At 33.6% G+C, this 72,089-nt stretch overlaps 4 protein-coding genes and 1 long non-coding RNA gene across 5 annotated transcripts; 4 read left to right on the top strand and 1 right to left on the bottom strand.

Annotated features, from left to right (window-relative positions):
• Positions 1-43,651: 43,651 nt before the first annotated feature.
• LOC145139794 (uncharacterized) lies at positions 43,652-46,168 on the top strand. Its single transcript, XM_079073495.1, has 7 exons — positions 43,652-43,690; positions 43,810-43,882; positions 43,954-44,127; positions 44,344-44,415; positions 44,740-45,410; positions 45,531-45,771; positions 45,855-46,168. Exons 1-7 carry the CDS (start codon positions 43,652-43,654, stop codon positions 46,166-46,168), a joined length of 1,584 nt encoding a protein of 527 aa, XP_078929621.1.
• Positions 46,169-46,555: 387 nt separating this feature from the next.
• Positions 46,556-48,007, top strand: LOC145139792 (uncharacterized). Its single transcript, XM_079073494.1, has 2 exons — positions 46,556-47,276; positions 47,382-48,007. Exons 1-2 carry the CDS (start codon positions 46,556-46,558, stop codon positions 48,005-48,007), a joined length of 1,347 nt encoding a protein of 448 aa, XP_078929620.1.
• A 134-nt stretch (positions 48,008-48,141) lies between these two features.
• LOC145139791 (ATP-dependent DNA helicase PIF1-like) lies at positions 48,142-49,160 on the top strand. The gene is made up of 3 exons (XM_079073493.1): positions 48,142-48,500; positions 48,554-48,940; positions 49,052-49,160. The coding sequence occupies exons 1-3, from the start codon at positions 48,142-48,144 to the stop codon at positions 49,158-49,160; spliced, it is 855 nt and encodes a 284-aa protein (XP_078929619.1).
• Positions 49,161-49,708: 548 nt separating this feature from the next.
• LOC145138157 (uncharacterized) lies at positions 49,709-51,040 on the bottom strand. Its single transcript, XR_013721347.1, has 3 exons — positions 50,487-51,040; positions 50,188-50,222; positions 49,709-50,079 (listed from the first exon to the last, which is right to left on the bottom strand). It is a non-coding gene; the product is annotated as an uncharacterized LOC145138157 (long non-coding RNA).
• A 3,537-nt stretch (positions 51,041-54,577) lies between these two features.
• On the top strand, positions 54,578-55,813 carry LOC145141137 (large ribosomal subunit protein eL33w). Its single transcript, XM_079074477.1, has 5 exons — positions 54,578-54,700; positions 54,793-54,828; positions 54,911-55,139; positions 55,242-55,284; positions 55,643-55,813. Exons 1-4 carry the CDS (start codon positions 54,669-54,671, stop codon positions 55,281-55,283), a joined length of 339 nt encoding a protein of 112 aa, XP_078930603.1. The 5' UTR covers positions 54,578-54,668; the 3' UTR covers position 55,284; positions 55,643-55,813.
• The last annotated feature ends 16,276 nt before the right edge of the window (positions 55,814-72,089 follow it).

Genomic DNA, 72,089 nt, shown 5'->3' with positions numbered 1-72,089 from the left:
AAATCATTCAGTCAAGAAAATCCCAACTTACCGAATCATACGCCTTTTTCAAAGTCAATCTTCAGAACCATCATCTTTTTTCGTTTCTTCTTATACTATGGTGTAACTTCATTTACCATAAGATGCCCATCCATGATTTTTCTTCCTTTCACAAAGGTCGATTGTTCACAACCAACAACCGAGTCAATGACAGAAGCTAGGCGTAAAGCTAAGTCTTAACAATTATTTTATACTTAATTATAATGAGACTTATAGGACGAAAGTCGTCAACAACAATAAGACTATTATTTTTAGGAATCAGTGGAAGAAACGACGAGTTACACCCCGAAGGAATTCTAGCTTTAGTGAAGAATTTATTCACAAAAGCTCCCAAAACCGATTTAAGCAACAAGGACCGACCACCTATCAAAAGAGTTCTAACTTTCCAAAGTGTATCCATTACCGTTTTCCACCCCACCTCTCTAGTCATATTCTGACCAACTGGAAGACCTAAATATGTAAACGGTAATTTATCAGCCTTGCAACCAATAATCAAAGAAAAACGTTCCACCTCCTCAAAAGTGACTCCCACACCATAAGGATTTGACTTGTTCAAATTAATTTCGAACCAAAAACTAAGTACAGACATTGAAGGAGGCGAATAATATTGAAAAGATTACCTCTATCCAAGTCATCAAGGAAGATCACATCATCAACGTAGAAAATGTGTGATAAATGAAAGTTACCCTTTCATATTTGAATAACCAAAAAGAAGATTAGCAACCTTCACATCTTCAATGGCCATATGCAGACCTTCCTTTAGAAGCAAGAAAAGAAATGGAGACAAAGGGTCTCCCAGCCAATGATCCCGATGTAATTGGAACTGTTCTGTAGGACTTCCATTAGTACGCAAAGAAGCCATATCCAGAATTAAACATGCTTTAATCTAAGCACGTCATTTACCATCAAAAACATAAAACTCATCATTCAGTCAAGAAAATCCCAACTTACCGAATCATAAGCCTTTTTCAAAGTCAGTCTTCAGAACCATCATCTTTTTTCGTTTCTTCTTATACTATGGTGTAACTTCATTTACCATAAGATGCACATCCATGATTTTTCTTCCTTTCACAAAGGTCGATTGTTCACAACCAACAACCGAGTCAATGACAGAAGCTAGGTGTAAAGCTAAGTCTTAACAATTATTTTATACTTAATCCTAATGAGACTTATAGGACGAAAGTCGTCAACAACAATAAGACTATTATTTTTAGGAATCAGTGGAAGAAACGACGAGTTACACCCCGAAGGAATTCTAGCTTTAGTGAAGAATTTATTCACAAAAGCTCCCAAAACCGATTTAAGCAACAAGGACCGACCACCTATCAAAAGAGTTCTAACTTTCCAAAGTCTATCCATTACCGTTTTCCACCCCACCTCTCTAGTCATATTCTGACCAACTGGAAGACCCAAATATGTAAAGGGTAATTTATCAGCCTTGCAACCAATAATCAAAGAAAAATGTTCCACCACCTTAAAAGTGACTCCCACACCATAAATATTTGACTTGTTCAAATTAATTTCGAACCAAAAACTAAGTACAGACATTGAAGGAGGCGAATAATATTGAAAAGATTACCTCTATCCAAGTCATCAAGGAAGATCACATCATCAACGTAGAAAATGTGTGATAAATGAAATTTACCCTTTCATATTTGAATACCCAAAAAAAAGATTAGCAACATTCACATATTCAATGGCCATATGCAGACCTTCCTTTACAAGCAAGAATAGAAATGGAGACAAAGGGTCTCCCAGCCAATGAGCCCGATGTAATTGGAACTGTTCTGTAGGACTTCCATTATTAAGCAAAGAAGCCATATCCAGAATTAAACATGCTTTAATCTAAGCACGTCATTTACCATCAAAAACATAAAATCATTCAGTCAAGAAAATCCCAACTTACCGAATCATACGCCTTTTTCAAAGTCAATCTTCAGAACCATCATCTTTTTTCGTTTCTTCTTATACTATGGTGTAACTTCATTTACCATAAGATGCCCATCCATGATTTTTCTTCCTTTCACAAAGGTCGATTGTTCACAACCAACAACCGAGTCAATGACAGAAGCTAGGCGTAAAGCTAAGTCTTAACAATTATTTTATACTTAATTATAATGAGACTTATAGGACGAAAGTCATCAACAACAATAAGACTATTATTTTTAGGAATCAGTGGAAGAAACGACAAGTTACACCCCGAAGGAATTCTAGCTTTAGTGAAGAATTTATTCACAAAAGCTCCCAAAACCGATTTAAGCAACAAGGACCGACCACCTATCAAAAGAGTTCTAACTTTCCAAAGTCTATCCATTACCGTTTTCCACCCCACCTCTCTAGTCATATTCTGACCAACTGGAAGACCCAAATATGTAAAGGGTAATTTATCAGCCTAGCAACCAATAATCAAAGAAAAACGTTCCACCTCCTCAAAAGTGACTCCCACACCATAAAGATTTGACTTGTTCAAATTAATTTCGAACCAAAAACTAAGTACAGACAATGAAGGAGGCGAATAATATTGAAAAGATTACCTCTATCCAAGTCATCAAGGAAGATCACATCATCAACGTAGAAAATGTGTGATAAATGAAATTTACCCTTTCATATTTGAATACCCAAAAAAAAGATTAGCAACCTTCACATCTTCAATGGCCATATGCAGACCTTCCTTTACAAGCAAGAGAAGAAATGGAGACAAAGTGTCTCCCAGCCAATGAGCCCGATGTAATTGGAACTGTTCTGTAGGACTTCCATTAGTAAGCAAAGAAGCCATATCCAGAATTAAACATGCTTTAATCTAAGCACATCATTTACCATCAAAAACATAAAACTCATCATTCAGACACGAAAATCCCAACTTACCGAATCATAAGCCTTTTTCAAAGTCAACCTTCAGAACCATCATCTTTTTTCGTTTCTTCTTATACTGTGGTGTAACTTCATTGACCATAAGATGCCCATCCATGATTTTTCTTCCTTTCACAAAGGTCGATTGTTCACAACCAACAACCGAGTCAATGACAGAAGCTAGGCGTAAAGCTAAGTCTTAACAATTATTTTATACTTAATCCTAATGAGACTTATAGGACGAAAGTCGTCAACAACAATAAGACTATTATTTTTAGGAATCAGTGGAAGAAACGACAAGTTACACCCCGAAGGAATTCTAGCTTTAGTGAAGAATTTATTCACAAAAGCTCCCAAAACTGATTTAAGCAACAAGGACCGACCACCTATCAAAAGAGTTCTAACTTTCCAAAGTCTATCCATTATCGTTTTCCACCCCACCTCTCTAGTCATATTCGGACCAACTGGAAGACTCAAATATGTAAAGGGTAATTTATCAGCCTTGCAACCAATAATCAAAGAAAAACGTTCCACCTCCTCAAAAGTGACTCCCACACCATAAAGATTTGACTTGTTCAAATTAATTTCGAACCAAAAACTAAGTACAGACATTGAAGGAGGCGAATAATATTGAAAAGATTACCTCTATCCAAGTCATCAAGGAAGATCACATCATCAACGTAGAAAATGTGTGATAAATGAAAGTTACCCTTTCATATTTGAATACCCAAAAAAAAAGATTAGCAACCTTCACATCTTCAATGGCCATATGCAGACCTTCCTTTACAAGCAAGAGAAGAAATGGAGACAAAGGGTCTCCCAGCCAATGAGCCCGATGTAATTGGAACTGTTCTGTAGGACTTCCATTAGTACGCAAAGAAGCCATATCTAGAATTAAACATGCTTTAATCTAAGCACATCATTTACCATCAAAAACATAAAACTCATCATTCAGTCAAGAAAATCCCAACTTACCGAATCATAATCCTTTTTCAAAGTCAGTCTTCAGAACCATCATCTTTTTTCGTTTCTTCTTATACTATGGTGTAACTTCATTTACCATAAGATGCCCATCCATGATTTTTCTTCCTTTCACAAAGGTCGATTGTTCACAACCAACAACCGAGTCAATGACAGAAGCTAGGTGTAAAGCTAAGTCTTAACAATTATTTTATACTTAATCCTAATGAGACTTATAGGACGAAAGTCGTCAACAACAATAAGACTATTATTTTTAGGAATCAGTGGAAGAAACGACGAGTTACACCCCGAAGGAATTCTAGCTTTAGTGAAGAATTTATTCACAAAAGCTCCCAAAACCGATTTAAGCAACAAGGACCGACCACCTATCAAAAGAGTTCTAACTTTCCAAAGTCTATCCATTATCGTTTTCCACCCCACCTCTCTAGTCATATTCTGACCAACTGGAAGACCCAAATATGTAATGGGTAATTTATCAGCCTTGCAACCAATAATCAAAGAAAAACGTTCCACCTCCTCAAAAGTGACTCCCACACCATAAAGATTTGACTTGTTCAAATTAATTTCGAACCAAAAAGTAAGTACAGACATTGAAGGAGGCGAATAATATTGAAAAGATTACCTCTATCCAAGTCATCAAGGAAGATCACATCATCAACGTAGAAAATGTGTGATAAATGAAAGTTATCCTTTCATATTTGAATAACCAAAAAAAAGATTAGCAACCTTCACATCTTCAATGGCCATATGCAGACCTTCCTTTACAAGCAAGAAAAGAAATGGAGACAAAGGGTCTCCCAGCCAATGAGCCCGTTGTAATTGAAACTGTTCTGTAGGACTTCCATTAGTAAGCAAAGAAGCCATATCCAGAATTAAACATGCTTTAATCTAAGCATGTCATTTACCATCAAAAACATAAAACTCATCATTCAGTCAAGAAAATCCCAACTTACCGAATCATAATCCTTTTTCAAAGTCAGTCTTCAGAACCATCATCTTTTTTCGTTTCTTCTTATACTATGGTGTAACTTCATTTACCATAAGATGCCCATCCATGATTTTTCTTCCTTTCACAAAGGTCGATTGTTCACAACCAACAACCGAGTCAATGACAGAAGCTAGGGGTAAAGCTAAGTCTTAACAATTATTTTATACTTAATCCTAATGAGACTTATAGGACGAAAGTCGTCAACAACAATAAGACTATTATTTTTAGGAATCAGTTGAAGAAACGACGAGTTACACCCCGAAGGAATTCTAGCTTTAGTGAAGAATTTATTCACAAAAGCTCCCAAAACCGATTTAAGCAACAAGGACCGACCACCTATCAAAAGAGTTCTAACTTTCCAAAGTCTATCCATTACCGTTTTCCACCCCACCTCTCTAGTCATATTCTGACCAACTGGAAGACCCAAATATGTAAAGGGTAATTTATCAGCCTTGCAACCAATAATCAAAGAAAAACGTTCCACCTCCTCAAAAGTGACTCCCACACCATAAAGATTTGACTTGTTCAAATTAATTTCGAACCAAAAACTAAGTACAGACATTGAAGGAGGCGAATAATATTGAAAAGATTACCTCTATCCAAGTCAACAAGGAAGATCACATCATCAACGTAGAAAATGTGTGATAAATGAAATTTACCCTTTCATATTTGAATACCCAAAAAAAAGATTAGCAACCTTCACATCTTCAATGGCCATATGCAGACCTTCCTTTACAAGCAAGAATAGAAATGGAGACAAAGGGTCTCCCAGCCAATGAGCCCGATGTAATTGGAACTGTTCTGTAGGACTTCCATTATTAAGCAAAGAAGCCATATCCAGAATTAAACATGCTTTAATCTAAGCACGTCATTTACCATCAAAAACATAAAATCATTCAGTCAAGAAAATCCCAACTTACCGAATCATAAGCCTTTTTCAAAGTCAATCTTCAGAACCATCATCTTTTTTCGTTTCTTCTTATACTATGGTGTAACTTCATTTACCATAAGATGCCCATCCTTGATTTTACTTCCTTTCACAAAGGTCGATTGTTCACAACCAACAACCGAGTCAATGACAGAAGCTAGGCGTAAAGCTAAGTCTTAACAATTATTTTATACTTAATCCTAATGAGACTTATAGGACGAAAGTCGTCAACAACAATAAGACTATTATTTTTAGGAATCAGTGGAAGAAACGACGAGTTACACCCCGAAGGAATTCTAGCTTTAGTGAAGAATTTATTCACAAAAGCTCCCAAAACCGATTTAAGCAACAAGTACCGACCACCCATCAAAAGAGTTCTAACTTTCCAAACTCTATCCATTACCGTTTTCCACCCCACCTCTCTAGTCATATTCTGACCAACTGGAAGACCCAAATATGTAAAGGGTAATTTATCAGCCTTGCAACCAATAATCAAAGAAAAACGTTCCACCTCCTCAAAAGTGACTCCCACACCATAAAGATTTGACTTGTTCAAATTAATTTCGAACCAAAAACTAAGTACAGACATTGAAGGAGGCGAATAATATTGAAAAGATTACCTCTATCCAAGTCATCAAGGAAGATCACATCATCAACGTAGAAAATGTGTGATAAATGAAAGTTACCCTTTCATATTTGAATACCCAAAAAAAAGATTAGCAACCTTCACATCTTCAATGGCCATATGCAGACCTTCCTTTACAAGCAAGAGAAGAAATGGAGACAAAGGGTCTCCCAGCCAATGAGCCCGATGTAATTGGAACTGTTCTGTAGGACTTCCATTAGTACGCAAAGAAACCATATCCAGAATTAAACATGCTTTAATCTAAGCACATCATTTACCATCAAAAACATAAAACACATCATTCAGTCATGAAAATCCCAACTTACCGAATCATAAGCCTTTTTCAAAGTCAATCTTCAGAACCATCATCTTTTTTCGTTTCTTCTTATACTGTGGTGTAACTTCATTGACCATAAGATGCCCATCCATGATTTTTCTTCCTTTCACAAAGGTCGATTGTTCACAACCAACAACCGAGTCAATGACAGAAGCTAGGCGTAAAGCTAAGTCTTAACAATTGTTTTATACTTAATCCTAATGAGACTTATAGGACGAAAGTCGTCAACAACAATAAGACTATTATTTTTAGGAATCAGTGGAAGAAACGACGAGTTACACCCCGAAGGAATTCTAGCTTTAGTGAAGAATTTATTCACAAAAGCTCCCAAAACCGATTTAAGCAACAAGGACCGACCACCTATCAAAAGAGTTCTAACTTTCCAAAGTCTATCCATTATCGTTTTCCACCCCACCTCTCTAGTCATATTCTGACCAACTAGAAGACCCAAATATGTAAAGGGTAATTTATCAGCCTTGCAACCAATAATCAAAGAAAAACGTTCCACCTCCTCAAAAGTGACTCCCACACCATAAAGATTTGACTTGTTCAAATTAATTTCGAACCAAAAACTAAGTACAGACATTGAAGGAGGCGAATAATATTGAAAAGATTACCTCTATCCAAGTCATCAAGGAAGATCACATCATCAACGTAGAAAATGTGTGATAAATGAAAGTTACCCTTTCATATTTGAATACCTAAAAAAAAGATTAGCAACCTTCACATCTTCAATGGCCATATGCAGACCTTCCTTTACAAGCAAGAAAAGAAATGGAGACAAAGGGTCTCCCAGCCAATGAGCCCGATGTAATTGGAACTGTTCTGTAGGACTTCCATTAGTAAGCAAAGAAGCCATATCCAGAATTAAACATGCTTTAATCTAAGCACGTCATTTACCATCAAAAACATAAAACTCATCATTCAGTCAAGAAAATCCCAACTTACCGAATCATAATCCTTTTTCAAAGTCAGTCTTCAGAACCATCATCTTTTTTCGTTTCTTCTTATACTATGGTGTAACTTCATTTACCATAAGATGCCCATCCATGATTTTTCTTCCTTTCACAAAGGTCGATTGTTCACAACCAACAACCGAGTCAATGACAGAAGCTAGGGATAAAGCTAAGTCTTAACAATTATTTTATACTTAATCCTAATGAGACTTATAGGACGAAAGTCGTCAACAACAATAAGACTATTATTTTTAGGAATCAGTGGAAGAAACGACGAGTTACACCCCGAAGGAATTCTAGCTTTAGTGAAGAATTTATTCACAAAAGCTCCCAAAACCGATTTAAGCAACAAGGACCGACCACCTATCAAAAGAGTTCTAACTTTCCAAAGTCTATCCATTACCGTTTTCCACCCCACCTCTCTAGTCATATTCTGACCAACTGGAAGACCCAAATATGTAAAGGGTAATTTATCAGCCTTGCAACCAATAATCAAAGAAAAACGTTCCACCTCCTCAAAAGTGACTCCCACACCATAAAGATTTGACTTGTTCAAATTAATTTCGAACCAAAAACTAAGTACAGACATTGAAGGAGGCGAATAATATTGAAAAGATTACCTCTATCCAAGTCATCAAGGAAGATCACATCATCAACGTAGAAAATGTGTGATAAATGAAATTTACCCTTTCATATTTGAATACCCAAAAAAAAGATTAGCAACCTTCACATCTTCAATGGCCATATGCAGACCTTCCTTTACAAGCAAGAATAGAAATGGAGACAAAGGGTCTCCCAGCCAATGAGCCCGATGTAATTGGAACTGTTCTGTAGGACTTCCATTATTAAGCAAAGAAGCCATATCCAGAATTAAACATGATTTAATCTAAGCACGTCATTTACCATCAAAAACATAAAATCATTCAGTCAAGAAAATCCCAACTTACCGAATCATAAGTCTTTTTCAAAGTCAATCTTCAGAACCATCATCTTTTTTCGTTTCTTCTTATACTATGGTGTAACTTCATTTACCATAAGATGCCCATCCATGATTTTTCTTCCTTTCACAAAGGTCGATTGTTCACAACCAACAACCGAGTCAATGACAGAAGCTAGGCGTAAAGCTAAGTCTTAACAATTATTTTATACTTAATCCTAATGAGACTTATAGGACGAAAGTCGTCAACAACAATAAGACTATTATTTTTAGGAATCAGTGGAAGAAACGACGAGTTACACCCCGAAGGAATTCTAGCTTTAGTGAAGAATTTATTCACAAAAGCTAAACTATAGACTTTTAACAACTCCTAGTAAGCTTTTATAAACGAAAAAGTAAACCCATCCAGGCCAGACGCCTTCTCACTACTACAAGACCAAATTTCCATTTTAATCTCTTCCATTGTGACCATTTCTCCAAGCCGATAACCTAGTTCTCGGAGAGAGAACGAAATCTATGACTTCTCGAGAGGAAATCAGTAGTAGGAATCGTTTTGAAATTGTCTCTAAAATGCTCAAAAAAATTGTTTTCACCTTCTTAGGATTATCCGCCCAATGCCCTCCATTTTTACGCCTCTAATAGGAAGTTATCTTCTTTTTCGGTTAATGGTAACATGATAATACTTGCAATTTTCTCCTCATTCAATGCTCCACTTGATTTTATCTTTTTGGGCCAAATCATTCATATCTTTTTTATGCAGGTCATATAGTTAAACCCATTATCCTAAGCCTCTCTTCTCTATCAATATCCGAAAACATGCCATCATCAATCCTTCTACAAATAAGTTGAATTCGATTAATCAAAATCTCTCTAGACCCCATTCTTTTTTCTTTAACCTTACATCACCATCTTTGCAATTCCTCCTTTAAACCCTTTAATTTATTTTTAAACACAATAATCGCACAATCCCCCTCTTTATCCAACGATTTAGCACAAAAAGCAGAATCACTCTATCAAACTCGGTTTCCTGCATCCAATAATTAAACGAGAATCCATTAGGACTAGCATAAACGAGAATCCACCAAGAGGAATCTCCAAAAGATCATTATCACATATGAAAGAATTAAAATCGTCTACCTTCCTTTGAGAAAAGTTGCATGTCATTCTTTCCACCGTTGATCTTACAACATTAACATCACCAAATATTAGATAATGTCCCTTATTTCTAGACATAAACGATTGCAAGAAAAGCTACAGTTGTCATTTAGAATTCTCTTCATGTAGAGTATAAACATTCATCATAAAATAAAGGAATTTAGAATAAAAATCATTCTTCCTGACCAATCAATGCAATCTCAGTATAACTGTATAAGTAATTCTTTTTTAATAAAAAATGAAGAATCCCATAATGAAAGGATACCCTTGACCAACTGTAACACCCGTCAAAATTAGGTCAATAACAATCACATGTGATTATGCCAATCATGTAATGTGATTTTGTTAAACTAGTAATGTGATAAACTTACTATGTAATTCATGTAAAAGTATGAACATTCATACATAATTTATCATATAACTCAAAGTATACGTCCATACGATTCCAAAAATGTAGAGAACGTCTAAATCTGACTTCGTATGAAGAAGTTATGATAAACCAAACACTATAAAATCTCTATAACTAGGGGAATTTAAAATAGGCTTAGTATTAGCTATTGGAATCTATTAGATAGTTGTAGTACTCCGAATTACCTACGTGTGGATATAAAGAACGTCAAAAACGAAGTTCGTATGCAAAAGTTATGGCCTTCCGAAGATGCAGCTGTCTAAGGGCATCACACGTGGAAAAAAAACCCTAGCCGCCTTAAGCCACAACGTGGAAATTAAGGACACGACGTGAAACGTGTCTGGGACACTAATCGGGGCTAGAAAACACGTGTTAAAGCTACCGGATAACTCATGGATGTCCACGACGTGACCCTAGGTATGCCACGACGTGAAATGGCCCATAACAGCCTATAAATAGCCATTTCGACCCCAACATTCCTTACACCAAATCTCTTCTTTCTCTCTCGTTTCCGAAGGCCGTTTTCCTTCCCGAACCTGACTACGACGAGCTTCTGTCCGTTTAGATTCTATAGATCACGATATTAAGGTGAGTTTCACGGCCCCACTTTCTAATATTTCGGGGGAAAACGCATGCTAAATATTATATATACGTTATTATTATGTCTATATGATAGTATATTAGTATCAACGTAGATAGTTATAATAACCGGGATAAATTTATTTTGTATTTGAAAGTATACAACTATCTTAAAGTTGTTAGCATGTTATTGTTATAGTAGTATACTAATGTAGATCTTGAGTTATACTTAGGATTCTATATATATGTTGTGTGCGATATAGTTCCAGAGTTATACTCGGAAGTTCTACATGTTGATTGATAAGTATGTTGTTATTGTTGGTTTTATGTCAAGATAAAACCGGGTATGTTATATGTTGTTATTATTAGTTTTATGTCAAGATAAAACTTGATATGCTATATGTTGTTATTGTTGGTTTTATTTCAAGATAAAACCAGGTATGTTATATGTTGTTGTTATTGGTTTTATGTCAAGATAAAACCTGGTTTTAATTCTAATTATAGCTGTTGTACTGCCTAAGTATTATAAATATTAGGAGTAATGTTAAAAGCATAGTCTAATAACTTAGGGTTTTAGACACAAATATGAACTAACGGAACTCGACAAGTCTACATGAGCTATTGTATTCACCAACTAAGATTGGAAATCTTAGGGAAAATCATCTGACCTGTAACCGTTAATCCCGTGTGAGCGAGGAAGTCGTGTATGAATAAGATACGGGTTGACAACCCCACTCGTGGTTGCTAGCTACAACACAACGGTGTGCGAGTGACGAACTGTCCTTTTGTTTGTTTATTATTCCGATGTTGATGAAGCGTGTGGAACTTATCTTAACATGTGAAACTTGTAGCATCAAGCAGAGGTTTGAAACTAGTCATATAGCCGCGGTTACGGACTCATGGTAGCAAATTGTTAGAAGCATTATACTTTGTCGTTATACAAGTATTAATGTTAAGTATAAGTTTCCCAAACACTTATACTCTAGGTACAAGAAACTGGTAGGTATACTACTTGTATATTAAGTAGATAATTATACCTAACACACATACTCGTATAGAATTGAAATAGATTTATACGTAGCGGTTTTACTCGTATAGAATTGAAATAGATTTATACGTAGCGGTTTTACTCGTATAGAATTGAAATAAGATTTATACGTAGCAACTTTCGTTTGTATGGAATTACAAACACTTATATTCATAGTATATGAGACTTATAGGTAAATTACTTATTTGGTAGGTAAACTTTTATACCTAGGATATATATACTAAACGTTGGAGAGTTAAAAATGATACTTTCAAAACTATACTTTTGAACTTGGAAAATGTATTATTTTTATATGGAGTCAAAACATGTGGACTCACCAACTTTATGTTGACGTATTTTAAATTGCATGTGTTTTCAGGAAGTTGATAACTATGATACGGGAAATGACGTTACACTGCCCGGTGTTTCCGCCGACGGCCGGGGTGTGACAGATTGGTATCAGAGCTATTAACTATATTGAATTAGTACTTTCTTAGGAAAGCACGACTATAGTTTAGGGCTTACTTTGTTAGGTTTAGGTATATCCCTTAACCTACAAATAAAAAGTATTAGTAATTATACTACTGAAGGACTACTTACGGGAGCGGTGACAAGGATAGACATGTCGATTTGGGTTGCTGGATTTCAGAACGGCTATATGCTAAAATGATCCTGCCCACCGACTGTCCTGACTGGCCGGTGCCTTATCAGCTAGACCTGAAGTAACAAACAATAATTAATAATACCTATGAACATAACAAACACAAAGATATAGAGTTATGTATGAACTCAGTCCCGCGATGAGAACACATGTATAAACCAAAATATAGAAAACCCAAACCCTCGATAACTATACAACACAATGTTTTAGGTCAAACTACTTAGTCGAGTTTTATTGTACATGGGCCGAACCACAACTAAATGTAGACTGATCACCTATGTTTAATTATGGTCAGACTGATGCACAACTAAACTTGGATACGGTGGTTGATAGACTAAAACACTTGAAGATTTTAGAAGATTCAAGATAGATCTCAGATCAGGATACCATTAACTCGGAGTACAAGAAGATGATGTTCCGAAGACAACATTTAGGACTCGGTATGGTCAATCTAAGTTCCTAGTTAAGCCTTTGGATTAACCAGCGCTCCAACAATGTTCATGAATAGTGTTTGCAAACCGTACTTGGATAAATTCGTGATAGTAGTTATCGATGATATATTGATATATTCACGAACCAAGGAAGAACACGGTCAACACTTGCAAATAATCGTGGAACTACAAAGAAAAGAAAAGTTGTACGCCAAATTCTCGAATGTGAATTTTGGATTAGAGAAGTACAATTTTAGGGCATGTGGTTCACAACAAAAGGGATTCATGTCGAACCCTCCAAAGTTGAAGCAATAAAGAATTAGGAAGCACCGAAGACGCCAATAGAAGTGCGTCAATTCTTAGGACTTGTTGGCTATTACTGTAGATTCATAGAGAATTTCTCCAAAATAGCCAAGCCGTTTACAACACTAACCCAGAAGGATATGAAGTTCAACTGCGAAGTCAAACAAGAAGCTAAAGCAAATGTTGTGTAGTGCACCAATCCTATCCCTTCCAGATGGAACAGAAGATTTCGTTGTATACTGCGATGCATCAAATCAAGGATTGGGATGTGTGTTGATGCAAAGAGGAAAAGTTATCGCCTACGCATCACGACAACTTAAGGTGCATGAGAATAATTACACTACCCATGACCTTGAATTGGGAGCTGTAGTTTTTGCACTGAGAAGTTGGAGACACACAATTGGCCAGAGAACATATAGGTGATACCTTATGTACCGAGATAGAAATAACCCACGAGAAAACTCAAAAGATCGTGCAAATTAAGGATCGATTAAAGGCAGCACGTGATCGTCAGAAGAGCTATGCTGACGTAAGACGTAAGCCTTTAAAAGTCCAAGTTGGAGATAAAGTAATGTTGAAGGTCTCTCTTTGTAAAGCTGTAATTCGATTAAGGAAACGAGGCAAACAAAACCCACGGTATATAGGATCTTTTTCTAGCAAGAATTGGTTCTGTCGCATACCAACTCAAGTTACCTCAAGAGCTAAGCAGTGTACACGATATTTTTCACGTGTCAAAAGATGTCTATTCGATGACACTCTTGTTGTACCTCTCGACGAGATACAAGTCAATACCAAACTCAACTTTGTAGAAGAACCGGTCGAAATCATGGATCGATACGCCAAACGATTAAAACAAAGTCGTATTCCCATAGTGAAAGTTCGATGGAACTCTTTACGAGGACCTGAATTTACTTGGGAATGTGAAGATATGATGAAACAAAAATACCCCCAACTATTTAACAAAGCCCCATCCACAAGATAAATTTCGGGACGAAATTATTCTAACGGGGGGAGAATGTAACACCCGTCAAAATTAGGTCAATAGCAATCACATGTGATTATGCCAATCATGTAATGTGATTTTGTTAAACTAGTAATGTGATAAACTTACTATGTAAGTCATGTAAAAGTATGAACATTCATACATAATTTATCATATAACTCAATGTATACGTCCATACGATTCCAAAAATGTAGAGAACGTCTAAATCTGACTTCGTGTGAAGAAGTTATGATAAACCAAACACTATAAAATCTCTATAACTAGGGGAATTTAAAATAGGCTTAGGATTAGCTATTGGAATCTATTAGATAGTTGTAGTACTCGGAATTACCTACGCGTGGATATAAAGAACGTCAAAAACGGAGTTCGTATGCAAAAGTTATGGCCTTCCGAAGATGCAGCTGTCTAAGGGCATGACGCGTGGAAAAAAAACCCTAGCCGCCTTAAGCCACGACGTGGCAATTAAGGACACGTCGTGAAACGTGTCTGGGACACTAATTGGGGCTAGAAAACACGTGTTAAAGCTACCGGATAATGTTGGATTAGGTGTCTAAGCCCATAACTATTATTGGTATGTATTCGACCCGAGAGTAGCATGGTCCATTTGGGTTGCATATCATCAGGACAATTTGTTAGGAAGGACTTTTGAGAGAAGAGGTTATATATGATTTATTAATATATTATAAGTTCTAATATATTAATATGAAGTCATATGTTTTAATTAGTATTTATCAAGAATTAATTTGGAATTAATTTAGTGATCAAAAGAGACTAATTAAAACTATGGGGACTAATTATGGTAATTAGTTATATTTATATGTGTTGGGCTTATGATCCATGTTGGACCAAGTTTATGTATGGATACATAAAGAGTTGGGCCACATGAACCATGGATCATAAAATCCATGGATATGGGTTTGGGTTATACCCATGACTCTTAGAATTCAACACATATAAATACATATGTTATGACCTAAAACCGCCACCCCTAGTCACCCCCTAGTGTGTGTGCATGTTCTTGGAGTTCATGAAGGTTTTAGAGTGCATGGAGATTCTCTCTCAAGTCCTACCTTTGTCCTTGATGTGTTGTGACTTCATTTGAGGCTTCCACACTATTGGGGCTAAGTTCTTAAGGCCAAATACATCAAGACTTCCAGCCACACAAAAAGGTATGTTACACTATCTAGTATTTTATGTAGTTTGTATGACAATTGCATGCTAGATATAGGTTCAATACCTTGGAAACCATTTGCATGTATAATTAGTGAAAACATAGGTCCAAGGTATTTAGGGTTGTATGTACACCATAGGATGTTGTATTATACCAAAACCCAACAGTGGTATCAGAGCCAAGGCTTGTTTTCATGTTATACTTGCTGAAATGGCTGAAAAATCAAAAATTTTGGCTGTCTGAGTGCTGGACTCGCCGAGTCCACTGATGAACTCGCCGATTCCATGAATAAATTCATCCAACTCGTCGAGTTGGTTCATGCACTCGATGAGTAGGACCCCCTGACAGCATATTTTCAACTTTTGAGGCTGGAATTGGACTACAAACATTACCCTAAGCTGTTTTTGGTCTTGTAAACCTGTTTTTGATGTGGTAATGTTCATGCTAAACCAATTTCAAAGATAATTGTCAATAGATTCATGTTTTGTATTAGTTTAATGGTTAGGCTAATTTCATGAAAAAGTTTGATTTGAATTGTCTTGTTCTTATGAGTGAGTCTAGATTAATAGAAAAGTTATGTGATAATTTGTTTTCAATCCATATTAATCTTAAAGTTGCTCATAAAATGTGTTTTTGTAACTTGTCCTCAAGTTATATGAAAAGTCACATTTATGATTCTTTAAAACTCATAAGATTTCCATAAGTTAGGAAAAATGAAGAGTCTTATTTTCTTGAATGATTTTAAAATCTTCCATAACTTGTTCTCAAGTTATGGAACTTGAAGAGTTTATTCATTAAACTACTTTAAACTCATAGGTTATGAAAATGAATAGTTTATTTTTTCCTTAAATGTTTTTTAAAGTCTTCCATAACTTGTCCTCAAGTTATGGAACTTGAAGAGTTTTCATTAAAACTACTTTAAATTCATAAGTTATGGAATTGAAAAGGTTTTTGAATTGTTCAAAAATTGCCCTCAAGTTTTGGAATTTGTAAAGTTTCCCCCCATGAATACTTTAGTTCCAAGTTAAACCCTTAGAATTTTAATAGTTTAAAATTCAACCCTTATACTATTATAATATTATAGGTTTAATATTTATGTATATGTATAAGAGTAAAAGTCAGTCTTACCGTTAGTAGGCCTCATTCACGAAGCCGGTCTATAAGGGGGTATAAGGTTACTGCCTATAAAATGGCAGTTTAATGGGTGTCCACTCTCACCCACCGCTTCCTTGACTGGTGGAGGGTCGTTAGCCGAACGGGTTTGACAGGACTATAATTCTCCCTTCATTAAAAGTATTAATGATAAATACTAAGTAACTAAACACTTATAAATTCCCAATCTTAGTTACTTAGGAAAATGTGAATTTGGTGCTAACCCATGAAATTTACACTTTGTACCTTACCAAGTCGTTAGTGGAGCGTGTGTGGTTAACCGGCACACTAACATGGACTAGTAAGAGTGGCGTAGGGTAACTTAATGTTTATCATAGATCGGTGGAGCGTGCGTGGTTAACCGGCACATCGATTAGGTGATAATATTAAGGGTACCAAGTGAATTTGAGTGGTTATTCACACCTTGTTTTGTGATCCTCGGCATCCCAGTCACAAAATTTGAGAGGGCACAATCAAGATTGAAACATGCCATTGAAAAGTTCAATGAATCTCAAAAGATCTAGGAGTTTCAAAACCAATTAAAACCTAATAAATTATTTCGTTGTTCATGGTGGAAATTGGTGAATCGTCATTCGCCTACCTTCAAATATTTTATAGCTTGGATTACGGCATCCCTCTTCCAAGTTGTAAAATATTTTGTTGGGTCCTAGCCTTAATATTTCATATTGGGTGTTATATTAAGGACTTAAATCAACTAACTTGAATATCTCCCATTGTAGATGTCTAGTTTAGACATCTATGATCTTCCCAAATCTCTTGGAATTTCACTTCCTCCACCCCCTCCAATTATTCTCCCTAACCCACAAGTTCAAGGTCACGCAGGCCCTATTGGCAAGCAAAGTCTATGTGTGCTCACATCTTGGAGATGAAGTCACATATTGACAAGCTGGGAGAGTTGGGTGTCAAAGTCTTGAGAAAGTTGGATCTTCAATCACTTTCTAAGTCACATAGTGAGTTCCTTTGGGACTACTATGTGACAGACCATGACTTGACCCTTAATGATCTTACCTATTTGCTTGGTGCTGCTGAGTCAGCAATGATTTGGAGCACTGGTAAAGCAAATATGATTGGAAGATCGACTTCCCAAACTACCAAGGACATTGATAATGGTAACATTGGAAATCCAGAAAAGCTTTCTCTTCCCAATGGAAAGGGATCGACCATTGTCAACTCGATTGACCAAATGGTAAAGAGAAAGGCTAAATCTGAGATAGTCCCGTGTACCATTCCCAAAGAGTCCATAGGTTTCTATTGACAAAGGAAGGGGCATTGGTTGCGAAGCTGGCCAAATTTACCTGATAGTCTGTAAGGACGGTAAAGTCAAAAGTTTTGACTCTACTTCAGGTAAAGTCCATTATCTAACTCTATTAAGTTCCTATTTGGAGATTCTTATTACATGGTGTGACTAGATCACATTTTGATGTTTTAAGAACCAAAGTAAAGAGGAAGCTTAAAGGAAGAATTTTGAGCTGTTACTTAAAGAGTTGTGATAGATTGCTTAGGAATACATAACAACATAGTTTTTCACATGCATTTGCATTTTAAAGATATGGTTTTCCGCAAAGTTCTAAAATAAAAGAAAAGGTTTTATTTTATTTTAAAATATCCTTACAGTGGCATTTGTGAGAATTTGTTGTTTATATGTTTCCATTGATAGCAATATTGGAAAATGGATTTGATTCTTTCGACTGTGGTAGTGTCATAATTTACCAAATAAGGAAAGATTCTCATCACCCACGTTTCAGTAGGGTAGAAACTTGGGATCATGCAAGTTGTATGATGAATGAGAATTTTCATCTTTGGGAAATTAAGACTAATTCATTGTTCACATGTATATGTGAGTCAAGTGAAAGGATTAGGGGATCGGGTACACTTGAGTGTGCACTGGTCAGGTCCACCACAAAGAATGATGAGACTATTCGTCATGATTTACTAAAGCTTAGTAAATATGGTTATACTTACATGTTTAAGTATAATTCTGAAATATTGGAAAAGTATTAATGTTAGGCAGAACGAATAAGAAGAATCAAATAAGGTAGGAAGATAAAAGTTTCTCCAAAGATGGGAGAGTACTTGAGTATCTTGTTTTATAATTATCTTAGTGATTATGAAACCATATCACAATTGTTTCTCTAAGGACATCTTAGTGCATTTGTTTGGCTAAGAAGAGAAATCGTGGATTGTTGAAATGGTTAAAATAAAAAAGATGAATCATACTTCGTTCCATAACAAGTCTTAGAGTGATACTCCAAGATTGTAACTCGAGTGATTTATCTTAAGGAAGGTTTGTAACACTTGTCAAGTGTAAGAGTAAAATGTGTCTCTACTCTTGTACATTTGAAATTGGTAAGTTGTGATGTTTTGGGTTAAACAGAGACCAACTAAGGCCAATTATGTGAAGTGTTAGTCTTGATAAGAATCTGCACTGACCCTTGATAAGAAATGGTTCTTGACAAGAGAGTCTTATATGTCAAGAGGACAGTGGGAGTCTTAAAGCTCTTGAAAGTTCCAAGAACTAATCAAGAATAAAAACCTGAAGTTCTTCACTAGCACACGACTTGAGGTTTATAACCTATCGTGTTGACATTTTTGTGCCTATTCCAGTTAAAGTTGGCTTTGCATAGGAGTTCTGAGAGTTCTCAATTGGTTGCATAACAACTTGGAAGCAATGGCAGGCCCTTGTGCTGCCAGTTGGCAAGAAGTTAAGATTGCACAAGTTCAATCCATATGAGGTTGGATTTGTCACTAACCTTGTCTTGTGATTATGGTTTTGACAAATTCACATGGATAGGAACTCATTCACCATAAAATCTAAGTGTCATAAGGTTTCTCTCCGATTCATGAAAATGATGGTGAGGAAACGCTTTCACTAAGTAGATTTTAAGTAGAAAGCAATTGTGTTATTTGCATTCTCAAAGTCGTTAGTGGAGCGTGTGTGGTTAACCGGCACACTAACATGGACTTGTGAGAAGTGGCAAAGGTCTAAACAATTGAGACTATGATTATGGCATCCCTTTTCATAGTTCTAAAATTGTTTAGACACACATATGAGCTATCTAAGGAAAGGTGTATGAATTTGATAAATTCTTATCAAAGCATCTCGTATCAGAAAACTGAACTTTGTTAAGGAAGTCAATAAAGTATTGATTTCTAGAAGTCCAGCTGATTTCTGGATACATGTCAAAGCTAGTGGGAGCATAAGTGATATGCTAATAATATCATGTAAGTGGGAGCATGATCATTATGTTAAGTGTTAATTATAGAAAACAAAAGGTTTCAATTGGGAAAAGTTGTTTTGCTATAATTAAGGGAGAGGAAATTATACTTCATTTCAATTCTAAAAGCTTAGATTGAGATTTTGATCATCTTTAGTCAAGGATATATATATGAATTTTATGTTGGAATGGCCAAACATAAGGAAACTCTATATATATTGCGTTCTCAAAATTCGATTATGATTACGGCATTCCTCTTCATAGCCAAATTTTGAGAACATGGCAAATAAAAAAAATATATATTGTAGCAAAAGACTGGTCTATGATCACGTCTTTATGTGAGACATCATGAATCATGTCCCATATGATTCGGATATAGGATCGATTGCATGTGCTGCAATATTTATCATTTCTAAATTTTCCGAATGCCTAAGGCATTAAGAGGAGAGAAGATCTAGAATTGGATATGACTAAAATGATTAAGCAATTGTCGAGGACAATCTGAGGTTTACCAAAGATTGGTTGCTCGTGGACAGGTGGAAGTATAAGTGTTAATTTTGGAAGGACCATATTGACATATTCGGAAAAGAGGTAACTCTTGTTCAGAAGTGATAGTCAAAATGGGAATTTGGAAAGGTTTCCATAGGTGGAAGTTGTTCTTCAAATCTTTGTAAGACTAGAAAACTTAATGCAAGAAGGATGTTCAAAGGAATGTACTTTGAATGTGAGACTTCGTTTCCATGGAATTGATCTCCATTGGAATACTCTGTAATGTCTGTAGACAAGTCTTTGTGACTTTGTGCATAGTCATTACGAGAGGATCAATGCATATAAGTTTAGAATCTAACAGATTTCGTTAAATGGTAGGAATTTGGAATTCTTACATTTACGATAAAGATTTGGGATTGTGAAATGGGCATCATTGGAATCATGTTCAGTTGATCTATTTCACAAAGTAAAGATCATAGTTAAACATAGTGTGCATACTTGGTGTATGGCATGACTAGTGTTTAGAAAACATAGTTTACATGCTTGGAGCATGGGACAACTATTGTTTTAATTCAAGTATAAAGTTGATTATTTGAAACATTATACAATGAATAATGAGTAATCAATATGGTGTTTAAATAAAAGGTGTTTTATTTACTCTCAAAGGTGCTTGGGACCATAGAGTGATTAGTATTATTCTTGTGTTTCACTTTGCATGTTTTGACTTCCAGAATGGCTAGGTTATTCTTCCCGAATGACTAAGTTATTCAAACCATCCACAGTCGATAATACGTTGGAAGTAGGTATTAAGGCAAGACTGTCATGAATCGGGTTTGTAGATGTCCAAGGTAGTGGACATAGCAAAAGTTGCTGCAACATTCATGAGTGCTCCTGGAATGAGATTCGAGTATTGGATTAAACCCACGCTCATTTGATTCACTTCATGGATTTTATCACGAGTGATCATGAGACGATAATATCTTATATTCTTCAAACCTAGAGATATGAATTGTTGCCTATGAGTTGGTTATACATTGATTGCACGTAAACGCATTTGGTAACTCGATGTTATAAAACGTGCCTTTGTGTATGATTCAACAAGTAGTAGAACAAGCATATGAGTCGAAGTTTATCCATTCCTTTTACCCTTGGAGGGATAAAAGCGATATATGTGGGCCCCTCGATGATTTGGTGATGACAAACGTAAGTGCTCGGCCGGGCCTGGACTGATTTGATTTGTTCAATTAGTCAGTCGTCATAAATCGGAAATCGGGAAACAACAAATGGACAGAGAGAATGATTATAATCCATGTCTCAGTCCATATGATATCTACAATGAAGGAATATATGATCCCTTGTCTAATGGACGCGTCATTGATTTGTTCAGAGTTCGACAGCGGCTTTAAGAGCTACGATTGCTAGTCGGGTTTTGGAGTCATATGCAATAATAGTTTTAGACTTATCCAAGTGGGATACTGTTGGATTAGGTGTCTAAGCCCATAACTATTATTGGTATGTATTCGACCCGAGAGTAGCATGGTCCATTTGGGTTGCATATCATCAGGACAATTTGTTAGGATGGACTTTTGAGAGAAGAGGTTATATATGATTTATTAATATATTATAAGTTCTAATATATTAATATAAAGTCATATGTTTTAATTAGTATTGATCAAGAATTAATTTGGAATTAATTTAGTGATCAAAAGAGACTAATTAAAACTATGGGGACTAATTATGGTAATTAATAATATTTATATGTGTTGGGCTTATGATCCATGTTGGACCAAGTTTATGTATGGATACATAAAGAGTTGGGCCACATGAACCATGGATCATAAAATCCATGGATATGGGTTTGGGTTATACCCATGACTCTTAGAATTCAACATATATAAATACATATGTTATGACCTAAAACCGCCACCCCTAGTCACCCCCTAGTGTGTGTGCATGTTCTTGGAGTTCATGAAGGTTTTAGAGTGCATGGAGATTCTCTCTCAAGTCCTACCTTTGTCCTTGATGTGTTGTGACTTCATTTGAGGCTTCCACACTATTGGGGCTAAGTTCTTAAGGCCAAATACATCAAGACTTCCAGCCACACAAAAAGGTATGTTACACTATCTAGTATTTTATGTAGTTTGTATGACAATTGCATGCTAGATATAGGTTCAATACCTTGGAAACCATTTGCATGTATAATTAGTGAAAACATAGGTCCAAGGTATTTAGGGTTGTATGTACACCATAGGATGTTGTATTATACCAAAACCCAACAGATAACTCATGGATGTCCACGACGTGACCCTAGGTATGCCACGACGTGAAATGGCCCAGAACAGCCTATAAATAGCCATTTCGACCCCAACATTCCTTACACCAAATCTCTTCTTTCTCTCTCGTTTCCGAAGGCCGTTTTCCTTCCCGAGCCTGACTACGACGAGCTTCTGTCCGTTTAGATTCTATAGATCACGATATTAAGGTGAGTTTCACGGCCCCACTTTCTAATATTTCGGGGGAAAACGCATGCTAAATATTATATATACGCTATTATTATGTCTATATGATAGTATATTAGTATCAACGTAGATAGTTATAATAACCGAGATAAATTTATTTCGTATTTGAAAGTATACAACGATCGTAAAGTTGTTAGCATGTTATTGTTATAGTAGTATACTAATGTAGATCTTGAGTTATACTTAGGATTCTATATATATGTTGTGTGCGATATAGTTCCAGAGTTATACTCGGAAGTTCTACATGTTGATTGATAAGTATGTTGTTATTGTTGGTTTTATGTCAAGATAAAATCGGGTATGTTATATGTTGTTATTATTAGTTTTATGTCAAGATAAAACTTGATATGCTATATGTTGTTATTGTTGGTTTTATTTCAAGATAAAACCAGGTATGTTATATGTTGTTGTTATTGGTTTTATGTCAAGATAAAACCTGGTTTTAATTCTAATTATAGCTGTTGTACTGCCTAAGTATTATAAATATTAGGAGTAATGTTAAAAGCATAGTCTAATAACTTAGGGTTTTAGACACGAATATGATTTTACTACTAGAACTAACGGAACTCGACAAGTCTACATGAGCTATTGTATTCATCAACTAAGATTGGAAATCTTAGGGAAAATCCTCTGACCTGTAACCGTTAATCCAGTATGAGCGAGGAAGTCGTGTATGAATAAGATACGGGTTGACAACCCCACTCGTGGTTGCTAGCTACAACACAACGGTGTACGAGTGACAAATTGTCCTTTTGTTTGTTTATAATTCCGACGTTGATGAAGCGTGTGGAACTTATCTTAAGATGCGAAACTTGTAGCATCAAGCAGAGGTTTGAAACTAGTCATATAGCCGCGGTTACGGACTCATTGTAGCAAATTGTTAGAAGCATTATACTTTGTCGTTATACAAGTATTAATATTAAGTATAAGTTTCCCAAACACTTATACTCTAGGTACAAGAAACTGGTAGGTATACTACTTGTATATTAAGTAGATAATTATACCTAACACACATACTCGTATAGAATTGAAATAGATTTATACGTAGCGGTTTTACTCGTATAGAATTGAAATAGATTTATACGTAGCGATTTACTCGTATAGAATTGAAATAGATTTATACGTAGCGGTTTTACTCGTATAGAATTGAAATAAGATTTATACGTAGCAACTTTCGTTTGTATGGAATTACAAACACTTATATTCATAGTATATGAGACTTATATGTAAATTACTTATTTGGTAGGTAAACTTTTATACCTAGGATATATATATACTAAACGTTGGAGAGTTAAAAATGATACTTTCAAAACTATACTTTTGAACTTGGAAAATGTATTATTTTTATATAGAGTCAAAACCTGTGGACTCACCAACTTTATGTTGACGTATTTTAAATTGCATGTGTTTTCAGGAAGTTGATAACTATGATACGAGAAATGACGTTACACTGCCCGGTGTTTCCGCCGACGGCCGAGGTGTGACACCAACCATGCGTTGAGATCAAAGCGAATCGAATGTAAAATTTCCCCATAATCTTCTTAAAACGAAAAGATCATCATTAGAAATGCAAGTTTCTTATATACCAAGAAACGAAACCCTCAAACTTATAACATAAAACTGCAATTTTTCTTATTTTTCACCTTACTTCCGACTCTACAAGCATTTATTGACAATATATTCACAATATATTCATTTATCAACAAACTTAGCACCCACTTCTTACCTTCTTCATTAAGATCTAAAAATACTTTTCTAAAGGGTCTATGTTCCAAACAACATATCAAAGGTATCTTATACTTTTATATTGATTTCCAATGCTTTATCTTTGATTCACATACCAACACATATACGAACCCTAAATTTTATTTTAAAACAAGTTTGTGTGTGACGTTTGTCTAGATCTACACTTTATTTTTTGTGTTTGTGTGATTTCCAAGTATTTCAAAATGATTATATATTGAAAACACAACATGATTATATAAAACACATTCCACGTAAATATTGACTACTTTTAAAATGTTTAATTCACAATGATCGATTGATGGAAGATTTGTGTTAATTATTTTGTTATTATTTTATATAAAGAAAAACAAGATACTTTAGTGGCAAAAATAGTATGATAAACCTTTTTGACAATTGTTTGTGCTCAATTATGTGCGGCTTTTCAATTTCAAAGTTGTGAAAAACATTTTTTTTCAAAATAATTATTAGGTATAATCTTTTTTAGTTTCCAAAACAAATTTTCTTAGTTTTAATTAAGGTTGTTAAGGTACAATATCGATCATAAGATCGTACGATCTTACGATCTCATCTAAGTATATCGATCCCATATATATTTGAATTGTTTTTGGATAAGATCAATAATAGTAGGATCATAAGATCGTTATTATCATAAGATCGTTATTATTATTATTATTATTATTGAAAATTTCTAATATTTTATCTGAGTTAACCAATTGAATCGAATATGAACCTTAGAACATCATTTTGAATTGTTTATTGGTTAAATGATGTATTAAAGATGTATTTTTCATGTTTTAAACTATTTATTGTTAACTAAATGATCAAACTAAAGGATTGTAGTTTGGTGGGGGTTGGAGTATTGTCTCCTCTTACCTTGTACTCGCTTATTACTTGGGCAAATTCAGATTGTTTGACAACATGAGAATACAAGGGGTTTGATGTAGTTGTTATTACCTCTTTTTGGATATTGTGAAGATTTCACAATTTTTTTGAACGGTTTTACCTAGAAAATCTGATATTTTTGATGATGTTGTCGATAGAGCTTTCTTTTGGATTTCTAATAGATGTAGCAAAGCTAAGCTCAGGTGGACTACTTGGTTGCATAATCCTATGTTAGCTTTGTACTATTTTGTAATTTCGTTTCTAGCTTTTTGCTAGTATTTGTTGGTGATTTTAGTGTTATCAACATGTTTTTGTGTAGTTGTTATTAATATTGAGATATGTTGAGTTCTATTTCACTCACTGAGATTGGAGGTGCGTGGTGCACACTCGGGGTGATTAATATGAGCTCGTGATATGGGGGTCCAGAGACAACGCCCTTAGGCACGGGGTTCCAAGGGGTGGCACCACTTGGCAGGGTCTAGGGGCAGCGCCCCTAGCGGGGTCCAAGGGGCAGACAGGGTCAAGGGGCAATGCCCCGAAACCTAAACGGATTTCTATATCGGATATGACTCCAGCCATGCATTTTCCCGCCAAAAATTCACTTGATGACATCATGATGATGTAGGTGTTAGTTATGTCTAATAACTACCTGTTATGGCGCCAAATCTGCATGTAACCATTATTATCTGTCTTTCCCTCTTGTATAAGAATATTTTTTATGTTCCAAAAACGGGTTACAAAAGATACACTCGAAAATCTTTTCATTAAGATTTGATATATCTCTCAAGAACACATCAAGTACCTCAATTTGCTTGGGGTATTATGTGTTTCTCAATTTGAATTAGACATATAATTCAAATTGGTTTTATTCTTGGATTATCTCACTTTTGAATTTGTGTACCCCAAGCAATAGGGACGAATTACAGATTTCGAAAAGTGTTCAAAATACGATCCTTGAATCTATCCAAGTAATACATATTGTTATTCTGATTCCCTAATTTTTCTAACAGTCTTAATATATTATTGTCGTTAAAAATGACTAAATGGTTAACTGATGTATGTAAGTGTATTTTTCATGTTTTAAAATGCTTTTGGTAGGATTTTACGATCTCAGTCCGATCTTAAGATCATAATGTGGTAAAACAGAAAACAATCTTTTTGTACTTAATTTATATAAGATCTTAATTTTTACAACGACATGAGTTTATAATAGAGAAATGAGGGAGCTATGAGTTTATAATAGAGAAATGAAGGAGCTAATTATATTTGAGGAAATGTTTGGACTTGGTCTCAAACTAATAAGTTGCTTCATAATTGTTGAAATGTATTTTAAAAGGAAATCTCCAATAAAGTCCAAAAAAATAGTTAAGTTTGCGTTTTAGTCCAAAATTATTAAAAAAAATTTACGAAAAAGTCCTAAAACCCGGCAAAAGTTTGCATTTTGACTTTTTTTACCGGTTGGAACCGTTAACAAATTAACTTTGGACTATTTCGTAAACTGACTCAATATATTGGGACTTACCTGCAAACAAAAATATATGACTTTTCTGCAAACAAAAACCTTATTATTATTATTATTATTATTATTATTATTATTAGTATAAAAATATAAATAAGTATACTATATTTTAAACTTGTTATTATTAATATATATATATATATATATATATATATATATATATATATATAACGAAAAAAAATACTAAATATATTTTTTAAGGGTGAGGGTGGAGGGGATGATGATCGTTTAAGCATTAAAATCATAAATGCCTGCTTGTATATTTTCACTTGGTAATATGACATGTTTTGTTTTATCACACTACATGTGTTATGTTTTTAAAAAACCACAAGAAAAAAATAATGAAAAAGGACAACACACATGCTGGTAATTCAAAGATTTACAAACAACACATACACACGTAGCACACGCTCACACACTAATACATGTGTAGCAGACCCAATCATGATCTTGATTTGATCTCAGTTGCGAACCCAAACTCGATTAAAGAAAATATATATAAGAAATGTTCGCTTACAAGTTGAGAATGATAAGAAAAAAACAAAGAATTTAATGATAATATTGATAGTTCATGACGCAAAATCATTATTTATAAATTATTTTACAAATAGACAATTTCTTTTAAATTATTATGTGTTAATATTCTGAATTGAAAACAATTATAACAAATGTGAAATGGCCATATACAAAGTGAGAATACACAAACAGGTATTCATGATTTCAATGCTTAAAACATCATCATCCCCTTCACTTTCACCCTTAAAAGATATATTTAATATTCTTTTTTTTTTCATTTAAACATATTTATATGTATTATTAACAATATTAATAATAACAAATTTAAAAAATAATATACTTATTTACATTTTTAATAATAATAATAATAATAATAATAATAATAATAATAATAATAATAATAAGGTTTTTGTTTGCAGAAAAATCATAATATTTTTGTTTGCAGAAAAGTCTCAATATTTTGGGTCAGTTTACAAAATAGTCTCAGATTAATTTGTTACCGGTTTCAACCGGTAAAAAAATTATCAAAATGCAAACTTTTGCTAATTTTTAGGACTTTTTCGTAAAAAAAATTATGACTAAAACGTAAATTGAGTCAAAATTTTGAGACTAAGAGATTTTTCTATTTTAAAAATTATAACTCCAAAAAAGTGAAATTATCTAATCAACATTTAATTTTGAGTTGGTATCATGAAAACAAAAGTATATTTGTATGTTAAAATATGGTTTGCAACTATTAGGATGCAAACACACATAAACACTAAACTTTTTTGATAAAATATTTTACACGTGTGTGTATATTAAATATATATGTATTTGGAGTTTTTTTATATGACTAACATTTAAATGTTTAGAAAACATAAAATGTAAAAGTTTCACCAATGGTATAGACACACAATGCACGTCCATTTTTATATATAACATAGGTTTGAATGCGTAATTCTTCAAAAATGCAATTTTAATTATATTACGAGACTTGGATGTGTTTAATATGAAATTGCAACAATTAAGCCACGGTTACTTGCAAAAAAAGCCCTGTCTCGGACCGGACCCGAAAAAAGACCTCCCCGAGACCGTCTAGAACCATTTCGAGATCGACACAAGACCGGTAGTCAAACTTCATAAATATATCGTTTTTGTGTTAATTACACAACTTTTTATCACATATTATGTAACTTATTTCATTTTTTTCTTTTATTAAATTTAAATTATCATTTTTAATAAATCTTAATCTATCATTTTGGTGTTAATCACATATATGTTAACGGAAAACTCGAAACCGAAACAAGAAAATCGAAAAATACTAAAACCGAACCAAAAAAAAATGTCAATCGAACCGAAAAAGACGCATGGAAAGACCGTGAGACTTTACCGAAAAAGAGCGAGATCTAAGCTGAAAAAAGACCAAACCGAAAAAAACCGGTCCGAAAAAAGACCGGACCGTTACGAGACCGACTCCAAAATGATCGGACCGTTTCGAGACCGACATGGGTCCGAGACCGCCAATGTACAGCTCTAGTCACGGTATACATTTTGCTTGCATAATATGTTTTATGTGAAATATGTTTGCTACGCAAGTGTTCTATAACTTTTATGCACGCCTAAAATGTTTTTCCTGTAATCATGATTTTTATTTTCATAACTTTATCCATATCATGTGGTTCTTAGACAATATTATTTTATATCAAAACTTAAAGGCATCTGTAGCTTGTGTGCACGTGATTCATTTTGAACATGTATTGAAAATATTTGTGAGATAATTTATATATATATTTATAATATATCATACAATGTTCAATGAATGGTTGTGCATAATGCCTTATGATTGAGTTTATGTATTTGTTGTAGTATTGTTTAATTGTGTTGTACGTACACACCACTTGGACAGGATGCTACATATTGTGAAATTGTAATTTGGATTATGGTAGAACTAGAAATTAAGGTCATTTTGATAATCAAATTAATATTAGATATATTGATGGATCATGTAACGTTCTATGTCCTTATCATTTGACCATAAGCATATGTTTCATTGGTAGGCACAAAAAAAGGAATCAATGAACTAGATGAATGTCAAGAATGTTCCAATGTCATGATAAAAGGCATTTTTATTTGAGAGAGTTATGCTTAGTTGGTTTTTTCAGTCCACTTTTTAGGTAAGTCAAAAGTTCATTTTAGATAAGTAAATAGTCTCATATAAAATTAATAAAACATTCATATTTGGCCCTTGAGGAGGTCAATCTTTAAGTTGTTGGAAGCTATTGCTAAGGTACTCCCCCTCATCTATAACGGATTGGCAATTAAGAGAAAATAGGACGATAATGATAGACATAGAAACTTAAATAGATCAAAAGATGAATTCCTTAGAGGAGAGGGGAAACCTTCTTAGATAGGGTGATAGCCCAATTTTTATTGAATATTCTTTCCTATGCTTGACTTGTATTAAGGTATACCGTGAATATATGAGTAAATGTAAGTAACAGAAGGAGAGGGATTGTTGTTTTTAGTTACGGGGGAGAGGGGGGGGGGGGTAAGTAACTTTCATTTTATTTAATCTAACGGTAGGCCAGGCTTGAAAGAGTAAGCGGTTCGTATCTTTCTATGACCAGAATAAGAAGTAAGAAGAAACGCAAAGAAAGAGCTCTTGAAGTCTACTCGGGCATGCTTCTTCATTCATCCATTTAGCTTAACTACGAACACATGGATACAGGGAACAGTCAACTTCTTACTAGTAAGGGCGAATCACAGTAAAAGAGTTCAATCTATGAAATAGAGCTTAGTCTGTCCAAACTAGTATAAGGCTTAGGTTCTTATTTGATCCAATAAAGTTAGAATACCTTTCTATCTAAAAGAAATGGTGCTCGATGAAACGACCCAGATTCCACATTACGCTAGCCAAAACCCGCATATTATCAACATATGTAATCATAATATCCGAAAATTGGATAAGAATAACGAAAACAATTTTCGGAATTTGGAAGCAATTACAGGTAGTTTTGTAGTTTTTTTTTTGTCAACTACATGTTGGCATCAAACTGAATAGAGTTATCTCATATTTGCAACATCATCCTAAATCAAATCCACGTCTTATATACTGATTTGCTACTAGTGAGGGTGTTTTTCTATTGTACTTTCAATATGAAATCTCATTTAGGTTTTAGGGTGTTTCCACGAGCCATTAAGGCATTACCTCTTGAGCCATATTACTAATTTGTTAACAGGACCACCTAAGGGGTTTTGCCGATTGACCCACACCAAATGTTTGTTCAGGATCTAACACACATTACAAATATGCATTCTACATCACATGACTTGTATTAGATCACAATTTAAGTCTTCTTTACCACTAATATAAATTTCAGTTACTCTAAAATGTCAAGTAATCCTAAAATCATCAATATGTTCCAAATGTTGATTTAATCCAAGATTAATTTCTCAATTACTTGATAAACATTAAATCCAAGATGAAGAACACTTACTTGAAGGGAAAAATGATTCCATTGGATTGAAGGTGATGATGCCTTTATGATCCTACTAAACTTCCCGTAACGGTGTCTTTGATGATGAAATCCGATGATGGATTTTTCACATGATCTTATGGTGTTTATATATAGAAGGTTTAATTTGAATGAAATAACCTTAGAGATCCCCCCAATACGTTTCTCTCATCTTTGTGTAATTAATTAATCAATTTAACACCTTATGGAAAAGTCTTTAGAACCACACTAATTTGGTCCCTCAAATTAGCGATGGATCACAATTAACACATCCAAGAACAATACAAAGATCATAATACAAATTACATACTTCTATTAACTTAATATAGTGATTACATTGTTGGCATTCGAAAGTACTGTTGGATTAGGTGTCTAAACCAATAACTAAATTAGTATAATCTTGAATTATTAGCAAAGTCCCTTTGGGTTGTCCTCAAACCTAGTAATGGTCTGGAATGCTATTTGGAGAGAGAGACTGATTTGTTAATTTATTATATGACTAATACATTAATTAGAAATCAAAATAAATAATTTATTAATATATTATGAGAATAATATATTAATTAGAAATAATATTGTTTAATAAAAAAATTAATCAAAAATTAATTGAAATTAATTTTGGGATTGATTGTATTAATTAAAAGTGGAATGACTAAAGGTGACAATGTTTAAAAGTTGAGCATTGAGCAATTCTAGAACCTCGCATAAGGGGGACGGTTCTAGAGGAGTTCTAGATTGTTTCTAGAGCTTTTCTTGGGCTCTAAGAAAACTTGGATGCCTTAGGGGGAAAGCAAAAGGGATAAGGCTTATCCAAGGAAACTACCTTATCCTAGCATCCCTTAGTCACCTATATAAACCCTTTAAGGGTTATGATTTTCGGTCATCCTTTTTCTAAGAAAGATAACCAAAAATCTCCCTCCACATCCTCTCTCCTCTTTAGCCTCCAATTTTCTAGGGTTTGGGTGTGAGCCATTAGATGCACGAGACTTCTGGTGCTTGCTTTTTGAAGGCCAACAAGGAAGGATTACTAGTTTATTTACAACAATAAACTAAGCTATGTATTTTCTAATAACCCTTTAATAATTTCGAAAAGAGCAACCTACTTTTAGGGTTCTTGATATTCAATAGTTGTTTGCAAATCATAGCAAGAACATAGATCCTTTAGGGTGCATGTGAACTTAGGGTTTATGTTTTCCACCAAAATAGTTTTTTGTAACATATAAAACCCATCAAGTACATCAAAACATTACAAGTTCTCTCAAAACATAATATAAAGACTTAAAAGTTGCCTGAACAGATAGGTCATAACAAAAATAAGGAACAATGATTGATAACAAGAATTCCATGTTATTCGGTGCGTGTGTGCACTTCCAGCTCTTAGGTTCCTAAGAATACATGTGTTTTAAAATACGTTAACAATAATGTTGGTTAGTTCCATAGTTTTTGACTCTGCGTACTTTTATAACCAAAAGTATATTTATATAATTATGATTAGTTGACCAGATTATATAAAACGTGTACTTTTTATAATAAAAAGGTATAAAATTAGAGAATATAAGTACTTACCTTACTTATGTGAATACATGCTTGTAACCCCGTACAAGTGTGTGTGTGTGTATGTTGTGTATAAGTTCTACCAAACGTATGTGATTTCATGATTATAACCCCGTACAAGTGTATGTGTTGTTTATAATTATTTACTTATGAAAACATAAGTTTATTAACAACAAAAGTTCATGTGATTCGTATATTTATAAGTATTTGTTTTACTTATAATATATTGATACTTGTCTATTATACTAAGTGTGTGTTCATGATACATATAGTCCTACTTCAACTTATATGAGTATTTTTGGAGTGTACTTCGGGGCTATTGTGTGCATATAACCGAGCTAAATGACTAGATCAAGCCTCTGTATTGCACTACAAAGGGGGGCGCCGAGAACATCACCAATGCTTCATCAACGTCATGAAAGAGATAGAGAATGAACAGTTATCGCTCGTTTTGACTCGTCAGACGGAGGTTGTAGCTAGCAACCGTAGGTGGGGGTGTCAACCTGTATAGATCTATACACAATGTTTCTTGCTCTTTTAAGATTAACGAATATAATATAAAGGGCTTTACTAAGTTTTTGTTTTTAGTTGATGAAGAGACAATAATATAGTAACCCGAGTTTTAGTAGTTCTAAAAGTGTGTGATTTCGTGTCCTAAACCTTAAGTTATAAAGTTTATGATGTGCACAGTTATACCTATCAACTTTTAAATTTATAACCTAACAACACTTAACTAACTATGCACTTATAGGCAGTGTACCTAGTCGGATTATAGAATAGTAAATTAAGTCGGGTGTCGATCACAAGGAACGATATTTAATTAATAAAATAACTACAAAAAGCTAAATTAAGAAAAACAACTAAAAGTAGGGGTTTTATCTGATTTTACAAGTTCAGATTAACTTAATTAAAATACTCAATTAATTACTAAAGTAAACAACTAGAAAGACGATTTTAAATCAAGAATAAAAGATACTTTCGTTTAGCTTCGAATCCCTCGTTTTTCCTATGGTTTATTTCAATACAATGGATTAATTCCGTTAGTTACTAAATAAAAGTTACTAGTCATCATGATCAGACTAAATAACATAAGTCAATTTAATAACTTTAGCCCCAATGATCATGCAAGTTAAGGACACTAAATTGATTTTAAAGATAATTTGGACCCTGAATAATAAAATCTACAGACTACTATTCTATGATAAAGTCAAGTAGTCAAGAAAAATATTATGATCAAATACAGCTCTCTAACACAGTTAAACAACTACCTTCTCACCTCCACTAGGATATGGTCAATCTCTAGCTCTAGCAATTTAATGATAATAACAACTAGGTAAATCAAGTTCATGCAATTAACCGCAGTTGAACTACACAATCTTGAGGCAAGGTAATAAAGATAGAAACTTTAACAAGCTAGGTTTAGATTTATCAAAAAATATTTAAATCAAAACTAGCTTTATAAATCCATCAAATAAGAAATCAGCACATAGTATTCATGAGTTCATCTAATCTAAACGAAAGCAAGGGTTATTAGCCCATAATCATAGCTGAAAAATACATAAACAAAAGGAAAACTAGGATAAACATGATTAAACTAAGCAAACCGAATGAATATGTGTGAATCCTTGCTCCAATCTCTTTAGCCCTTGTTCTCTAATCGAATTCCACCTTCCAAAGGTTCTTGGAAGGGTTTTTATTTGTCAATTTTCACAACCCTCAGGCTTCCAACCTCTAAAAATGACCTAATGTCCAAAATATATATATTTGCCAAATTTTGGTTGCCACAGCTTGGGGATAAGTGCCACGCAGTGGGCATCCTTTAAATCCCGTAAGCGGCAAGTAACCGGAAGCTTCTATGGCATGAAAGGTGGCCACGTCGTGGCCTTTAGACTGCCACGACATGGGAACTGGAATTCACATTTTGGCACAAACATGAAAGTCGTCCGAAATTCTGTCTAGTTTTCAAAACATTTTGAATCTCGTCAATCAGAGTTAGGAGTCATGAAATATGGTCAAAATACTGACGAGTGGTCAAGCTATCCAACAACATCCTTTTTGTGTCTTTTTCAGCTCATCTTCCTCCAAGTATCCAACTTTTGTCGGTATCAGTCCTTTTCTTCGAGAATGTCCATTTTTTGCTGCAAAATACTTAAACATTATAAATACCAAATATATTTGCAATTAACCAAATTATAGCTCAAAATGTATTAAAATAAAGCCTAGAAATGTGTATAAATATGACACTATCAGTTTACTAAACTTGAGATTTATTCGTTGAATAAAAACTGTAATGAATTTTCTAAAGAAATTTAGACAGTGTAATGGGAGTATTTTGACCAAAACCAAGTTTTACCCGATGTAAAACCAACAATACCAATATATATATATATATATATATATATATATATATATATATATATATATATATATATATATATATCCAAAATAGAATTAATCATGTCATTTTAAGTGAATAAAGACAATAACAACTATTTTAATGACAATAACATCATATATATATATATATATATATATATATATATATATATATATATATATATATATATATATATATATATGGAGCATGTGTGGCTCAAAATATATTTTTTATGGGTTAATAATGTTCATTTTATCAAACCAACATATATATAACAAAAACATATAACTATATAAACATTTAATCTAACGTTTTAGTGTTTATATAAACATGAGTGATGCATGGATTCTCCCCCGAAAACATTAAAAACTTAAAAGGGGCCGTAGAACTCACTTTTGAAGCATGTTGAGTTATCGTTGTCGAGATCAGGTATCGTTTGCGATTTCTTACTTTTTGAATGGCAAAATTTTTCAACACAACAACACATTAGGGTTGTAGATCAGGTCGAGACGAGTCTGAAAACATAAATTTTTCAGTGAGTGGAGGTTTCCAGAATTTATTCAGAGGCGCTCCAGAGTTTCGTTGGTCGGTGGTGGTTCACGGTGGCGCTAGGCTTCTGGTGAGGGGCTGTTTCGTCGGTGTTCACTGCTACTCTGAGGTTGTTGATGCTTGGTCGGAGTTCTATCGAAGGGAGGTGGCAGCGGAGGTGGCGCACGACGATGACGATGGGTGATGGCCGACAATCGAGAAGTAGAGAGAGAGCGAGGAGTAGAGAGAGGTGGTGGAAGAGGAGGGTGAAAGGTTCCATTTATAGGAGTTAAGGGGAGGTACCATCCTTTCTCCTTGTAACACATAACACCACCATATCTTTGACAAGTGTCCTGAACATGGTGATTCCAAAATATGCGATCAAAATTCCTGAATGAAAGACGATACTAAGTCAAAAACGTGTTCAAAGTTTTAACTCGGTTATGTTTATAGCTTTCTCGTTACGACTGATTTCGTAAAATGACTATAACTTCGTGCTAAAAATATTCCGAATATGAAATCAAATAATAGGGTATAGTCTGAGTTCAAAAACTTGATCAGAAACACTTAACAAGATACGTAGCTATCCCAATGAATCGATTCAATGTTCGTTTCTGGGAAATTAGTTATATAACTGATTTGCTTTGGTAAAAGGGGCATAATTTTCGCATACGATCTTTGTTTTTGACGTTCTTTATATTCACGAAATCATGTTAACATGTTATATCCAATTAGAGTATAATTTGTTCATAATTATACCAAACACATAAATCTTATTTTTAATGCATTAATCAATACTTATTAAATGTGAATGGTGTTTTGTTCGTTAGCGATCAACATTCATTGGCGACAAAAGGGTATTTTGTATGCAAATTGAAGTATGAAAACTTTATCTGCATTAAAAAGTATGGAATACTGTACATTAGGTCCTATTATAAGTGGGTTCGCTGTGGTTTGACCGACAAACGTTGACCTAGTTTTGCTAGTTGTCACATGTAGGTTTCAAATGAATATGGTGCAAGTATAAGGCCTATCTTGAAGCACATTCTTTCAATTAACCTCCTTTATAAGATTTATAAAGATTATAAACTCTATGATTTGAAAAAATGTTATCTTTGTTCCGAAGGTCGTTTCATAAGAATATTTATCTTCATTGTTTCATTGTGCTTTCATTTTAAAGGCACGCTTTCGTTCTCTCTTTCTCACAAGAAATCTCAACCAACCTCATCCTTGTTCTCTCCAGCTACACTCTCATAAAACCCTAACCAAAAACCGCCGATGGTCTACATCTAATCCCCTTACCAAAAACAAGAAAGGAAAAGATGTTGGAAGCGAAATAATAGGGATAGGATGGAGAATACGAGGCCTCGTTAGTCAATGATTATCTCATCACCTCATCAAAACACGACACAATATCAAACGTAAGTCCTATTCCTAACATTATCTTTAATGATTCATTTCGTATTTCTCGCGCATGACCTTCTCATCCCTATATCCCCTTCAGTAATTATTTTACTCAGTTCGTTGTTCATTCTAATGGCGACCCTCAACTGTCACGAGGTTTAAACCTAAATTGTAGTCTGTTTTGGATCTTTTGGTTATGCCATGTTAACATCCTCTTCTGAATCTCACTTTTTATAGGTAAACAATATAGTGTATAATTTGGGATGGCTTTATGTGTTTAATGTTGTCACATTGTTGTTGCGCTAGAAATAAAAATTGACCGTATATTTTTTCCTTATCTAATGCAAAAGTCATATATTTTCTTGGCTATATTGATAGAATTAACATAATTTGATTTGAATGACATGCTATTTCTATTTGTAATTTTTAGGGTTGCAAAGAGTAGTACCCAACATGTAATATATTAACTTTCTATTTGCATTATATATCTATAATAATTCAGATATTTTTCCTTCAACAACATTCATTTGAAACTCGAATTGTCTTCTAATTTTCCTTTACTAGTGAATAGTAATTGTGATATTTAAATACTACAACTCAAGAGTTTTATAATTTACGAGACATTTTTCTTTTAACTAATTACTACTACAACTTAAGGTTTTTTTTTTCACTTATTTATACTTAATGTTACTTATAAGACCTAACTGATTAATATTTTCTCTATATAAGAACATTATTTTCTTTATTGATTACTCATACTTGCTTCTATTATCTTTTTGTTTTTATTATCTACAATGCATAGAAATGGAAGAGATGGTGCATTTAGAGATATTTACAAAGGGAAAGATGAATAAAAATGACTTAACAAATTGTATATGTAAGTGTGTATGGTTATTTCTATATAATCTTCTCTCATCAATCTTCTTATAATAACATTATCTTTTGCTATATTCTTTCCATCTTTTTTTTTGCTTCTTTTTTTTAAACTTCAAAGAAAACGTTTATGGTTAATATTCCATAACAGTTTAAACAATGTGGACATGTTATTGTTTTTGAACTACTAGTATGGGTGAGTTATGTCTCATGTTTAGAGTGTATAGTGGGACTATGGGTGTAAACGAGTCAAGCTACTCGTGAGCTATTTTTTATTGACTTGTTAAAAACTCGACCCGAGATCGATTTGAAATGATCCCGAACCGAGCTTAATTTTTATATTAAGCTTGTTTATTAAACAAGCTTTAGCTCGAGCCTATGTTCCTAAGCTTGATTAGATCTATGAGTCTAAACGAGAATATATATATATATATATATATATATATATATATATATATATATATATATATATGATCTGCTGATACTCAAAAATTAGCGAGGATCGCGATGACAAATCTTTGCCATAAGATTGAAAAAATAAAAGGTGCATATTTGATTTTATTTATTGTCAAAATATCATGAGATGATATGACATTTGGGTAAAATTCACTTAAATGATGTTTCATGGACGTTCGTCACACGTGATTAAATCCCCGAGTCTGTATTACTTACTATAGACGGGCGTCGCATGCGAACGCATCATGTCCAAATATTGGGTTTGATGTTTGTTCCCTTGACGAAGTGGATGGTGGAGAATTGTCATCGCAGTCTTAACAATTTTTTGTGTCCTCACCGTATCCACACACACACACTATATATATATATATATATATATATATATATATATATATATATATATATATATATATATATATCTTTACTATCTTATAAAAGAAATCTCACTATTTCTAAAAATAGATTCAATATAATAATAATATTTTTTTAAGACGTCGAAACCATCAAGCTAACAGTACAAGTAAACAATAATAAAATAATATTAAACTTTTAAACCCAAACCTTCTCGGATCAAGTTTACGTTTGTTTGAATTCTCAAATTCAAATGTGTGTCGCCCATATCTTTAGAAAGCTTTTGACCGTCTCTTATCACACGCTCCCTAATTTAACACACACTACAAATTCAAATTGAAATTTACGCTTACCTGATCTCTTTAAGCCACCCTCCCCTAATATAGTCTCTATCATCATAATCTCTCCAAAAACCCTACCTCCTATCATTACTGTCACCACGGACGTTAGTACAAGCTGCCGGTGTTACAACCTGCTGCGACGACCACAACCGGCATCACCTAGAGCCACTGTCACCACTATCTCACGATTTTCCATCATGACCTTCACCACCAAGTTTGCTGTCACCTACAGCCGCGATACATAACTCTCACGGTTTACATGTAACGACTCGATTTCTTTTCGTGTATTTTTTTTCTTAAGATGTGATTTTCTTTCATTTTGTTTTCTCAATCGCATTGTCTACAACACCTCCTTCTCCATACTTCTCTATTTAATCCCCCACGATTTCATGTCCTAGGTATCAAATGTTCTTGAAGTCTTCCAAGAGTGTATCGAACAAACAAGATAAAGGTTCTTGTTTTTGTTTACTTGGTTTGATTTATGGGTTTTCTTCTCAAGTATTTTTAAAGAAATAGACGAGGTTATTTTTCTTTTCTTTTCCCCAGTATGAAATAAATAAAAAAAACTCCATTCGGTGTGTTTTTTGTTGAAGATTTTACCTTTACGTGAATATTATGGCTTTATCCAGGGTTTATAGGTGCATCCTTCTTATTCGACATCATGCTCATCTTCTAGATGTGTTTGGTGCTTGGAAATGAATGAATCGGAAAGGAACGAAAATCCACATTTGTAAGTTTTTACCTTTCTCATGTTTTATGATTCAGACTTCACTATTTAGATCGATGTGCTCTGTTTATTTTTTGGCGTTTTTGTTCTATTAAGACTTACATTAAGTATCATGCTTATTATGTTCTTTTTCTTTTTTGTAGCTACAGAGAAAAATGTACTTGTTATGCAAATCGGAAAACCGATATTGAAAAAATATCATCTGCAACAGATCATTTTTTATATGGCAGTTTCATGTTTTGTCATAATATAATAATAATATCACTTAAATAAAACAATTGATGCATTTTTTATGGTTTATGTGTTAAACAGTTGTTCATTAAGAGTGTTATGTGTTTGAGCGACATCTATGGATTCACATTTTAGGTTTGCAGGGCATGTGATACAACCGAAGTTGAATGAGAGTGCTATCTAAACGGGTGCTTATTTATGGGAAGTGTCAGATGGTTCTTTTTTTGTGTAGGATGGTAAAATAATTGGGCATCATTGATATAACCTATAAGTTTTCTTATGGCTTAAAATTTTTTGTTGGTGTTTTCGTTTTGCTAATATGTAAACTTTGTATTTTAGGAAGAATTATGTGAATGTAATGACCTTGTTGAGATGATTCGTACATGTGAGGTGTCATACAATCTTTACTCATGTAGACTTGTGGTAACATGTTTGAATGACTAGAACCCCAAACATATCTTCTTATACTATTGGTTGATAGATGCGGTAAGTTGTAGGTTCATTGTTATATCTAATCTATAATCAAAGAAAATTATAATAAAATTCTATTTTATGTAGTTAAAGAAAGGGAGGATCCTGTGAGAATAGTGAAAATGTTGAGGAACAAGGGCATATTTATTGAATGATTAAAGGGCATTTTTGTCTTAAAAAATAATAAGTAGGAAAAAAGAATATAAGAGTTACAGTAAGTGTAAGTATGTTGCTATTACTTGTACTGATATTTTTCTAGAATTGCAGGGTTATTAGTAAGACGCTAGCAAAGAACAATTGGGAAACAAAAATACCGATTAAGGTTTCATATATAGAAAGAGACACCTTATTTAGGTTTATGAAGAAGTTCTTGGCTTTGTTTTTGAATTGCTTGTGATCATAGTTGAATTGCTTAATCCGTGAGGCTATGGGTAAGAACTTAACTCATCTTAATCTTTTCTTATTCGTTTGTTATGTTTTTTAATTAATTGTCATTTTTTAGGGACAAGACTCCATAAATTTGTTTGGATTCAGTCCAAAGGTATGTTTTATGATTTTCTTATTCAGTTCTTGCCAATATATTTACTATATTTATAGCTAGATATTTCTTACTCTATGTCATAACGTTTGGAAATTTGTTTTAAGTTATGGATATCTTCTTGATCATCATATTTGATGATGGATGGATAATTTGGGAGAGCAGCAAAGGAGGATAACAGATTGCGAGAGCAGTAATTTAGGGTTCTATTTTATAATCAGGTCTGCTGTTATCAGGTTCATAATGCCAAGTGTATGCCTCTTTACAACTGGTGGGGCCTCCAATATACTACTTTCATTCCAAAACCAACGACATATGCTTTGTAATCTAGAGACCAGACAACTTTATTATGGTGAACCTGGTGGCACTAGATATATTAGGCTGATTAACCTTCTGGTGACGTCATTTTTTATTATATTGGTGGATTTCTGTATAGAACAATTGGTTCATGTTTTTCCTTGAAGTAAGTGATATTAATTCATGATCGCTTAAGATTGGTGATAAATAAATTTTTATATGGTTTTATTACGTTGAGACAGAGTAGTACGGGATTATGGAGAGTTGTTTGGTCATTGCAATACCACCTAAGCAAGTATTGTCGCATAACCATCAACCCAATCTATATTTGAGTTGATCCAATAGGTTGTGATCCCTTAAATCTTTGTTTGAAGTGGTCTTGATGTGTCATCTTTTAGAATCTATGTTTTATCATCTAATAAAGTCCTAAATCATTTTTGACTAAAACAAATGTCATAACTCTAAACCGTAAACACTAAACCCCAGCCCCACTTCCTGAATCTTAAACCCTAAATCCCAAATCTCATATCTTAAAGCCTTAAACTTGAAAGCTAAACATTAAATCTAAAACCTTAAATTGTAAACCATAAATGCATGTTATTTGAAATATAATAGGTTTCTAAAAGAACACTCTAGATTGTCAATTTTTCTTGCTACCAATGCATTGAATGTTCATTAAAATATGATATGTTTTTGAAAGGAAACTAATCGTGCTTGATAAAAAAACAGTAACTCTAACCAAAACTAAAAACCAAGTACTTTCTTAGTTCGATTAACCAATCCTAAAAAAAGGACCAAATTCTTAACTTGAAAATCGGTGTGGTTCAGTAGTGTTTCTGTTTTGGAATTTTGAACACTCCTAATATGTAAAATGTAATAATTCTACTACCCATTGCTGCCCATTGCGTGTCAAACAAATTCATTCAATTCAATAATGTTGCTTTTGAAAGGGCGTATAACCGCTGCCCATAGGAATGAAATTAGTTTTAACTTTAGCAATCAAAACACCATAAGGGTTTTGTCTTTGGTTTTTATATCATGATTGCTTTTTTTTATCATTAATAATAATAATTTGAAATTTTGAAGGTGTGTTATTGAAATGATATCATGAAAACATGATAAAGTTGACTAAAACGTTTGTCTAACAATATAAACACTTCACTTCAAATTTACAATCATTTTCTTGAAGTTAATTAGTTTAAGAAACTTCTATGTTAACTTATTCTCAAACTAACATCTCAAATTTACCTAAATAACAATGCATTATACCGACTACTAAATTACTATATAATATACTATATTAAAAAAGTTGTTGTGATGCTCACTGTTGGTATTCCTCAAAGAAAATTGGTATTTGTCTATTTCAAGTGTAATGTTTTAATCTTTAATATCTCCATAGGTTATCAAACAACAAATTTTTTTTACCAAAGTAAGCAATGTACTTTTTTTTAATCAACAATAGAAATTAACTTGGATGTGTATAATAACATTTTCATTCCAACCATTTTTGCAAAATCAGATCATATTAAAATTCCATAAATTCAACACCATTAAACATTAAACTTATTTGAAACAATCCAAGGAAAATCAACACCATAAAACATCTAACTTATTTGAAACAATCCAAGGAAAGACAAAACCATAAAAATTCCAGCATTATAAAACAAATCTACTAAAAAAACTTAGGTGTTAACAACTGCATCTTCATCACCCTGAGATGGCTGGGTTTCAGCTGCAACAATATGCAATCCATGCCTGAAAAAATTAAATTGAAGGCATTAATAAGTTTAAATCAAACAATTAAATAACTACACATATAATGATAAATAGAAAAAAAACAGTGTTTGTTGTTCCTTTGTAAAACAAAGGACAAATAATCATACCCGACATCAACATGAAATTCATCATCTTCTTCATCACGGAGCCTATAACAACTGTTTCGGCTTTGAACTTTGACACGGGGTCTCTTCGGTGGTGGTGACAATGTTTTTGATTTTGTTGAATCTGATGTGTCAAACATTTCCAGAGTTTCATCATCCAACTTTTCATCTTCAGAACTTAGAATATCAACAACCTCATCCCAATTCCAATTTAGCAATGCCCATTCTATTATTTTATATACATCAAAGAATGTATATTACCTATTCAATATTTTTTCAGGTAATTTTTTGGTATCTATTTCGATAAGTGACTTTGAGGTCGACCCAATAATGGATGATGCTCATTGGATTACAGGAATACATGAATGATAGCATTACTTGGAAGATATTATTGAACATTATTTAATTTCCAGTACTTTATACTTGGTTGTAAGACTGTTAAAATTTATGGTTTTAACACATTTGAACTTTTATTATTTTTAAGTTTTTAACTTTCCTTTTATGATTTTGACTACGTTGAATGTAGTGTTTTTATTTGTTATGATTATATTTGATTACTGCTTCTCATAATTATACTAAATAAAGAAACTATGAAGCAATACTATCTATATATAATTTACCAACCAAATGATATCAATTAAAAATTACTATCGTTATCATAATATTTAACTTCAAAAAAAAAAAACAATGTTACAGATTTCATGTAACAAAAAAATCTCATACAGTGTATATGTTAGATTTAACTTTAAAAAAAAACAATGTTACAGATTTCATGTAACAAAAAAATCTCATACAGTGTATATGTTAGTATAAAATAAAGTATATTTTTTTTGTGGGTTGTACAGTTTGCAATGAGGTTTAACGGTAAAGAAAATAAACATAATAATGTTATCCAAATTGATGCAGAAAATACAAAAGGTATGTTTCGTATTTGCAATCATGATTAGTATTTCATCGTTATACATTTTTCATTTAAAAAAATGTTGCAGAAAAAAGAAAAGCATATAATAAGGCATGTTACGAACGACGAAAGGAGAAAAACAAAATGAGACGAATAGCTACTGGGGAAGGAAATAGTCAAAACGCAACATATTTGTCAAATGTGCCTATAGTAAATAGGAAGCTGATTACCAATGCATCTCCTACATGTGTAATGGATTTTGGTCAAAAAAAAGTTGATTTATAATAGAAACCGTTATCAACGCCAGACGGAACGAAACATAACAAAACCAGATATAGAAATAACAACCCAACTATGTCTGGAGTTATCAAATGACAATCTAAGTTGTACAACATTACATTTAACCATAATCTTTTAAAGAGTATTTTAGACATGCCATAATTTACATTCTTAATGAGATATTTTTGTTTATACGTAGGTATTCAAAGTAAGTCTGACGTAATACTACCTCCACGTGATGAATTGATAACTCAAATTTCAACATCAATAGGTTAGTATTTGATTTTTACCGAAAAATATCATATATATTGGCTAATATTTATGTTTAATTATTTTAATTTTATTTATATTACATTTAACTAATGAATATAAATATTATTATTTTGTAAATAATTTCTATACATGTATTATTTTATCAAAAATGTTAAGGTGTACAAAGTTATATTGAGGGTAATGTCAATCCGCCACTATAAGATGAATTGATAAGTCAAATTTTGACATCAACATGTTAGTATTTATTTATTTCATAATACTTCAATTATGTAATTCAAGTAGTCTTATATTTATATATTTTATTTGAATCAAATGTCTACAGATCCACAAGGTTGTATCCATGGCAATGTCACTCCATCGGTACAAAATGGTAGCGTCTCTGATGATCCATATGCCTTTGTTTTCGCCGGTATCCGTAAAAAACATCGTGTGGTGAAGTTCAATGACATATGCATATATTGTGGTGCAAAACGACTACAATTTGAATCTGATGGCTTTTGTTGCATGAGTGGAAAGATAAAGTTGGCAGACTTGTCTATTCCTGACGAATTACACAATCTTTTCACCTCAGAAACAAAATTAGGCAAATTGTTTAGAAAAAATATACGTGCGTACAACACCAACTTTTCATTTGCATCAATGGGCGTAGAAGTGGATGAATCAATGGCCAATATGACATCTGGGGTATACACTTTTTGTGTGAATGGAGGAATATACCATAGAATAGACCAGTTAGTTCCAAGGAAAAAGGATGAACCGAAGTTCTTACAATTGTATTTTTACGATGTTGAAGCTGAGATGTCAAATAGACTCCAATGGAAAAATCTTGCTAAACCAATTGTTGAAATTTTGACTCGCGTTCTTGCTACAAACCCATACGTTGCAATATTTCGTAGCCTTGCTGATCTAGGACCGCTCGACAATTACAGAGTCACTTTAAATGCATCGGTAGAACTAGACCAGAGGGTGTATAACCGGCCAACCACATCCGAGGTTTGAAATTAATTATGTACATATGTTTTTGAAAAAAAATAAATGTTTCATGTATTAAATATAACCATGCAAATTACATACCAGTTTTAATCATATATTTTCTATAATATAATTTCACAGGTTGCTGGTATTTGGATTGAAGGTAATGACAACATAACCGCATATAAAAGAAGTATTATAGTTTATGGGAGGTCCGACAAACCAAACACAATTCAATCTTATTGGGGATGTTATGATCCATTGTGTTATCCTTTATTCTTTCCAAATGGTGAGCATGTATGGCATTCTAACATACTAAGACAAGGGGTTTCATTCAATGAGATGGTTAATGACGACGAAATCTTCGATGAAGATCTAGAAGGTACACACAACCACATTTTTAATATCGTTAAATTTTACAAATGTATACATTGATATAATGTTTTCATCATCACCATTATGTAGAGACTGATATAACAACGGGTAGGAAAACCGTATCTATACGGGAGTACTATTGTTACAAGTTGCAGATTCGATCAAAATTGAACGTAATTATGTTAGGAGGGAGATTATTACAACAACTTGTGGTAGATATCTACATCAAGATTGAGACTTCACGTTTGGAATTTTGTAGAAAAAACCAATCTACAATAAGAGCGGAGTTATACCAAGGTGTTGTGGATTGTGTCAATGCCGGTGAGGTTCAACCAAGTATGATTGGGCAACGTGTTGTTTTGCCAGCAAGTTTCATCGGAGGTCCTCGTGACATGCGACGATGATTTCTTGATGCTATGGCTTTAGTTTAAGATGGAGGGAAACCTGATATATTCCTTACAATAACGTGCAATCCGAATTGGCCTGAAATCCAAAACGAGTTACTTCATTGGCAGACAGCTCAAGATAGACCAGATCTGGTTTCAAGAGTTTTTCGTGCTAAGTTACATGACCTTAAGGAACAACTCTTGAAGAGGCACGTCCTTGGTGTGGTGAGTGCATATGTTTATGTAATAGAGTTCCAGAAACGTGGTTTACCACATGCGCATTTTCTCTTAATAATGAAACCTGAATGGAAGCTCACCAATACAGACCATTATGACAAGTATGTGTGCGCCGAAATTCCAAACCCGACAAAGTATCATATACTACACGATCTGGTCAAATCACACATGATACATGGTCCTTGCGGTACATTAAACGAAAAATGTCCTTGTATGCAAGGCGATCCACCAACCTGTCGTTTTAGATACCCTCGACAATTCAATGAAACCACAACACAGGGAAAGGACGCATATCCGGTTTATCGAAGGAGATATAATGGGATTGTTGTGAATAAACAAGGTATTATGATGGATAATAGATGGGTTGTCCCATATAACCCAAAGTGGTTGATGATGTTCAAATGCCATCTAAATGTTGAGGTTTGCTCGAGTATAACATCAGTAAAATACGTCTTTAAGTATATTTACAAGGGTCATGACAAACAAGTTATTCATATTGATCCAGATGGACAACCTGTTGTTATCAATGAGATAAAACGTTTTCAGGATGCGCGTTACGTCTCCGCTCCGAAAGTAGCATGGCGAATTTTTAGTTTTTCTCTTAATCAAATCCACCCTAATGTGATCACTTTGCAATTGCATCTACCGAACCAACAGTTGGTTAGGTTCACTGATGATGATACAATGATATCAGTTGTTGAGAGGGAGAGAGATAAGAGATCAAAGTTTACTGCATTTTTCAAGATGAATAAAGATAACGTTAATGCAAGACAATACGTATACAAAGATTTTCCCAAACACTTCACATGGAATAAACAATCGCGTCTATGGAATCCTCTAAAACTATCACCAGCAGTAGGTCGTTTGGTTTCTACAAATGCTGCTGAAGGTGAGCGATACTATCTACGCGTGTTATTATGTCATATTAGGGGTCCTACATGTTTTGAAGATCTCTACACAGTCAATAACGTAAGACATCCCATATTTTGAAAAGCGGCTCTTGAAAGAGGGTTAATAGAGACAGATGATAGTTTATCGCAATGTCTTGCAGAGGCCTCTTTGTTTCAATTTCCAAATGCTCTCAGAAGGTTGTTTGCAACGATATTAGTTTTTTGTGATCCTGGAGATGTTCGCAAGTTATGGAATGCCCACTACAATTCTCTCTCAGAAGATTATAGGAGACAATACGACAATGCTGATCGAGTACAAAATATGGTCCTCACAGACATCACTGTATTCCTACAATCTATGGGTAACAAGCTTGATAACTTTGATCTTCCGACTGTAAACACTGATTTGAATTTACAATCTGAAGTTTTTCGCGAGGTACAAGAAGAATGCTCTATAGTTGTGGAAGGTGACCATTTGCGTGCCAAAGAGTTTCTCAATCCTGCACAAAAATATGCGTATGATGAGATCATGAGGCATGTGTGTACTGATTGTACAGGAGTGTTCTTCATAGATGCTCCTGGAGGAATAGGAAAAACATATCTGTACAAAGCTTTACTTGCTAATATACGCAAACTTGGTCATATTGCATTCGCCACAACTTCATCGGGTGTTGCGGCTAATAACATGCCTAGGGGAGAACAGCTCACTCGCATTTCAAACTTCCTCTAACTCCAGATAATAACTCATTCTGTAAAATCCAAAAACAAAGTGGTACCGCTCAACTACTTCGGCTTGCAAAAATAATAATATGGGATGAAGCATCGATGGCAAAGCGATAGGTGGTGGAGGCGTTTGATCGGACAATGCAAGATATCACTGGGGTGGCACTTCCTTTTGGTGGAAAGATAATGGTTTTGGGAGGCGATTTCAGGCAAGTATTGCCAGTCGTAAGACGTGGGACACGGGCACAAATTGTAGACTCTAGCCTACGAATGTCGTCTCTTTGGTCTTCGATTATAAACTTGCGGTTAACAATAAATATGAGAGTACTTACTGATCCATGGTTCTCAAACTTTCTATTACGTGTCGGTGATGGAGTTGAAGAAACGGTGGACGGAAGTTTTATTCGCATCCCTGATGATATGGTCATTCCATACACTGATAAAGAAAAATCATTGGATTCTTTGATTGATGCAGTGTTTCCCTCCTTGGAATTTAATAGGTCTGAATCAGATTATATCATATCGCGGGCAATATTATCCACAAAAATGATAGTGTCGATGCGATAAACGATTACATGATCGATCGATTTCACGGAGAAGAGAGAATTTATTATAGTGTCGATGAAGCCATAGATGATAAAAATGGCTTCTATCCTTTGGAATTCCTAAACTCGATCAGTGTTAGTGGTTTACCTCCGCATTACCTTCGATTAAAAGTTGGATGCCCGATAATACTGTTACGGAATATTGACCCAGCAAATGGGTTGTGTAATGGCACCCGATTGATATGCAAAAGCTTTCAGCAAAATGTTATTGATGCAGAAATAGTTGTTGGTCAACATGCTGGAAAAATGATATTTTTGCCTAAGATTCCTTTATGTCCATATGATGATGATATGTTCTCATTCAAGCTGAAGAGGAAACAGTTTCCTATTCGACTGTGCTTTGCAATGACAATCAATAAAGCTCAGGGACAAACAATTCCAAATGTAGGTATCTATCTTCCAGACCCAGTATTCTCGCATGGATAACTTTATGTTGCATTGTCCAGAGGGGTTTCACGTTGCAATACAAAAGTATTAGTGAAGCCTAATGAAAATTCAAAAGGTGATGGGGTTTATACAGCAAATGTGGTGTATAAAGAACTATTGCACGATTAATATTTTGTGCCGTTTTGACTGGTTTCTTTTTATTGGTTATTTGATGTATCATGTAACAAATAACACCATAGTTTGATTATATTGTCTTCAACATGTAATTTCTTTTGGAACATAATATTTTTGTAAAGGAAACATATCACCGAAATAACCTACGTGCCCCGCAGCTTTGCGCGGGTACACTGCTAGTATATATATATATATATATATATATATATATATATAATAAGGGAAGTAAAAAACGTTACCTAATTAGTAGGAGATCCTTAAAATACAGAGTTATGTTCATTTCTGAACATGCGTATATCTTCATTTCATAACATATGTATATTATCAAACATGAATATCAAATCCATGATTAGTCGAATTTATACATGTTTACAAACGAACATATATGAATGTTATGATCAAACATGAATACCAAATGCATGCAATTTTCTTATGTTCACAAATGAACATTAATACCGAGAGCAATTATAATCATTAAAAATTATACAACAATGTTTATGTTCATAGATGAACATGCTTATAAAAACCCAAAAAAATAATCATGTTCATACAAGTTCACATATACATATTCAATTATAAACATACATATGTTCAGTTATTAACATTTACATTTTCTAAATACATTGCCTAAATATCCTAAATATACTAAAGTATGTAATTTTAATACACATATATTCAGTTATGAACATATACATGTTCTGATATGCATGTTACAGGTAGCTATCTAGTATCTACGCTTGTACAGTTCTTTCTCCTCCATTAACATAGCCATATGTATGATCTTTCCATCATAATTAAACAACTCCATTTATGAAGGGTGTAATCAATATCTTGTAGTCTAATATCGTTGTGTCATAGAAACACAAATAAAATGATACTATCGTGATTCATCTCTTCTCATGACCGGTTAAAACTGAGAAAAAGAAAGAAAGAAGATTATTCATAAGTGAACATCTATGAAATTATCAATAAACTCCCAACCAACAAGTGGAAAAAGGTCAATATATCACATTTTTCATACCATCATTACTCTAAAACGGTTGGAGTGATGATGACCTAATGAAGCGTAGTAGAACCAACCACCAACAAAATAACATGAACATGAAAAACATAAATAAGAACATCAACACTTCAATTCCTAAAATGAACTAGACTAGCAGAAATGACAAAGCACAAACACAAAACTAAAAATATAATCAATAATAGACATTTTATGCACCAGTAGATATCGTAGGTTTGTGGTCATGAAACATATACATACATCTAAACTTGAAGTACTAACAAGTCTATTAGGAAAGATAAATGGAAACCACAAACAACCTGTAGTGGAGGAGTCGATTTGAAGAAGATGCCAATGTAATAATCCTACATAATCAGAATTGAAAAGAGAGCTTACATTGAGAAAGGAAAATGAATTGAATTACGAAGCAATGTCGTCTAAAAATGACGAGAGGGAAATAGAATTGCAACAAACGGATGAGGAATCGAAATAGAAGGAAGCGTATCTTGAAAATAAGCTTGCGAATATGTGGATTTTGGTGGCCAAATTGAAGAAGTCACCGCGAGGGGAATAGAAATCCGTAGATATTCAGGTCTATCGTATGCTTCTGATATTATCGTAAAGGTTGGGGAAAGAAGCCATAGTCACTGGCGGTGGTGTTGTATCGCAGTCGATGATAGGAGAAGATTCGGAGGTCAGGCGTCACAGGGAAGCGACTATTTGGTGTAGGCATCAGTGAGGAGATGGATGAGAAGGGAGAAGGTCATTTTCTAGATTTGGGGATGAAAGAAAAAATGGAGCGTCGATTTGAAGAAGATGGAGTCTCCGATTTGAAGCACGGTTGTTTAGGTGTTGATTATAAGTGCAAGTATATTTGAAGTAGCCCTAATAAAACGCATAAGTCGTGATTTAGGGAGAAAAATAGATAAATAAATCAATTTTCATAATTAATCTAAACCTAATAATATCTAATCCCTATTATATGTTATGTATTTGATTATATGTATTAAGGTGTGTACTTACATTGTGAACCCTTTTTATCTAAACCTTTCACATATCTATCTTAGAGTTATACTTATAGTTATATGGTTCTATGACTTACGAGTGGTTCTACATTGATCTTTCATATATATATATATATATATATATATATATATATATATATATATATATATATATATATATATAAAAGTTGAATCGAGTGAGGACTCAAAAATAAATGCGAACTGCGAGGACAATCATGGAAATTTGAAAAAAAAATTATTTTTTATTTTTTACACAAAAACCAGAAAAAAAAATTATCCAAAAATCATAAAACTTTAAGGGATACTTCTACTCAATATATTAGTGACTTTGTAAAAATAATTTTTCAAAATAAGTTTTTGAAGTATTTATTTTTAATTTTAAGAAGTATTAGTTTTTAAAAAAAATGTTGAACATAATATGATCCAAAATGTGATAATTCAAAATATTTATGATTCAAAAAAGACTTTTGATTCAACTTGTTTATGATCCTTAATTTGTTATGATCTAACAATATTTAGACTCAATCATTTTATAATTCATAGTTCTATCTTTTATGATTCAAAATTAAATGATTCAAAATATATAAATGATCCATAATTTTTTTTTGAACAAAAACAAATTTTAATTGAATATATTATTGATCCAAAATCATATAAATAAAAAATGATTTGATTCAAAATTTTATGATTCAAAATTAAAATGATTTAAAAAAAGTATGAACGTAAAATGTTATGATCTTTAATATTCTTCTTATTTAAATTTTTATAATTGTTAAACATTAAAAAGTCAAACCGATATTTAGTTTAAAAAATAAAAAAAATCAAAAAATAAAAAAAAAAACAAAAAACTCATAAAATAAAAACAAAAATAAAGAAAAACACTAGTACATTCAAATATGTAGCAAAGATATTTAAAAAAAAAACAAAAAAAAAGAAAAAACTAATAATTTATAAAAAAAAACGAAAAAAGTTAAAAACGTTAAAACCGAGCATATATCTATTAATTTTTTTTTTGAATTTTTTAACGAAAAATAAAAAAATAAATAAATACGTAAATAAACGAAAATAAATAATAAAACTCACTTAAATGGCGTTTCATGGACGTTCGTCGCAAGTGATTAAATCATCGATTCCATATTAGTTACCACGGGCGTGGGTCGTATGCGAACGCACAATGACCAAGTATTTGGGTTTGACGTTTGTACCGTTGACGAAATGGGTAGTGGACAATTGTCTTCGCAGTCCTCGCCGACAGAGGCGGAGGATCATTAGGGCCAGGAGGGGCTATGCCCCCCCCCTCCCCCCCCCCCCCCCCGATTTTTTTCTTAGAACTAGTTATAGCCCATCAAACTTTACCCAAATTAAGCCCAAAAAAGTAATTGTTTGGGCTGCCCCCTGCTCTCCGAACCAAAGTCATCGATACTTCTAACCCTCGCTCAATCGCTCCATCATTCGTTGTTTGCTGCACCACGTATCCACCTCGGCACCTCCCAATCGGCTATCTTCAATCAATGCTGACAGCTCCACCTCTCGCCTATGCACTAGAATCAGGTATGTTCAATGTTCTTTCAATTTCTCTCTTCTTTCTTCTGCATCAGACCGTCATCCCCATTCCCTCAGCCCCTTTGATTAAGCTTAACTGATTGATAATGAATGTCTCATTATGCTTGTTATATTCAATTACTTGCTTTAAATAACTGATACATTTGTTCTTGGACTAACATTGTTAGTTAAATTGTTGGTTCACTTTTAACCCATTTGCATGAAAATCCTAATTAAGCAAGATGCAATATTTTAAACCTGTATGCAAAAACTTTAAATCTACCTGTATAGTATGAGCAATTAGAAAGAGAAAAGAAAAGAAAGAATAGACAATAGAGAAAAAATTATAGCTAAAAAGAGAAAAGAAAAGAAATAATAGAGAACAGAAAAGAAAGTGTGACTGCGAGTGTCAGAGGAGATTGGCAGAAAAAGGAAAGCAAGTATGATTTAGGAATAGAGGTTTCAAGAGAAGAAAAAAAGGGTTTCAACATATTATTGGCTTCATATTGACCGGTCTCATTATTCCTTTTTTTTTACAAAATACTCTCCTATTTTCTTTCCTTCCCAATAAACAAATTGATAAAGTTTTTGAGTTGGCAAAAATGTTATTATTCTGATAAAAATAAAAGAATTAAAAAATGTAACTATGGAAGTTTAGATGATTTTCTCGTCTGTTGGTTTAAATAGAAAGAGAAATTATTGAAAACAATGATTGGAAGTTTGTAATTCTTCTTCTTGGTATTTTTGTTGTTTGTTTGCTGGAAAAAAAATTATACTTTCGGCCCCCAAATTAATTGTTCAAGCTCCACCCCTGCTCGCCGGAACCGAACTATGTATGTGTGTGTGTGTGTGTGTATATATATATATATATATATATATATATATATATATATATATATATAAGGAACTAGATATCTCGTATATGAGTTGAGCCCAGACTGAGCCCGAGTCAATATAGTTCTTCACAAGCCAATCTCTAATTTTGTGCCATAAGGCCGAGTCGAGCTCGATCCCAATAAAATTTAAACAAATCGAGTTCGAGTTGATCAGTCTTGAGCCGAGCTGGGCTCATTTGCACCCTAAGTGGGACATTGTTATTCATTTTTAAACTTTGGTTGTTTTATTTGGGAGCATATGTAGCTTTCAAGGTTTATTTAAGTGTTCTAAATAACGCGCCATGGCGACGCCAATGCGTGCCATGGCGTGAGGCGCGAAGAAGTCGTTACGAAAACATGCAAAACGTCTTTGTGAGGCTTGACGCCCAAATAACGTGGCTAGGCGCCTTAACACGTTATGGCGCAATTTTTTTTATTTGTTTTTTTTTTCAGACCAGACATGAAAGAATTGAGTTGTTGTTAACTTTTTCATGTTAAGTGTTGATATAACACTTCTAAAACTTGTTATAGTTGATATAATTGTATAATTATGTGATTTATCTTTTTTAATGTATAAAAACTTATCATACCTTGAAAAACGTCATGGTTCGCCGTGGCTTGAGGCCTAACCTTGCCGCCACGCCGCACTTCACGTTATTTAGAACATTGATTTATTTATATTAATATGTTTGTGTTGTATTTAACAATGTTTTTATGAATTTTTCTAGGTTTTGCTATATTCTTCAAAGCCCCTTGCATTCGTAAACTTAACACACATTAAATTGTATAAAAAATCATAATGAATCAAGATTTATTCTTATATATGTATTTTGATTGTTTATTAGTATCAAATAAAAGAATCAGTATCAAAAGGGGGGAGTTATTTAACAAACGGGGCATTAGACAGGGTGCTTGGGCCTTAAAATACCGGGCACCAGCTAATTCAAAAACCCTATAGAAAGCCCATTTAACTTCGAGAATATAAAGGACATGGTGGAAAACAGGAACTAGGGTTTATACTCATCGGCGCAGGCTTTCGTCTATCTTCTGGAAAGCGAAAATGGTGAAGGGACGTCAAGGTGAACGCGTCAGGTACAATGCTTCTCTTAGAAAATCGATTCTCAAATCATCACGATTCCTACACTCGGATGATTTTGCTAACAGTTTAATGCGATTATTTTCAGACTTTACACCCGAGGAACAATTCTCGGCTACAAAAGGTATGTTGCCTGTGTTTTCTTTTTGATTGAAATCAAGTTTGGAAATTGAGGGTTTATTGATTTTATTAACGATTTTGGTTAGGTCGAAATCGAACCAGTACCCGAACACATCGTTGGTTCAAATCGAAGGAGTGAACACGAAAGATGAGGTATCATGGTATCAAGGGAAACGTATGGCTTACGTCTACAAAGCCAAGGTGAAGAAGAACGGATCACACTATCGGTGCATTTGGGGAAAAGTTACCAGGCCTCATGGTAACACCGGTATTGTTCGTGCTAAGTTCACCTCCAATCTCCCTCCTAAATCCATGGTATTTATCACTAGCGATTGACATTTTTGTTGCATATCATTGTTTTTCAGCTCTGCGTGTTAAGAAATCATCTCAATTTGTGTTTTTGTTTCTGCTTTTCAGGGGTCAAGGGTCAGAGTGTTCATGTACCCAAGCAACATTTAAGGTATTATAATCATCTTTTGGCTTTCGATTTTTTTTCTTAGATTATTAGGATATACGTAGAAAGATCGATTTAACCTTTTCTTGTGCATTATAATCTTTATATGAATCTTACAGAAGTTTAATTCATTCTATATGTATTACATATAAAAATGTAACTATCATATCCATATGGGCATGAATTTGGATTTTGAAATATGTGCTTTTCATCTATCAATAGTCTAGAGCTGAGTTAGTTTTAAGAACCTTGTTTTTGGATTCTTGTGCATTGATAATTTATTGATATCTGAGTCTTTACAATGTTATATTTTCTCTTGTTAGAAGCTTTAAACATTGTTAAATCTTGTTTTGGGATAATGCAGTTGGAGCAAGAAGAAGGAAGTAAAGTCTGGTTTTCAAGTGGTTTTTGTCAACATATTGCCTGAACTTCAGAATTTCTTTAGTCTTTTTGTCAAAAGCAATCCTCTTTTTGAGTTGTAGTACAATTTTCTTCATCATTTTAGTTTTATTTGAGAATTTACAGTTGTTTTTTATGAGTGTGCATTGCTAATTATTTATGAATATCAACTTTTTTATAGGGGTAAAATTTGATGATAAAATTGGTCTTTGAATTATTCATGAGTTACTATTTAGCCATGAAAGTTAAGTACTTGGCGAATATGCTGGTATATAATATAATTTTCTAAGAAAATAATTTTAAGTAAAACCAATAGATAAACTTTATCAAGAACGTAATGGATAAATAATAGTGTAAATGAATGAAAATGAGCTTTAACAAAGGCATGTTCGTATTTGCTTATTTGTTTATGCTTGTTAAGACGTTAAAACGAAAACGAACATAAGCAATGGTGAATAAACATAAACCCTTCAATAATGAACAGTAATTTATTGCACTTTTTGCTGAGAAAAAGTTTGTTTGAAAGTTCAATTTGTTTGAGTTAACCGAACAAATGAACATAAACATAACCGAACAAATGAACATAAACACAAATGAACATAAACATAACTGAACAAATGAACATAAACACAAATCGTTAACTGAACAAATGAACATAAACACAAATCGAACAAATGAACATAAACACAAATTATTAACTAAACAAATGAACATAAACATAACTGAACAAATGAACATAAACACAAATCGTTAACCGAACAAATGAACATAAACATAACTGAACAAATGAACATAAACACAAATCGAACAAATGAAAATAAACACAAATCGTTAACTGAACAAATGAACATAAACATAACTGAACAAATGAACATAAACACAAATCGAACAAATGAAAATAAACACAAATCGTTAACTGAACAAATGAACATAAACACAAATCGAACAAATGAACATAAACACAAATCATTAACTGAACAAATGAACATAAACATAACTGAACAAATGAACATAAACATAACTGAACAAATGGTTAACTGAACAAATGAACATAAACACAAAAAGATTGAATTTTCCTTTTCAAGTTTGTATGTTTAAAAAAGGGTTAATGACTTAGCAGGGTAATAAAGTTTTAACTTTATTTACATTAGGTTCTTAAGGTTTTTTTTTGTACATATTACACCAATATGGTTGTTATAACCGTTTAAAAAAGATAATAAGGTTTTAATTTTGTCCACAATAGGTCCTAACGTCTTTTGTTGTACATATTACACCAACATAGTTGTTATAACCGTTTAAAGATGGGTAATAAGGTTTAACTGTGTCCACATTAGGTCCCTATTTTTAATATGTTTATCATTTCATCTAACTCTCTTACAATTTATATTAGTATCTAGTTAGATGACTTCATCATTTCTTCTTCTCATTTTAGTCGCCAGTTCACCACAACCACGGTTTCAATCAAAAGGTTACGTAAGCCAGTGGCAGAGTCAGGTCAAAGTAAAAGAGTATCCCTGAAAAGTAATGGAATATCCCCGATAGACAATTACTTATCGGGGATACCTCATTACTTGTCGGAGATACTCTTTTACTTTGACTCTAGCTCTGTCACTGGCTTATAAGCTATCCGAAAATTATATAATGGCATAAAATGACATTTAAAAAATATGTTTTCTTAATTAATTAAGAGGTATATTTGGAAATTAAAAAAAAAACTTTTAAAAAACTAGTCTAAGTAGCTTTTTAAAATGCTAGTTTATAAGTTACTTTTTGGTTTGTCAAACATGACAACTTAAAAAATATCGAAAAATAAACTAGCTTATAACTAGCTGTGGCGCAAACATAGTCTTAATTATTAAGACTTTCATTATTATTAGCTTTTTTTTTCATAAAAACGAAAAAAAAAATTATTATGTAACATTTCGATTGAAATCGTTGTTGTGGTGAATGAGTGACTAAAATGAAAAGATGAAATGATGCAGTCATCTAACTAGATACTAATATAAATTGTAAAAGAGTTAGATGAAATGATAAAAATAATAAAAATAGGGACCTAATATGGACACAGTTAAACCTTATTACCTTTTTTTAAACGGTTATAACAACCATGTTGGTGTAATATATACAAACAAAGACATTAGGAACCTAATATGGACAAAATTAAAACTTTATTACCTTTTTTAAACGGTTTATAACAACTATATTGGTGTAATATGTATAAAAAAAAACCTTAAGGACCTTACGTGGACAAAGTTAAAACTTTATTACCCTCCTAGGTCATTAACCCTTTAAAAAATTACATTTATTGTGTTTATGTTTGCTAAGATTTTTAACTGAAATAAACTTGAGGATAAAGCAATCATAAACAAAAAAAACTTAAATGATTATAAACAAACAAATATACGCGAGTGAATGTTAACCTGAACTAAAATTAATGAATATAAAGTTATAAACATCCATATCTAGTAGAATCATATAAAAATAAATGAATGTAAATATTCAAATTGAGAATTAACATATATGAACAAGAATCATATACAAATAAATGAATATAAATATCCAAATTGAGAATTAACATATATGAACAAGATGTTAAATAGATATTGCCAAAAAAATGAACAAATATACACCTGTAAACCGTCCCAGTCAACTAAGGTTAATTGTTGTAGAAGGTAAAATTCCGCTTAAGTGGCAAAAATGAACAAAAATTTAAAAATATTAGGTTTTAACGCACCTAAAATCGATGTAAAAACAAAACCAACAAAAATTAAAAAACTTAAGGATTTTTATGTCAATAACTCAATCAACTAAGGTTAACCTTTTCAAACATTAATACTTCTTGTTCGACCCTCCATTTTAACTACAAGACATTAACACTTTTTGTTCGATTTTCCCTCCATTTTAACCACAACGAAATACAATATATTATATATATCAAATATATCCATTTATTCATACCATTTTAATTTCATATTTTATATTACAACACACTATTTAAAACGATCTAATTATCATATTGCCATTAAAATATAAAATAATTTAGGCGGACACCGTAGTCATAATATCATGTCACAATCAAGAAATAAAATAAAAAAAATGGTTATGAAAAATGAAAGTGTCATACGATAAAAAATTCAATTTAGATTTGTTTACTATTTATAATAAGGTCATAAAAATTTAATTTCAAAAAGGGAAAATATCATTGTAGCATAATGAACTTAGGTGTTTGTTTCAATTTAATCATTCTTCCGTTAACTAGTTATTCAAGATTACACGAATGCCCCCTATGGTTTAAATTTCTTTCGTATTTGGTCACAACCACCAGACTCCTAAAAACATGCTTCTCGTCTAACAGACAACTTCATCGCCACCACTTTCACCCGAACCAAAAAGTTCAGTTTCTGCCCCACCCCCTAAAAGCAAGCTTCATCGGCTCCATTGTCACGTTTATCCCTCTCGGTGACTTTATGCTCACAGTGTAAACAAATTTTGCTTTACCCACTTTCGTCACTGTTATTATGAAATGTGTTGACATTTTCTATTTCTTGCTTAGTTGGAACACAATAGTTATTGATGGAAAATTTAGGTTTCCGGTGTGTCTTGCTTTTTTTGCCTGACTGCAATCAGCATGCTTCCTGGTAATCACTTGGATGTTTTTTGTTGTGTAGTTGGAATTACATAGGAAATCTATGTAATCGTATGAAATGATATCGTATACTAATCCTGGATCTATGGACTTTTGTGGGTGAACGTGTCCTGCCCTAAAATCCATCACTGTGGATGAGTTTCTTGTGGATTCATCTATCATCGTTTCCCTACGATTGTCTAGTGTGTAAGCTGTTGCTATCAACACCAATTTTATCGCAACTGGGCTACTTTTAACAGGGCGTCGAGTCTGGAAACATGCGGGCAAGCCATGGATGTGTCTCATAAAATGTTGAATTCTGTTTTCCGGTTGTCTGATGCGAGGTCGGAGGGGCCTACTTTGTCAGGCCATGTTGTGAGAATGTTGAGTCCTAGAGTGATAAGGTATGGTTTTGCACACTATATAATCTCCTTAAGTCCCAAGAGTTGGCCTTTTACCAGCCTCCAATCCCCCATTTCGACCTTTGAAAACCCTAACCATCTTTCCCTCTTATTTGTGACCTAGTATGGTGTTTTTGGAGCTAAAGAAGAAAGAAGTTGGAAGAAGGAAGCAAGGATCCAGCAAGCAAGCCCTCATCTTTCAATTTGGCACTATTCTAGACCTTTGTAAGTGTCCAAGATCCGATTTTTATTCCTCTATGTTGCTAGATCTTGAGTTTTGTCCCTTTAACGGTTTTAGAATTTCCGACAACTCGGGGTTTGGTCAACAAGATGAAAATGAGGGGACGACGGGTGTAGGGCGGACATTGATTCAAGTTCTTTTGAAGATGATTATGGCTTTTGAGGGAGACTTAGATTTTGAAGTTGACATGATGTAAGGTCGTATCTCGTCGCTGGAGGATGCAGGTAATACGTGGCAATCGACAACCCTGGAGATGAACGGTGGTGGCTATCGAAAATGAACGGTGGTGTTGATGATGAACAATGTTGAGTGGGAACCAACTACAAAAGAAATTTAAACCATAGGGGTCATTCGTGTAACTTCGAATAATTTGTTAACGGGAGAATGGTTAAAAACTAACGACAATGATTTTATTGACATTTACAGTAAAAGTTAAACGACTTATTGCACAAAAAAAAAACATAAATGATTAAATCGGATTAAACACCTAGATTTTATTATAGAAAATATTGACCAAAGGCAAATGGTCTCTATGATTCAATATGAAATCTCTTAAATGAATTGAAATTGAAATGATTTTGAATTTGATAGAATATTTTAATGTTGTAAACTATTTAAATTTCAGTATTGAAAAACTTTTTTAAGTTTAAAAATCAGTTTATTAAAACTTTTAGTTGATTTTAATAGCATTACAAAAATTAAAAAACAAACAGTTTTTTTTTTTTTTTTTAGGCTTTCGGAAGTTTGGTCCACATTTTCAATTTCAAAAGTCTACATATGATCCACAAATTGTAGAGCTTTTGCACTAAAAAACAAACAACACTTATACCTATGTTGTGAAGTCCAATTTAACTAGAGAAATGAAAAGAATTAGGAAGGGCAAAAATATCGTGTTCGGTAGACTTTTTTTTGGAAAGAAGTGGAGCAAAAAGAAAAAAAAATATTTATGATAATTAATCATATCCCCAAACAATTTCCTCGGGAGATTTGAAAAGAGTAATTATCCATGAAAATAACCATTAATCTTTAAACTAACATAAAATCGACGCATCATCTTCGTCGGCGGCAACCTGTGCGATATGCTGCGAAACACCAACGTCAAACGTCTAGTGGGTGGAGGATTTTTACTTAAATCCCAGGAAACTTAGGTAGACGTCGACCAGGAGTCTTGTTTCTATGTGTTAATGGCTTTATGCAACTCCGTCGACCTTAATGTTTAATATTATGTTTGTAAATTATTTTTCCTTTGTCGCTTCTGTTATTTTCTTGCTGGAATGTCGGTTCTGATCTTTGGTTGCTTAAGATGGATTGCTTCTGTTCAAATTTTAGAAAAATAAGCTACTTGTTTGATGTTTAAATGTTTTTCCTAATGTTATGGATTGATGTAGATAGATACTTCATACAAGTCATCATGACCGGAATTAGCTTCATGTGCTCAAAATCTTCATGTCCGATGTATAACAACTGTTATCAACCAAACAATTTTTTCAACAAACTTGAACCCACATCAACATTAACCCGAGTACAAGTAACTACACGCAACAAGGTCCATTTGATGCCACCTACATTATCAAACCATCACCTTCATACTATTTCTCCTCTTCTATCAACTACACATTTGTTTAAACATCGTTTATATTCATCATCAACTACAAAAGCTTTTGAGACTTCGAGTTCTAGTGGATTTGATGGAAGTGATCATCTTCAAAAGGTGAAGGAGATCTTGGATACCCACAAGTATCTTCCTCGTGTTATTGTTTCTATTGGTTTATCCCTTGCGAAGTTTATTGGAGTGTGGGTTTTCTGGCCATGGATGTTAAGAAAATTACATGGGTACTTGATAAAAAAATATCCACGGCTAGCATTGGGACGACAATTTGAGAATACTTTTTGGGGTGCTTTAGAAGTTTCATTTAGATCTTATGTCACCTTTATGGAAGTTCTAAATAGGTCAGTAACTTATATATAAATTCACAATTTTTAACATATTTTCTTTTTTGTGTTTTATAGCATTGTGGCAGTAGCACCATCATTGGGTGTAAAACGACACATTCCAACTTTTGGGAGGGTTGTTCTTATATTTTCTTTTTTGTTATTTATACATCAACTCAAAACAAGCATCATCAAACATATTACTTTGGAGACCAATGAGGAATTTCAGCATCAGCACGAAAATTTTCTGACTATGGACAAAATACTATCCGTTGTCTTGTTTGTCCTTGGTGTTTTGGCTATAGGTGAAGCCTTCGAGTTTTCTTTGAAAGCTATTTTGATTTGTGGGTTGATTGGGTTTGCACGTAAGTTTTTTTTTCTTTGCATTCTCATAAATGCTTTAACGATAATATATCAAGTTAATTATACGACCAATAAGTTTCTCAAACTTAACCTTTATTATTTCAAAAAAAATTGAAATCTAATGGTTGTTATTTTATCTTTCTAGTGGTTGTGGCTACTTTTGCACATGAAGAAAATTTTGACAATATCTTGAGTTGGTTGAAGGATACGACAAACTTATGTAAATAAGTTTTGTACAATTTAATCTTTTTTATGGAATTAATATAATTTTAAGTCTTTTGGTTGCAGTTTGGAACCATGAAAGGGATAGTTACCAAGATGGAATGCAAAATTAATGTGTACATCGGTGACAAGGATAAGATTTTGAATATATGTCAAGAAATATTCATGATGATGATAGCCGACCCAAATGTTTTCTTGGATAGAGAACCGAGATGTTATCCGTGTGAAGTTGATAGTAATTTAGCGTTGCTTAGTATTAGATGTAATATAAAAAAACCGGTACGTATGCATTGGTATTTCTTGCATTTAAACTTTTTTATAAATCATATGCTATCTATTACTACCTATTACTACCAGGTTAATGGCAATGTTTCCATTTTGGGATCTTACATATTATTTGCAACATTTGGCAAAAATTAAGCTAAAGTTACTTATATGAATGATAAATGGTTTTGATTTTGTTCAACTAGATTCATTTTGTGTATTAATTATGGAGGGTATTATAGACATTTAACTAGCAACAACATATTTTTTAACTTCATATAACATATTCTTCCATTCTTGAAGCTAATGCTATGTATCGTTGCAGGGTAAGGGATCTAATCCACAACAACGTATTGTTGATAAGGCTCTTGCAATAATCAAGAAACATGGGGTGCCTATGAGCTATGACGCCTAATTGAGTAGAGTTTAGTCAATTTTCGGGTTCATAAACAAATTATTATATATATATATTAAAATTATGAAGAAAAGGAATAGTGAACTCGGCAAGTGTTTGGCAGAAATGGTCCCCTGATTATCATTTTTTCGTTTTGTTTTTTACCTGGGCATTTTATGTAAATATTTACATTCTTTTCTACACGTGTCGATCATCGTTTGGGTTTATACGCTTCCGATCCTTCCCACCGCGTCCTTATCCAATATCTTCCGTTGAGGTTCTCAATTCTTCTAATTTTTCTGCTTCATTCCCCCTACCCGCTTTCTCATCCACTAATATTCGGATGTGTTTCGCTTCCGTTTCAATAACAGAGAAGGATAGAGATGCAGCAACGATACCGCCGACGTTTCTATCCTTTCCGACTCCACCACCTCTTTACTTCACATATTCAACTTAGAGAAGGAAGTGGTGTCTCCATCTTTGGTTGTGGTTCTAGAACCCATTTTGCCTTAATCTCCATAAATCGAACGGCAACACCGCCACCATGTCACTTCGATTGGCTTTTATCTGTTCACGAAGGGTTTATTTTCGGATGCTTTGTTCCACGAATTCTCCTCTTTATGAAGATTAGGGCTTTGATCGAGAAAGTCGACAGATCAATTTTTAAGGGTCCTAATTAGGTATTTTGTTTCCCCAAAATTATCTCCTTTCTTGCAATCGTTTCACCATGCCTATATACACAAACCAGGTTTGCAAGTGGAGATGTAATCAAATTTGTGTCGGCATATATTCATCCTTTTGCCAGCTTCTTCGTAACTTCTAAGTCCTATCTGACATTTGCAGGTTTGTCATGTGTATTCTGGAAAATCGACACTTTCAGGAAGGTTGCTTCTGTTTTTTCTCAATCCTCTCGATCAGGGTATCGGAATGAGGGGACCATTCAGGAAGGCTGCTTCTGTTTTTTCTCATCAAATCCTATTTGTTATGTACGATAATCATGAGGGGACCATTCAGTTACGATAATCTTTTGCTATCTCGATTTCTTTTTGCATTTCTGCAGACAAAGATGGGTGAAGACTTATCTGGAAGAGACGGAATGAGGATTAGCAAAGTAACATTTCTATCTCTCAGTTACTTATTACATAGGAAAAATCGTAACCTAATTTTCTTTTTATATCCTATTTCCAGCTGTCGTTTACTTTTAGGATAGGCAGATGTTGCATTATACTATTACAACAAATGTTTGGAGTCTGAGGAAATCATTTGTTTGGATAAGAGAATGACAATTGAAGTTGTGGATGGCCTGCAAAAGGCACAGGTAACTAACTACCTTTGATGCAGGTTTTCCAATTTGCGTCATTTAAACTAAATTCCCAAATTGACCTTGCCAGAAAGTCTCGGATTATTCAAAGCTGTCTGCAGAGGGAACTATCACTGAATGCATCAACCATTGCTTGATTCAGGTTTCGAAACCAAATAGTTTTAGGGATCATTTCAAACACCTTAATGTGATTCGTTTTCTTTTCTGGGATAATTAGGTTGGTTTTCATTTTTGATATGATTTTTTTTTTCGACTTTGCGAATTGAAAGGTGACCTGATGTGGCTAACTTTTCTGCAGGATTTGATCAGGGATTCACTCAACGGATGCTAATACTTACCATGAAGAAGGTAGTTTGGTTTCCTTTGGTTTCTTAGGTACATTTAAATGCTAATAGTGATCATAAAGAAGAGACTTGTATTGGATGTTTTATTCTATCCGATCAGAATTGGTTGAAGCCTCTTATTGGATGTGATGAACTGTAATGAGGAGTGGATGAAAATGGAATCCAAATATGAAAAGTTGCTTATATAAGTGCCAACATAATTGAATGGTTACTCCTTACCACTTTATTTATTTTTTTGCAGATTACCATCTTACTTTATCTATGTATCTAGAATGATACTGGTGATTTTGGTTTTAACAAAAAAAAAAAAAAAAAAAAAAATATATATATATATATATATATATATATATATATATATATATATATATATATACTCTCTGTCGCTTTGTTGCAGAATATAAATGTTGTAATTTATGGTTTTATATTATATTTTTAGTGGATCTGATCATGTTTTGAATCGTGTGGCAGGGGAAAAGAGGTATTGAGAAAAAGCCCTTTCAACTTCCCGACTTCATTGCAGCCACTGGGATTGAGAAAATTAGACAAGTAAGATTTTTTTTGATGGAATTGGAATTTGGGATTCCATTCCAATCCTTTAAATCCTGTGTTTGATTGATTTCATCCTTCTTGGGAAGGGTGTAAGGAATTCAATTTAATTCTTTTTTTAGTAAAAGACCAAAATACCCTCTTTGTGTATATATTGTATTTATACGAACAATAAACAAAAAAGATTGAACACAGATTAGAATATATATATATATATATATATATATATATATATATATATATATATATATATATATATATATATATATATTCAACTATTGAATACGATATTCCATTTCTTGAAAGAACCAATTACTTGACAAATTATGACTCCTTAGATTCTAATTCCTTTGACAGATTTAGTTTATTCCAAAATTATTTTATGAACCAAACTCCAAACATAGTTGTGAAGCCACCGGTTAAGTAATCTCCCAATCTTTAAATAAATGAATTTAACCCTTCTTTTGGTAAAATAGTAAATATAACATCAAGTCTTAGAAGAAGTATAAATGATCTTGAACATCTAAAACGATAAATGTAAATTAATTATAAATATCTATTTTGTTAACCTGAGCAACCATAACTTTTATCGTTGGATCTGTCATTAAAGTCGATAACGTACCCTTTTATATACTGTCGTTACGTGAATTACAAAATCAGTTGCTGCAGATGCTGATCAAAATCAGTTGCTAAGTGATTCCTTTACAAAAAAAAAACGAAAAAACTACTAATATAACTGATTTTTTGTATTTCTTTTTTTTATTATTTATTTTTTTTTGCAAGTTTCATCTCTAAAGGTTTTCTTTTGCAATTTTGGTCTTTATTTTCTTTTGCACTTTTCGTTCCAGTATTTTTTTTCATTTCTGGTCCTAAAAAAATTTTCATTACAGTTTTGGTGCCAAAAAGTTTGTCTTTTGAAATTATGGTCCTCATTTTAAGTTTCTGTAAGTTCTTTTTTTTTTGTCTTCTAAGTAAAATAACGATATTACCCCTTTTTTAATATTTGTTATTTAATTACCTAATTTCAATAATAATAGAACTACATGATAAATAATAAAAATAATATCAAAAAGTTAAATAAAGGGTAATATAGTCATTTGCAAATGGAAGAAGGACAAACATTATTATGATTCTCCAAAATAAGGAGCATATAGCAATATATGTTACAAAACCATTAATTTTGATGTGTTTGCATGTTCCTGTTATTATAGGCTTACTAGCCTACTACTTCAATCATTTGGGGCTTTTAGGTTAGTTTGATCAAATATGAGCTTACTTTAATTTAGGTTAGTTTAATTTATAAACTTTTAACTTTTATTCAATATAATGATAGATTTGATTTTTGAATAATCAACACGACAAAATATAATGGAGTGTTGATAAAAATGTATATGTAGGCACAATTTGGGCAACAACAGTTGCTACATCAATGGCTTACACAAGTGCTAAGACAGCTGCACTTAAGCCTAGCCTTAGGCTTATTCATGCCACGTTTCTAATCTACAAATTATACAGTTTATATTGAAGCATTTAAACAATTTATATTTATCTCTGTGCTTATTTTTATATGTATTTGTTTTCTCCATCCTTAGGAATAGTGCCGGTTTGCCGGTCATTTTATCCCCACACCCGTAGGTAATTGAAGGTGATTGAAGCAGGGGACAAAAAATGTTTTGTTAAAACAAAAAACAAGAACAAATGAACAATAGCAAAAGATTTATGTTTGGGTTTGTAAAGAGTTTTTGTATTTATTGAATTTACAATTTTAGATTGTTACTTTTTTGCTAATTACCATCACCGGTCTAGGCATCCATTCAGATACTTTTGTTACAATTTATAGTAAATAATCACACTGCATCAATCTCTTTTGTCTGGTACGCAACCACCCATTCAGTTAAATGTTTATCCTTTTTTTCTAATAGGTCAACTCAAACGTTGATTTTCACTTCACCATGTAATTGATATTCATGGTTTCATATCGATTTTCTGTTTGTAAACCGGTGTAGCAAACTAAATCTTAATAAATATTATTATATTTATAATAATTTTGTTTTTTGGTGCAGCAGGTGGGCCCGACAACATGGGATTGGATATATGCTTATGAACATCTTTTGGGGGCTTGGAACCGGTGGCTTCACAATGCCAAACAATTCAAATGGTAACTAACTTATTTACTTATTATTTAATCTGTCAAAATCATCATTCATATCTCACAAATAAACAAACTCATATATTTTTCGTTTTTTATTAATAAAATAAAAAACGTTGTGCCTCCGGAAGAATTGTATGCTACACAGCTGGCACAACTACAAGAAATGGGATTCTTTGACACACGTGAGAATCGTCAAGCACTGACAGCCACTGCAGGTAATGTTCATGCTGCATCTGAGAGTCTATTTGGAATTTTTGGTTAATGTCAGATATGGAATACTGATTATGTAATTGATGTCTTTTAGTTTATCATTTAATTGTAATGTCACATTTTAGTGTATGATTTATATGGGTGTTTTTCCCTAGAGGAAGAAGAGCAATGTATTTGCAAACTTGCAGGTAAGGCATTACATGCAATTGTTCTTCCTTTCATTGTCTGCAATTGTGTCCGTTTGTATCTTTCTACATTTGTTTTTTTTGTGGGACATCTTTTTTCCATGTGCATTCGTAATACTTTGATTACACATATTTCCCTTTTTGTTGATCGTAATAGTTGAGGTTGGTCATGCAGTTTTTAAGGTGCCTTCTATTTTTGAAGATACACATCTTGGTGGTTAATAGTAACGGAAAAAATTGTCGCATCCGACCCCCGCAACGCGGGGGTCCCCACCTAGTACTAATTAGGTTTTTTTTAGTCTCCGTAGTACTAAAGAGAAACCTTTCATGTAGAGTTTAGTTAATTCCCGTCAAGGTTTTTTTTGCTTCTTTTTTCAAAGCTTTGGGTTGTTCATCCGGTTGTGTTTCGGGTATCGAATACGATACCGATTCATGCTCGTGTTCTGATTGAGAAGGTTAGGATTGAAATTGTTGTTGGAGATGATTGATTAGAAAGAGATTTATTGTTTGTAAGGGTTGGATTGAAAGTTTTGTTGGAAATAATTGTGTTATAATGGTTGTTAGAAAATGTTTTGATACGTACCTTGTTACATACTCATGAAGCTACCCGGTGAATCGAAATGTAAGGTAGTTTGGGTTGGTTAGCTGGTGGCCAGGTGGTGTGTTTGGGTTTTGAAAAGTGGGTTGAGTAAATAATAGGCGAGAAAAAGTAAGGTTTATTTTGTATATAATGAAGGTTTGTAACGTGCAAGTAACGTGGTAATTGGTTAATATTTATAGGGAAATTATGAAATTTTTATGAATGTTTTTTCAAATAAGAAAACGTTTTTTTATATTATATTATTATTTTTTTTTATCTTTTTCTTTGCTATGCGAGCCGTGGTTGAGACCACATATGGACACGCCAACCATTAACACAACAACAACGCAGGATAGGATATGGTGGTGTCACACTTAGGCCCTCTCGTCATGTCATCACAATGCCATAAGCGTAATATGCATACTAAATAATATATTTCCAAACAACTTTTTTCTAAAACTTTCAACCAAAAAAAAATCAATCACATAGACCACAACATTCTTTTTTCTTAATTTATTAAATTAAATTATTTCAAGGTTTGTATTAATGTATTTATTTATATATTAATTGTTGTAATATTTATTTATACATTAAAAATATTATTAATTAAATTATTAAGAAAAAATATTAATTTATTTGCTAAGTTGTGCATAAACAAAACACACACACATATATATATATATATATATATATATATATATATATATATATATATATATATATAACATACACGTTTTGAAATCGTGTTTTGTAATGAATAATATTACGAAATATTATGTGAATTTGAGTAATTGAGTTCTAACAGATAGTTTTTACTGGAATTGAAGTAAAACTATGTTTAGAATCACTCGGAAAATATTGAAAATCTTATGAGATTCCAATCAAATGTCAAATAGTGAAATGTAACGAAAATATAAAATTTGAAATAAGTAAAATTTTATTATTGAAAGTTGTAAATAATCTCGTTAGCAACATTTAGGCGAAAACATCATCGAAATCTGAGTTATAACGAAGAAGTTATGACAAATCGAAGATCCGCGACAAAACCAGCATGACGCCGAATGACGTAAAAATTGAGTTTTTGATAAACTACTTTTTAGCCTTGCTGATCTAAATGAAAGTTGTAGTATTTGTTAAATCGAGAATTTTGATAAAAAGAACGCCAAAATCTGACCTCGTATGAGGAAGTTATGATTTTTTTAAGTTTCAGCTTAGCAGTAGACAGCTAAAAACTCGAATTTTAGATCGAGTGATTTTTAGCCGACACAATCTAAACGAGAATCGAAGGTCTCGTCAATAGTAGTACAACGGTAAAAAGACAGACAAAAACGGACATCAGATGAAGAAGTTATGAATTTTTAACGGATTTTTCTGTCCCGGTCTGTTAAAAATAATAATATTAAAAATAAAGTCAAAATTAGCCGACGGAGTCTAAACGAAATTTGTATAATATATTTCCGCCTACGCGTGCATATAAAGAACGTCAAAAACGGAGCTCGTATGCGAAAGTTATGGATTTTAGAAGATTTTGGCACAAATTCCGAGGAATCTCGCATGGATAAGCCTCATCCGGAAGAAGCCACGTCACTCGCTCCAGGCGTGCCCCGTGTCCGATCTCGGCGAGTCACCTGCCCCGTGTCCGATGCTGATGACGAGTCTGAAGTGGTCCGATAGAAATCCGACGCGTGTTGCAAACGTGGTGTGTCCGAAGCGAGCCACGTCTCGCCTGCGAGCTTCCGACGTGCGTCCCTCCCTCGCATCCGAGCTTCGCATCTGCTGCCGCGTGGAGCCTTCTCAGCCATCGATCTTCGGTCTCGCACCCTATAAAAGGGGGGGTTGCGAGATCTCCCGGCTAGATTTAGAAATTTGACATTTTTCACCCCTAAACTCATATTTTCACTATTTTGACTTCCCCCGAAGCCCCGAGATCATTTCCAACACCCGAAACACGCCCTGAAGTGCCCGAGAAGCCCGAGAAATTTATCTTTTCGGTTTGAAGCCCAACCCTCGAAAGGCCCGGTTTTTAAGAAAACTCTCGGTTTTCATTGAAGAAAGTCAATTATAGTAACGAAGTGCTGCCTAAATTACTATTTTAACCCCCGGTTATTTCACGGTGAGTTCAATATATAGGAACAATTGTATGTTATGTGTTATATGTGCTATGTGCTTTTCAGTGTTATTATTCCGGGTTATTTTCCCGTGTTATTTTTATTTCTGCTATTTATGATAGCAAAGTTATACCTTTGACCATGTGATCAGTGAAAGGACATAGATTCACGGTGGTACTGGTACGTAGCCTCTGGCCATGTAGAGCATGTCTCCGTAAGAGAATGACTTCTATTCTATGACATTGGCAGATGGTTAGACAGGTGTAACATCCCAAAAATACAACCCAAAAATTTCGTTTGAAAAACATTATCAAAAACTATAATCATCCATAATCAAAAGAAAACCAAGTGTCATGTATCTCAGAATCTCATATCAAATACTATATCAAAACCAAATGAGAAAATATCAGAGTCTAACTCCCAGGCTAAACTGTGGTGTGTGTCATGCCATCATCCCGAGCCCTTCCCTTTGCTAGCTGAAGTACGTGAAACCAAAACTGAAATTGTAAGCACGAAGCTTAGTGAGCTCCCCCAAACTACCACATACCATACAATAACATATAAAGCACATACTGGGCCTTGCCCACTGCATCGGACCGAAGTCCGGAACTAACTAGGGCCTTGCCCACTGCATCGGACCGAAGTCCGGAACTGACTAGGGCCTCGCCCACTGCATCAGACCGAAGTCCGGAACTGACCAGGTCCTTGTCCACTGCATCGGAACGAAATCCAGAATTGACTAGGGCCTCGCCCACTGCATCGGACCGAAGTCCGGAACTGACTGAACATAGCATAACATAACATATAATATGAACACGTATATTGCATACTGCATCGGACCATAGTCTGAAACACATAACACATACCATGCCTGTATCACAAAGACACCAAGCATACTGAACTACTGCATCGGACCGTAGTCCGGAACTACTACAAACTAAACGGGCCGGCATTGTGGCCGTAGACCCGTTCCTACTGGAAGGAAAACTCACCTCGTAAGGCTGGCTGCTGAAATGCTGCTCGGGAACTGTCTGACTGCTGCTCCGGTAACTCCCCGACTACAATTCCCAGTTTGGAGTAACAATCTCCGCCACAGTCTCAGTAGTCTGAGTAAGATCCTGAAACTCCCTCGCTAACTGCTGCACCTCGATAACCGGTGCAAACTCGGCTCTGAACCTGGTAGTGAAATCGGTCCAGGTCATAGCATCGAGAGCTGCGTTATTTCCCATGACATGTCCAATCTTCTCCCACCAATCTCGTGCCCTGTCCTTCAGGAGACAGGATGCTAGTCTGACCTTGTCCCCCTCGGGACATCTGCTGGTGCAGAATGCATTGTCGACATCCGCCAACCACCTGGTACTCGCAATGGGATCCCGCGCCCCATGGTAGTCAGGAGCTCCATATGCTCTAAACTCCCTTAAAGTGAGGGTGTGCGGCCCTATCATGGCCGCCACCTCAGTACGGAATGTGCTCAACTTCTCGTCCATCAGCTCCAAAATACCCTCCTTGATCGAACCGAAGATC

This window comes from Lactuca virosa, chromosome 9, assembly GCF_052849685.1.
Source record: "Lactuca virosa cultivar CGN04683 chromosome 9, Lactuca_virosa_CGN04683_v6, whole genome shotgun sequence".
NCBI classification, from domain to species: Eukaryota; Viridiplantae; Streptophyta; class Magnoliopsida; order Asterales; family Asteraceae; genus Lactuca; species Lactuca virosa.
Note: the sequence above shows the minus strand (reverse complement) of the source record. Positions and strands in the feature narration are given on the sequence as shown.

Excerpts from the sequence above, each read along its gene's own strand:
- LOC145139791 (XM_079073493.1), top strand. The coding sequence starts at position 48,142 with ATGCAAGATATCACTGGGGTGGCACTTCCTTTTGGTGGAAAGATAATG. Across the intron at positions 48,501-48,553 it reads CCCTCCTTGGAATTTAATAG|TGTCGATGCGATAAACGATT; the intron begins GTCTGAATCAGA and ends CAAAAATGATAG. Across the intron at positions 48,941-49,051 it reads AAACAGTTTCCTATTCGACT|AGGGGTTTCACGTTGCAATA; the intron begins GTGCTTTGCAAT and ends TGCATTGTCCAG.
- LOC145141137 (XM_079074477.1), top strand. The coding sequence starts at position 54,669 with ATGGTGAAGGGACGTCAAGGTGAACGCGTCAG. Across the intron at positions 54,829-54,910 it reads ACAATTCTCGGCTACAAAAG|GTCGAAATCGAACCAGTACC; the intron begins GTATGTTGCCTG and ends GATTTTGGTTAG. Across the intron at positions 55,140-55,241 it reads ATCTCCCTCCTAAATCCATG|GGGTCAAGGGTCAGAGTGTT; the intron begins GTATTTATCACT and ends TCTGCTTTTCAG.
- LOC145139792 (XM_079073494.1), top strand. The coding sequence starts at position 46,556 with ATGATACATGGTCCTTGCGGTACATTAAACGAAAAATGTCCTTGTATG. Across the intron at positions 47,277-47,381 it reads TTCTACAAATGCTGCTGAAG|CGGCTCTTGAAAGAGGGTTA; the intron begins GTGAGCGATACT and ends TATTTTGAAAAG.
- LOC145139794 (XM_079073495.1), top strand. The coding sequence starts at position 43,652 with ATGTTACAGATTTCATGTAACAAAAAAATCTCATACAGT. Across the intron at positions 43,883-43,953 it reads TGATGCAGAAAATACAAAAG|AAAAAAGAAAAGCATATAAT; the intron begins GTATGTTTCGTA and ends AAAATGTTGCAG. Across the intron at positions 44,416-44,739 it reads TCAAATTTCAACATCAATAG|ATCCACAAGGTTGTATCCAT; the intron begins GTTAGTATTTGA and ends AAATGTCTACAG.